Here is a 72,089-nt window from a genome sequence, read left to right as displayed (position 1 = left end):
AATAAATTTGAGTTATTAGAGACATTGTTGTTTTTAAAAAGATTTTAAGAATCATTACAAATACCTCATGCATGTATCTTCCATAGCTTTATATAAGTAATCTTGAAAATCTGTAGCTCTGAGAACTGCCATGCTGTTTCATTACTTGGTCTCCTCCAGGGTGGGTGGGAGTGAATGTTCATTGCTTCCCAAAGTTTAACACTTATGAACTTATAGAAAAGAATTTTGTTTCCTGAACTTTCATCTTAGTAGAACCACCTCTGGAGCGCATGTCACACACCATCGCCTTTGAATTTCCCAACAAACATCCTTTATGGTTTCTCTAAGTGGAGTGGTAGGATAACTCACTATTCCAACACGGATTTCTGCATTGATTACAGAGCAGCTCATTTCTTGGTTCACTCTAAGATCAAGTCCAAAAGCAAGTGCAAAAGACTATCTTTTGCAGAAAGCCATTTTAAAAAAGCATAAGAGTCCAAAAGTTTCATTAGGGTAACACTGGAGACAATCATCTGAATTATTTCACTGACAGGGATGGGCTCACTGCAGGCAATTTACTGTGAGCTCTCAGCATTTGACAATGCTGTGGATTTACATACTCCAATACACAGAAATACATAAATCAGAAATAATTAAGACATTTTCAGAGAATTCACTTGGATTAAGACCTGTGGTGCAGAATGAATTTAAAAGCTAAAAGCATTATTTTTTAATAATGCTTTTAAAAGCTTAGGACTGATTTTAACCAAACTTCACACCGAAATGCTAAGCTTTTCCAGGGAAAAAGATCCGGGAGGAGCCAAGAGAAACAAAAGTCATATGTAGTTTTACAGGTAAAATAAAACTTTGTAAAAGGAAAGTTAAATATAAGCTAAATAAGTACTAGAGAACAAGGATGATTTGACAACAAAAATCAAGACACGCTAACTGAACCAATTTTTTAAGGATATGCTTTAAAAGGATTAATGTGAAATGAGGAAAATTGAGGTAAGATACTAGTAGATTTTTTAAAATCAGGTTAAAATTTACAATAAATAAAAATTTCAGATTCTTATACAGAGATAGTTCTTGAAAATATTATATTTATTGCAAGAAAAATGATCATAAAAAGAACAAAGCCTGAGTATTACCATATCAATAAATTGTCCCATATAAATATAATGCAATGTGAAGTGGAGATCAGTGTAATTTGTGATAAACATTTGTAAGGAATAAATCCTGCACCAAACTTTAAAAAAAGCCAAACATTATCATTGAGGCAAAGAATAATGAGAATGACATTTACAGTTGAATCATATGAAAAAGTTACTTGGATTAGAGAAGAATATGATGTGAATTATTTTATTTTATAGAAACAAAGGCAAATAAAATCTGCCAGGAAGTGGAACTGATTAAACAAGTAAGTAAGTGCAATTAGAGTGAGAAGATAAGCTACAGTGGTCTTATCAAGGTCTTTATTTTTTAAAGACACAGAAAAGTGAACAGAAGCTTCAGATAAAGTAGGGAAAAAAATGCCATAATACAAACAGTTTCAGGGATCCAGTATGGCTATCCTTTCCCCATTTCAGCCCAGCAAGATTTGAAGGTCAGCCTTCAAAAGAGCACCACAGGCTTCTTGGCTTGCTCATTCTCACTTTGAATGCAAAAGCCCCATTTATCAATGACCTAGAATGAATGCAGCCACTTTTTTTTTTCCCAATTACAATCTCACCACTAGGTTGCAGTCTTAGTTCAGCTGCTTCTTTAAAGCATCTATGTGTTCACAAGCAGTTACAAGTTTAATGGTTCAACAGTTTTTAGTCCTAAGACAGAAGCTGATAAGAGCCATACCCAGTTTATCCATCTGTTCAGGGGCCTACCAAGATGCCACAGCAGACGTATTGCTTTTCAAGAGCATCAAAACTCACAAATGACCTCTCAAAGAATTTCTCACTTATCAGTAGGCAGCTCCATTGCAAAAGCACATGATCATGCAGTGAAAAGAATCCTTTCATGGGTATTTGAAGCCTCTAGTTTCAATACAGGACCAAGAATTTGGTACTAAATACACAATTACTACTCTATTTCCTTTGCTGTTCTTAGGTCCTCAGATCCCTATGTAAGAATCAGTCTTGCTGTGCTGATTCCATTAAAAAGTTGACCTCTCTGTTTATTGTAGCACTTGCACTAATAGTTCCCCTAATGATCTTTATGTGATATCCATTCTTTAATTCTTAAAGACATATTTTAAGATTACTTGACACGTTTAAACAGAAAACACAGCAATGGATAAAAAAATAAGGAAATGAAAAAATAAAGTCTTATATATAATATATTTGAATATTTATGAATATTTTTCTCATGCAAGTGTCCATAAACATTGTATTTTCCCCTCTAATACACTTGGTGTATTTTTTGCGGGGGGTGGGGTTAGTTATCAAAATGTTTTCTTTGGAAATACTTAGAATTTTAGCTTGGAATATATATTTTAAAATAATTTCCAATAATTAATAAAGTATCAGTTTACTTTTTTTTTTTGCATGACCAATTAGGTCATGCAAAATCACACCAACTCCCCCAAATTCCTAAAACATAAAGTAACTGCTAATAGTCACAAAACAGAATGTTCATTATCAGCACAATATGCCAGATCTCATAGTCAGTGTTGATGTGCATTGTTTCATTTAATCTGCCCAACGATTCTGTAAGGTATGATCTTTTGTATATCCCTGCTTTGTGTGGCATGTGGAGCTTTTAAAGGATTGTGCAAGCTGAAACTGAACAAAGGGATCCTGTAGCAGCCCTAACTCTGTATAGAAAGATTGTTAGTCCTATAAGATATAGGCTTGCTAAAACTTAATAGAATGGACACAAATACAACCTTTAAGCAACCACACCTACCAGTAAGCAACCTGCACTCTCACCCATGGGCAGCAAGAAGCACATGGTCTGTTCATATATGGCTAACCTGGCCATCTATACCAAAAAGAAGCTGTTTGAGTTACAGAAACCTCAGGAGGCGTGGCTAGCATTAACCAGAGACAGCCAACTCTCTGACCCCCATGGCCTGCAATTCAAAAACAACTTCCTGATTTTATTTCATCCTTTTGTTCCCACTCTCTCAGACCTTCCTTTTAAAAACCTCTCACTGGCCCCAGGGACAAAATGGATTTTGGATGACAGTCCTCCATCTTCTTGATCAGCCAGTTTTCGAATGAAGTCATCCTCCTTGCTTAACATCTTGTTCTTGGCTTAATTGACCTGTGGTGCTGTGAGCAGACAGACTTGCATTCTGTAGCAATCTTAATAATCAATGGGGAAATTACAATGGTTCCACGACCAAACAAAAAAATTGTCAAAACTTAAAAAAAAAAAAACTACTCTCAATTATAAATGTATAAAGAAATTAAAAAATACGTAAAATAGGTAAGTTAACAGACTGTGATTTAAAGCATCAAAGACATAGAGAATTAAATGTTTCTTTTTTTAAAGAAAATAAAAGCTAACCAAGGTTAGTTTGAATGGTTCCTTCTTCCTGCCATTTAATTTATGATAGTGAGGACATCTTTTCTGTAACAGCAAATTGTTATACTCCTAAATTTGGATTAGCTTACAAGATTTCTCCAACGTTTCCTTTCATCTGAAGTGAATTTTTTGCCAGCATCACTTCTTTTGAGACACCTTCATCTTTTTCATTGTAAATTCTTTCCTCATTTATGTTAAATCTACCTTTACTATCTGGCTACAGATCTAATCTCTCAGATGGCATTCCTATGGTCAGCTATTTCTCCTATTACTCCATTTATATTTTATTTGAGTTATTTTTCCAGCATTACCACCTCTCATTTCTTTGCTGCACTTTGTATTTTTGGCTAATTTTTTCTTTTGATTATTTTTTTAATGCCCCATGGGTTTATCACCAAGAGCCAGGAGCTAACACCAACTACAAGCTTTGCTGTGAACTGAATAACAGATGTGTGGTGACTAGTTACCAACATAGTTTTTAAAAAGTGATGGGACTTGTTACTGATCATTATGTGCATTATTATTTAAACAGTGACTTGAGGAATGAACAGCTAGCAGCTGTTTGCATTTTATACAATTATAGTTAATACAGTGTGGTAATAAAAACTTGAACTATGTTGTTGGGGTTATTTTACTGAAACCATGGTAATTGAAATGTATACATATTGAAACTGTGAAGAGTGTATACTACCTGTATTTATGTTATGTATAAGAAGGACTAGAAAGGTTAAGTAATTTCCCTGACACTAAACAGCAAGTAAGGGGCTAGGATTTGATCCTAAATCTTTATATCTGTAAAACTCAATTTTGAACTGCTTTAATGATAGTGGTCTTTTATTCTTATAAGTACTTGAGTTCTGCTTAAATATGTGCCTTTCACTTTTCAGTTAAAACAAGTGACACTATCTCATTATATTTTGAGAACTATTTAGCTATTCACTAGTCTGGGTTTACCAAACTGCATTACCAGAAGTTGTGAATAGTACGACCAAGGCCCTAGGGCAGAGTGCCTGGATGTTCAAGGGGGATGTGGCTGGAAGTGAACATGGGAAGGACTGAAGATGTAGGATCAGAGGGACCAGTCGGCTGCTCATGCAGGATCTAATAGGCTCACCTGAGGATTTTGACTTTTTTTTCTATGATGGGAAAATACTGGAAATTTTTGGTAGAAGATTATGGTGTATGAGAAATGAGAAAAAAAGTCTTTCCCCTTTCTCAGACCTGGAAGTGAATGAAAAGAAGATGCAGTGGAGAGTGACAAAAGCAGACATGTGAACCACCTTTTGCTCTCCTGGTTTTGACCCAGAGATAGGAGTGTGTTCAATAAGTGAGAGAAACTCCAAAGCCAGAGAAGCTCTTGCTCCACTCTCTGGAAGGACATTCCCCCAGGCTGCCCCCATACCACATGGAGCAGTCACATCCAGAAGGTGCGTTGATGTCACACAGGGAGGCCAAGAGGTTTAACTTTCCTGAGCTACTTTGAATCCAAGGTGGCATAAGTTGGACCCAGCAGTTACCCAGGGTCTGAGCTAAGAATCTTTTCAAATGGTAGCCATGGCAGGGAAGGTGGCAGGTTTACATATGGCAGTCACAGATGTCAAAGGGGAGCTTTACTAACTCAGAGTGGTCCACAGATGGGCAACCCCAGCATTGGTATCTCCTAAAACTGGAGCCTGGATCTAGTTGGAGTGGTGGTTAGAGAAGGTAGTGTCCAATAGACCTTGACGACTGCCCTCATCCCTTATTTCCTGACCAGGAAAGGAAATCACAAATAAAGGCATTTGCTCTGAGACTTGAATAGTGCCTCTAATGGCAGGAATTGAGAATATTCAAAGGAAGAAGTGGATCCTTTAAGGGTAAAATAGGAATAATGGAACCCAGATTAAGAAATACATTGTAGGGATGGGGATGTAGCTCAGTAGTAGAGTCCTTGTCTAGCAAGTGCAAGGTCCTAGGGTTTCAATCCCCAGCACTACAGAAAAGAAATGCATTTTCCTTTTTACTCTCCTCCTTTTCTCCCTTTTTCACACACACATTAAAAATATCCCCCTCTCTCCTCATACCCAACACATTCTCTATGAGAAACACAAGCCAAGGCTAATGCCTGTTCCAGGTAAATAAGATGCTGCTTACAACAGTAACTGCTAAGGTTTAGATATGGTTTAAGTGTGTTCCCCAAGGGTTCGTGTGTTAGAAATTTGTTTCCCAGTAGGGTGGTGTGGAAGCTCTAAAAGGTAGGGCCTAGAAGGAGGTCTTTAGGTCACTGTAAGTGCTACACTTGGAAGTAATCATTGTAGCTCTTGTGGGACCTTGTTTAGTCTCTCAAGAGAGGGTTGTTATAAAAGAGAAATGTTTGCCCCTCTGCAGTCTCTCTGGTTTTCTATCTCATTATATGATCTCTTTCTCTTGCATGTGTTTCACCATGACACCACTTGCCTTGTGAAGCAGCCAAGAGGGACCTCACCAGAGCTAAGCAGATGTTAGGCCCATGCTCTTGAACTTTTAAATTGTGAGTTAAATAAATTTCTTTGGACCTAGCCTCAGGTATGTTATAATAGCAGTGGAAAATGGACTAATACAATAACAAAAATATTAATAAGTCCCTTTACATTAGTCAACACTGAAATATATATAAAGTAAAATTCTACTAAAGTGTATGAATAAGTCCTGAATAGAGGGATATACCACATTATCTTATGCAAAAGTGAGAAGGAAACTGGGTATGATAGTGCATGCATGTAATCCCAGCTACTTAGGAGGATGAGGCAGGAGACTGACAAGTTCGAGGCCAACCTCAGCAATTTAGCAAGAGAATGTCTCAAAACAAAAAGGGCTGGAGGTGTAGTTCAGAGACAGAGAACCCCTGTGTTCAATCCCTAGTACCCCATCCCCCCAACACACAGAAATATTCTTAGTAACAAGAAGATGGTTTAAAACATAACATTGAATGAAAAAATAAATGAATTTATATAATTTGTAAAATTGACAAACAACCACAAAAATAATATTGTGTGTTTTTCAGGGTAAATTATGTGTGTGTGTGTGTGTGTGTGTGTGTATGTGTGCATGTGTACACATATGCATAAAGACATTTCTGGTATAAACTTTGCTTCTCTATTTATCTGTCTATCTATCTGTTCTGTTTTAAGGGCAAATATTAAAACCCAGGAAGGTTTATTACTCACTGCTCAAGCGCCTTAAATGGTAACATAGGCTGGTCCTGAAAGACTTAATCTCTCTAAATACCTAGCTTAGTTTACCTAAGGTTGAAAGACATGATGCTGGCACACTTACTAGGTTAGAATGATAATAAAAATCCTCTAAATGCATTTACAGTGTAATATCATACCTCTGCTTGGGTTTATTAATGCAATATCATTTGATGGTTAATGGACACTGGGCACTGCAAGGCTCAGTCTTCTATTTAAGATGATGTACTATTCAGTAATTTGATTACCAGTATTGGGACTCAGCCATGAGAAAGAATCTGATTTCATTTCTAGGGTGGAAAGAAGCTAAGCAATAGATTAATGCCAATTCAAGTTTTGCTTTGTTTTCAAAGTAGGCATTTTGATGAATATCAGGCTCTCCTGGCAGTTCTCATTCATCTCTCCGCTTATAATCTCCTTGATGTTACCAATCTCCTTCCTGTGCTCATCACAACTTTCCCTGTGCTCTGAGGGACTCTGTGTTCTACTAGAGGCCTAAGGCAATGGCCTTACACAAAACTAGATTCACTGCTCTCTAATTCTCTACCAATATCCTTCAGAAAGATTAGGAGTCCTAAAGAAATTGTTCTGATCTTGCCCCCTGTCTTTGAGCTTCTAAATGCTGTGAGAGTTAGTGCCTGGGGTCCAATGGAAGCTCCCTGCCTTGCTGGGTCTGTCCAACATGCTTTTTCTCCTCTTTGGTCTATGGACTTACAAATGTGTGTCTAAGGATGGTTCTCAGAGGTGGTAAACACAACAGCAGAAAGTGCCAGCATCCATTAACAGCTATGAGACTGGCCAGAAGCATTTCATTCCTAAACATCATCCTTCTAGGTATCCTGGATTATAACTTCTAGATCAGTTTTGAGACCAGGAAAATCTATGATGTTATTTAAATGACATAATTATCCTACATAAGAGAAGGAACTATACTGCTAATTTTTCTTACTACTCTGTTGCTATCTACTAATGTGTTAATTTGCTTATTTTATCTCATTATTATCCATTCTCTTTATTGTAACTCTGATTTCAACTTGCAACTGAGCTGCGTCTAGGCTACATCCAGGATTAGCTATTAGAAAAGGGCCTTTAAAGAAAATAAAATACTTAATCCACTCCCTGATATTCAAAGGGCATATAGTATTACATAGGATGCAAAGACTACTGTTTTAGATGGGTCTGGAAAGCAATGCTCTTTATTATCTGTGAAAATTTGAATGCAGTAGATGCCATGGGGGTGCTTGGCAGTTTTTGAGATGATCCGCCATCTTACTCTGTGATATTTTGTCTGAAAGGTTGTCAATTTTTTAAGATAAAAGTAATTTTCAACCTTCTGCAATATAGTTTTTCACTCCTTGGTCAAAAACTTTGCCCTCAGTATGTAACACCGGGGAGAACAGCATGTGTCACTTAATAACCCAGACATTTTGATGTTGGATCAATATATTTTGTTGTGATTTTCTTTACATCTCATCTAAACTATGGCCAGTGGTTTTCAAAATGTGGTTCCTGGCCCATCAACATCAGTATCACCTGGGAATTCGTTTAAAATGCAAATTCTTAGGCCTTTTGCCAAACCTACTGAATCCCAAGCTCTGCAGTTGGGGTCCAGCAATTGCTGTTTTAATAAACACTCCATTGGGTAGTGGTGCCTGCTAAAGTCTGAAAGCCTCAACATGTAGCACTTATGGTAGCACTTAGAGATGTCAAAATGAACCAGGTCTTCCAACATTGGAATTTTTCATTTTGTTATATGTGCCCCGTTTTCCTAGGGCTTATAGTGCAAGACCACATCTTGAGATTTCAGGTTCCTTCAGAAAAAAAAAAAAAAGGACAGTTCCATGGAAGAACTCTAGAAAGAGGCAGATCCTGGGATAGGCAATAGGTTCTTAAGAGGACATCTTAGCTTGCAGGTGAGTTTCCGGTATTTTCTTCTCTCTGGGCCTGTAGATTATTTGGGCTTTGGGGAATGAAAACAGAATGGTCCAAATGAAGAAGAGTGCCCTCCCCAGAGGCTGGCATGTGGTAGAGCAACATGATCAGCAAAGGATCTGCTGGAACACTGGAGTTCTTAAAAGAGGCTGAGTGCACACTGTGGGATCTCATGTGGCCTCTGTCAGAAGTGGTGGCATGGAGGTCTGATGAGGGTGGAGCCCAGGTGATACTTCTTGGTGTTACCAGCAGTCAAGTCAGGGAACCTGGCTGCTTCTCTCCAGTTTGTTCAAAAATTATCAAATTCATTTTCCTTTATACATCATTTGCTTATATCTGATGCCAGAAGGTAGTCAAGTTTGGCCAGCCAGGATCCAGGTAGTTTTCCTGGTCTGGATGCTGGTAACATTGGGATAATTTCAGGAAAATTCTGGAGAACTAGTTTAGAGGCTAAAAACAATTGTAATGTTGGCATGACAAATAAATGTTCTACTCACAGCCTTGTGGATCTACTTAGACCACTCACACCTGTTCAAGTGCCTTTGTCCTTAGTTTTCGGACCTATAATTCTAAATCTTGATTGCCCAGTTTATTATATTTCACAATACAACTTTCTTTTCCCTCAACCCTGGAATAATATATACAAAATCAATGAGATATAAAAGGTAGAGAATACAATTTTAAATTAATCCACTCCCTGATTTCCCAAGGGCATATAGTAAAGTTGGGGATATAAAAACACATTTTATCAATATAGATTCTTCATTTCTCCCATAAAATTACAAACCAGCACTGATGAAGTAATCAGAAAGTAAGCAAAATAGAAATCTCACATAAGAATTTTGAGAGGGATAACTAGGTTTTGCCCTTCTCCAGTACGAATTTGATAAAGGGAGGCAAATTTCAGTTAGAGGCCCAGTCAAAACATTAGGCTTCTGACTTTTCCTTGGAAATTAGAATTTTATGCTTAAAAATCTTTAGAAGAAAATATTTTCCTCTCCTATATCTTGAGATGATGCCTTCACAAAATTTATCGAGGCCCCTAGGGAGTTCAGAAAACAACCTACAGACAGGCCATAGGGTCTGCACTGCCAACTCCATCATCTGCTTTCCATTCTTTCTAGCTTCTCAATCTCCTGTTCTCTTTCTGACCCAAGTAGACCACTCTCACACATTTCTTATGGTTTTCATGTAAGAGCTGCCAGGATTAAACCTCCCACCTATTCACTGCCCCTGAATCCAGTCATTTCAATCACTTCAGTATTCCTCAGGGGTTACTATATTCTTCAGGGAGGGTTTGCCATTTAGGTACCAAAAATAATTCCCAGCCAATTCATCAAAAATGTACTCGAGGACTTCTCAACAGTTTTTATAAGAAAATCTTTTATAATAGATACTTTAGTATTCTTTATAAAACTGGAAGTGATCACATTGATTTATATAGCTTTTTGAGTTCTTTTTGGCAAGTTCTCCCTCAATTTCTATATGGAACATTAGAGAATTCTGTGGCAAGTGCACTATTTCTCTAGACTGCAGTTTCTTCTTCTACAATATGAAGGCATTAGCATTTGATCTTTAATAATACTTAAAAATCTTGATAGTCTAGACATACATATTTCTGATACTATAAAATTCTATTATTTTATCTGTTCTATTGCATCACCTCACATTGTCAGATGAGATTCTATGCACAGAGTAGCAATAAATGTTACTGGATGACCATGTTTCCAAAACTGTGTCCTGGCACTGGTTTCCTGAAACACCCACACCTGACTTCGTATGACTCCACTCTTTCAGCAATGCACTTCTGGAACAAGCAGTACTCAGGCTGCTGAAGGATAAGGCTGGACATCATCCTGAAATCAAATAGACTCATCTAAATAGTCTGCTCCTTTTAGCAAACTAGGCTGATTCCATGTTTTTTAAAGCAAAATAAAAATCCTCTTTACTCTCTTATCTGATTTGAAGTTCTAAGACCCAGTACAGATGTATAAATAAGAAGACAAAAACCAATAATGGAATGGCCACTTTAACAAAAATAGTTTTATCTATTATAAAAACTATTTATTTTAAATAGTTGCCTATTTTGTGCCAGATGTTCTCTCAGGTACTTTGACTAACTTTTTGTCCATTATCTTAACAACTCAATGAAGTAAGTCTTATTATTCCCATTTTACAGATGAATACCAAGTCTTGGATAAATGTGGTGATTTGCCAAAGGTCACACACCTTGGAAATATCAGAATTAATTCCAATTCCAGTAGGTCTGAAAGCTCTTCTCACTCTATCTTACATTTTAGATAAAGCAATAAACATTTACTATGAAAACATAGAAGCATAATAGCATAGACATCTGAGTAAGAAGAACAGTCTTCCATATAAATATGGCCCTTCTCTTCAGTACACCTAGACGTAGCCTGCACAGTTGCCAAAGATTACTTGGCAGTCTCTAATTTCAACTCTTCTTTCTCCAGCTTATGTTTCTTGCTTGGCAGAATAGTAGGATCTAGGAATAGAATCTCCTCAGTTGGGTGAATTTAAGCTGGTCCTCAGTGATGGTCACCTCTTAACATTACCACAATAAAAAACACACTTTTTGAGTTGTTTACCCTAAATCCTAAGGAGAAAAATGTGTCTGAGTGAACAATTCATAGTTTTTTATTTTAGATTTTTGGAGGGGGAAAAAAACCCAAGAATATAGTCACTTAAATCAATTCAGTTAAACCTATTGACGTATCTGGATATTTTGGATGATGATGGCTGTAAGAGACCTCAACTGGACTGTGACTAGGATTCACACAGACAAGAATTAATCTGGATCTAAGAAATAAAGATCTTATGGTTGCTAAATTCAGAATCATCTAGGAATCTAGCTAATAGGTGGCAAGGAGAAAGGCCAGAAAATTTTAAAACTGTCAATGGTCAAGAACTGGATAACCATTGAGAACAAAGAGGTCAGCAGTGGTAGGACAAGGTGAACAGACAGTGAACAGTAAGTATTAGGGTTAGGATGAGTACATTCATATCATGGCATAGATGGTTGGAAATGTAGAAGGAGATTTTCCTAGGGTAGAAACTACAGCAAATCAATGAAATGGAGTTTATAAGGACATATTTGGCAGTCTCCAGTGACAAAATTTTTAGATATCGTGGGGTTTCAGTGCCATTTTGACTTCTTAGAACAGACACATAAAGGCATATGAGGTCCGTTAGATATGAATATATAAATATAGTTAAGTCTTATTATGATGTATCTATAGTTTCAATTATTGTGTCTCATATACCTCATAAATAAGAAACATAAAAGAGACTGTTTTAGTCAGCTTTTTCACTGTTCTGACTAAAAGACCTGACCAGAAAAATTGTAGAGGAGGAAAAGTTTATTTTTGGGCTCATGGTTTCAGAGGTCTCAATCTATAGATAGCAGGCTCCATTCTTCAGGACTCAAGGTGGGGCAGAACATCATGGCGGAAGAGTGTGGTAGAGGGAAGCAGCTCACATGATAATCAGAAAGCAAAGAGAGACTCCACTTACCAGATTCAAAATATACACCCATAAGCATACCCCAGTGACCCACCTCCTCCAGCCACACCCTACCCACCTTCAGTTATCACTCAGTTAATCCCATTAGGGATTAAATCACTAATTGGGTTTTGGCTTTCACAACTCAATCATTTCTCCTTTAAACCTTCTCACACATGAGCATTTGGGGGACACCTCACTTCTAAACCATAACAGAGGCATTTGCTTCTTTTGCAATATTTTCAAAGGTTTATAAGTCAGGTGCTAATCTTATCACACAACATGAATATTACAATTAATTTCATTTGTTCCTATTTGTGCTTCTTGCACTAGTGTCTTGTCATTCATGCCAGTCCTCACTCATTCACTTCACAAGCATTTTTCTAGCACTTACCATGTGCTAGGAAATATGTTATATGCTAGAGAAACAGAGGTGAGTAAAAGAACAAGGCCCCAAAGGAATTCTATTTGGCAAAACAGATTTATAAGCTAATAGTGTGATCAGTGCTAGGGTGGAGCAATGTTTGAGGTTTGCCAGGATTTGAGAGATAGGAACAACATGGGAATCCCTGAAGCCCCCTAGGTTTTAAGACAATAAATTTGCAGTGGCATCAGCTCACTTTGCTACTATAAGGGGGGAAATCACAAAATATATCAACACACATAAAGAAACAAAGAAATCAAATGGATCATGTCAGACCTGGATATCTGAAAAGTTATAGGGCAGGAGAAAATGAAGATTGAAATTTTAGAGTATTTTTCAAGAAAGAGCTTAGTCTAAACTAACTAGGTAAGTAAAGTTATATGAGGTCTGGAAAGAGTTTGAAAATTAGAAGAAGAAGGATCAAAGAAACCAGGTATCTACCTTCCAATGAGCTTTTTCTTTTCTTTTTTTAAGTATGTTTAGTTGTAGATGGACACAATACCTTTATTTTGCTTATTTATTTTTTTGTGGTGCTGAGAATCAAACCCAGTGCCTCACACATGCGAAGCAATGCTCAACCACTGAGCTACAACTCAAGCCCTCCAATGAGCTTCTAAGAAGAGGAATAGAGTGAGTTAGTGAATCAGGCATTTTGGTTCAATAAATCCATCAGCCAATAAATAGGATATTCACACAAGTAATTACTCAATTTGGGTAAAGAGTGAAAGAGACTATTACTAATTAATAAAAGGCTTGGCAAGGTGTTACATTCCTGTAACCTTGTCTAATCAGGAAGCTGGGGTAGGAAGATCACAAGTTTAAGGCCAGCCTAGGCAACAAGACCCTGTCTCAAAATAAAATAAAAAGCATTGGGGATGTAGCTCGGGATAGATTTATTATCTATCATGTGTCAGACCCTGGGTTCAATCCCCAGTACTGCAAGCAAAACAAAACAAAAAAACCTCAAAGCAGTAAGGGTAAGCTGGGATGATATGAGGGTGTATGGTCGCCTTGTTAATATTCCATGTGTTGAACACTTGCATAGGCACAGGGGGATAAGACAAAAAAACAAGACAGAGATGGTACTTGCCATTACAATCATATAGCAAAGACATACATTGGACAATATTTTTTAATCTGATGAGCATTGCTAAAAACAGACATTAAGGATCCACAGAAGTTTATAATGGGGGAAACTAACATCTTCTCAGAGGTTGACAAAGTACATCATTGGAAATGACATTCAAGTTGAGCCTGTAAAGATGAGCAAGAGTTTGAAGGTATGAATGTCCAGGCAGAAGCCTTAGGATGGGGATAGATTATTGTTTGATTTCTACATTTTCTAATAATTTTTTTTCAAATCCTTATTTTCCCCCTATTCTTTTCCCTTTTTTTAGAATTCCCTCCTCCATCCCTTTTGAACATTTTAAATATATTTTGTTAAAATCTGTTTCATGTGAGTCTACTCTTTGAAGCTTTGGCTCCTATTTCTTTGATCTGCTGATTCTCACATGCGATTGTTTTATGGTTTGGTTTTTAATGTTGACTATGATCTACTCATTAGAAGAGAGTTCTCTGTGGGACAGTAGTCTACAGAGTACTTTTCTGTAGTCTCAACTTGAATTAAAGAATCGGATCCCTTTTAGGTTGATTTCCCAGCTTCAAGTCTCTTCACCCAGGCAGTGTGCTTTCAGGCTCCCCGTCTGTGCTCAGACAAGGAAAGTTATAATATTGACAAAAAGGGGGTACCACGATAGATTGTGGAATATAAACTGAATAAGGAATAAAAATAAAAACATGGTGGAGATGAGAGAAAGACATACTGGCCAATGAACAGAGAGTTGCAACTGCAGTAGTGATAGGTTCGTGTGGGCAAGCTAAAAAGGTCCATCTTTAAACTAAGAATGTGATCTGTATAGACATCCCATAATTATACAATATGCCACTTTAGCTCACAGTCCTTTGCTAGAAATAGTCATGTGGACCATCTATTTGCAGTAAGACTGGGAAATCTGAAGGACCACACGGATATTCAGTGAGCAATAAATTCTCTCCATAGTGGCTGAGAGGGGTGAAGGAGAAGGCTACTAAATATAAAGTGATTATGGAATGTTATCCCTGATGATTTCCAGAATTGTGGTAAAAGGAAAAATGAATGAAGTTCCATGGGTTTTAGTAAAGGAGGATGATTGGTCTTAAAGAGGAATTTGCCCTGGGTGGATAAGCAAGTGCCCAGGAAAATACATTTGGGAACAATAAAGAAATCTTTCACTTGGGGAAATAGGAATCCTAACTATTCACTGGAACCAGGACCATTGCCCAATAAGCTCTTGTGAGGAGATAAAAAAGACCACACAGTTGGTGTTCAAATATACTGAATGTTGTTTGGGGATAGGAAAATATTTCTCAATATTAACTGATTTTGTCCTGGGATTTCTTTCTCTTCTTTTGGCTTTGCCCCTATTCTTATAGCAATGCTGTGCTTACTGCCTGCAGGTAAGGATTGTGGCATTGTGGGAAGCAAAATGTCCCAAACATGAGTTCTAGCTTCTAGTCTACAAATAACCTAGGCTATGAAAAGAATGGGAAGAATAATGGCCTCCCAAAGAAGTCCATGTCCTAAACCCTGGCAGCCGTGAACGTGTTAGGTTACATGACAAAGGAGAAATAAGATTGCAGACAGAACTAAAGCTGTTAATCAGTTGACTTTAAAAATAAAGAGATTACCCTGGATTATCCCTGTGAGCTCAAAGTAGTTACACAGGTTCTTTGTGGAGCTGCATCATGAAAAGACTTGATTGGCTATTGCTGACATCGATGATGGAAGGGGTTCATGAGCCAAGAAATGTGGGCAACCTTTAGAAGCTGGAAAAGGCAAGAAAACACATCCTGTCCTAGAACTTCCAAAAGGAACACAGCCCTAACAACATCTTGATTTTAGCTCAGTAAGATTCATTTCAGAATTCAGAATTCCAGAACTATAAGATAAATTTGTGCTGCTTTAAGCCGCTAAGTTTGTGGTAATATAGAAGCAACAGGAAACTAATGCAAAAAGCAAACAGAAAATTTTGAGAATTGCAGATTTGAGAAAGGATTTGCTGTGGTTTGAGTGTTATGTCTCCTACAAAATACACACGGAAACAATCTCTAGTGCAACACCATTAAGAGGTAGGGCCTTCGTGAGTTGATGAGAGCTCCTCCTTCACGTGGGATTAGTGCTCTTATCAAAGACCCAAGGGAGTAAGTTGGTTGGGTTTTGCCTTGAGAGGATGCCATCAATGGGACTGGCCCTTGCCAGACACAGAACTGGCAGGCCGCTTGATCATGCTCTTCCTAATCTCCAGAACTATTAGAAAATAAATTTCCATTGTTTATAAATTATCCAATCTGTAGCATTTTGTTACGGCAGCACAAACGAACTAAGACAGGAATTATCTGAGAAGAGGAAAGGACAGACAGCATCAGAGCTAAAGCAATACAACTTGGATATTAATTAACAGCAGAGAGACAAGCCCAACATATATACAGGCAGCAAACCTCTGAGGGAGGGTTATGTGATCTGTGCTCCATACCTGGTAGAGTGCAGGAAGACACTAGGGCTCTTAAAGAGAAGGGGCTGTGTAAGTCAGGAAGCTCCTCAACTAGATTCATAAGGATTTCATTTTATTTGGGACAATAATAATTTGTTCTCTTTATTCTAGTGCCATACAACATAATATTCTTTTTGTTTAGTGTGGTAACTTTGTAATGTGCCAACCTGGCTAGCCTGAGCAAAATTTCCTGAGGTTTTTTTTTTCCCTCTGTGTTTTTTGTTGGATGGGCCAGAGATTAATTGAGGATGGGGCAGGCAAAAACCAAGAATAGCCGCTCTGCATAACCACTACCATGTTGATCACGTTGTCACTCACCTGCTGGCTCTCTCTCCCCAGTGAAGAGGCAGTGCCCACTGCTGAAACCACTTTACCTTGTGCTACGCCCTTCTTTATCTTGTTTGACTCCTGAGCTTTTAGTATGGGCTTTTAGTTTCCTGAAGAAAGGACTGGTTTCCCTGGGCCACCCGAAATACCATGGTCAGAGACCAGAACCCATACGGGTTTCAGTCTGTTCTGTGGCTTCATTTCATTCTGGGGGTTCCAGCTTGTTCTCGCTGCCCCATCCATCCCTTCACAACTGCCTGCCTTGTGGACTTCAAACTCCATGATCAGATATAGCCTTACAGTGACTGCTTAAGCTACTCCCTCTACTATGGAAGGTCTAATCCCTGTAATAAATTAATTTATATGTATATTATATATGAGATAAACAATAAGATATAATGCATATACGTATTCTGTTCTCTGAATCCTAATTGACTGGTTTTTTTAAAGACTTTATTTAGCATTTTTCTTAAGAGCTTTATAGTTATACAAAGTAGTTGGGTTCATCTTGAGAAACTCATGCATGCGTGGCTATTTGACTTTCCATCCTATTTGTAACTGTGGTCCATTTAGGCTTTTATAACAAAGCACTATAGATTGGGTAGCTTATAAACAACAGAAATTTATGCCTCACAGTTATGGAGACTGGAAGTAGAAGACAGGGTGTCAGCTTGATTAGGTTTTGGTGAGAGTCCTCTTTTGGGTTGCACTCTGCAGAAAGAGACAAGGAAGCTTTGGGGGTCTCTTTTATAGGGCATTAATCCCATTCATGAGGCCATCCTCATAGCTTAATCACCTCCCAAAGGCCCACTTCCAAATATCCTCACACTAGGGATTTAGGATTTTGCAATTTGGGTGGGGGGCATGAACATTAAGTTCACTGCACTGATATTAACAAAACATGTTTTTGACTTCTGGAATTTGTAGTAATTATAGTTAGTGTCTCTCATGAAGTCTTAGCCCAGTCATTTACTCTTTCAACTCATCTCTCACCTTCTTTGAATACTGTCTCTTGAGCCAGCAGAATCTGAATGATTCATATTCAGATAAAGTAATCATTTGCTTCCTATGTAAAGTTTTCTATAAAATGCCTTTCCTCAACTCTCCCTTAAGGTCCTTCCCAAAGCCTTGAAAGGATCATTCAAAATACATAACTTGGATATAATGCTAAAAAGGAACCAGCGATCCATGAATAAATTATGAATAGTGACAGAAGGCAAGGCGATGTCTGTGATTCAGCTCAATAGACTTTGCTGGCAGGGAAACATCCTGCAATAAATCTTTTGATTGCTGAAAAACATTGTTGGAAAAAAAAAGTGGGAGGAAACTAATACTGCATATAGAGACAGAAATAAAACAACAAACACTTGCAAACTTAGAGCTTCACTACCCTGACCCTTTTAAATAAAACTTAAGTTGTATGGAGCAGAGGAAGGGGAACAGAGGGAGGGAGGAGAGGACAGAGAGGGAAAGTTCTGGGGACTGAAGTGGAGCAAATTATATTCTATGCATGTATGATTATATCAAAATGAACCCTAATATTACATATAACTATAATGCACTAATAAAAAATATTTAATTAAACAAAACTTAAGCTGCATACAGGTCTGGGTATAATCATGGTCCTGGCAGCCTATAACCCTGTGACTTTGAGCTAATGATCTAACTTTTCTGAAGCTCAGTTTCTTATCTACAAAATGGCAGTAATAGTACCAGCCCCATAGGATTCATAGATTAGAAATAATATGTAAAACATTACAACTGAAATACAAAAAGTACCTGGGGAATGCTCAAAATAGTTCTTGGTTCCCCTTTGCTAATACATTTAAAAATACTGTCCTGTAAAATCCTGACACAACATATATAACATGTTCACTAAACTTTTTTCTAGAATCTGAGGTTAAACTAAAGCAATGTGGGAGCTCACCCTCTTCTAGGCAGGGGAATTAGGGCCTTTTAAAAATAACAAGGCCTTGGACCTTATCAGAAAGCTGTTGCTTTAGTACCTGCATTAAGTGATCACAGGACAGGGGAGGCCAAGAAGAGGGAAGGTCCCTTAGCCCAAGTGGGTAAGTAGATCTCTGATGATCTCTAGCCATTTCATGTCTGTAGGTGCCCACAATAAAACTACTAAGCCAGAAAATTCCCAGAGTGAAACTATAATGATACATAATCAAAACATTATCCTATTAAAGGCAACAGTTAAAAATGTATCAGGCAAAGTACAAATCTTTACATCACTAATATTTTTTTAAAAATACTCTATTGTCCCCATTTCTGCTATAAGGCATTCCAAGAATATTTATTTTCTGATTCTTTTCACATGCATTACTATTTTATTTTAATATTTAATGGTCTTTTTACTGTAAATGTTCATATTTTGTACTAATCCTCATATCTGTAGATGTATAGTCCATAAAAGCTTCATCTTCATGAATACTGACATTATATTCCTAAAAAAGGAAAGGTTACAACAGAGTATTTCTAGTACTTTTCTTTTCCTTTGCTTGTAGCAATAGGCCTGACATGGTAGAATTCCATCCACAGAAATTAAACAACAGAACTGTGGTTTTAACCATAAGTTTCTTCTTTGATCAGCTATAAACTATCTCTGAAAATGGAGATTTTTTTAAAAGATCAGATGGATGATTTCTTTATAGTTATTACTCTGGGTTGGCAAGGATTTGGGGGGAATAGAAAATTTGGATATTTCTGTTGGATTTATAATCAATACATCTTTCCGAAACATAGCTTGGAGAAGTTCTCATCCTTTCAAACCACACACACACACACACACACACACACTCACACACACACATTAATTCATCAAAATAGAAGAAAAATCAGTGCAGTGAAGGAAAGGGTTTAAGGGGGAAGGAGGAGGAACAGGAGAAGGGAAGAAATGTGGAATAAATATGAACTAACTTTTCTATGTACATACATGAATATACCTCAAGGCACTAATTGAAAAAAAAAAGAAAATATGTATGTATTAAAATGTGTATGTAAAAAATGTACAAGAATACATACATTTTAAAGTTAGTATAAGAAAAATTTCAAAGAACCTCAATATCCTACAATAGAATATTAATGAAATAAATTGTCAAATATTAATATGCTGTAATCATATACATTCATTAATAATGTATAAAAATATCTAATGACTGGGGAAATATTTTAGTCAGTCAATTTTGGTTTATTTACTGAGTAGCTAAGCAAAGATGTTAATAGTAGTTATTCCTGAAGGAGAGCATTAAGAGTGAGTTTTAGTTTTGTCTTTGTGTTTCCTATATTTTATAAATTTTGTGATAAATATGCATTACTCTATAATTGGAATCTTTCAAGCATTAAAAGCATTAAAAATTATTTTATATACACTTATATATTATGTGTTCATGATTAGAATCATTAAATTTTGTAGTAGAGAGAGACCACAGGGATATTCTGGTTCAAGCTCTAGATCCAAAGTTTGACCTCTAGAAATTCAAGAGACATAATTTGCACAATGAATTAGGTTTTCATAATAATTCATGTAAATTATGGCCTCTTTAGTTCTTCAAATGGCTATCTTTAGGCCACTTGTGATTTTTAAAGATAAATTCTACTGGTTTTCTAAAAGTAAATTATCTTTTACTTATTTATTTTTAGTGGGAAGGGTTGAACTAGGCACTCAACTAGATTCCCCAGTCCTCTTACTTTTTATTTTGAGACAGGGTCTCACAGAGTCAGCCCAGGCTGACCTCCAACTTTTAATCTTCCTACCTCATCTTCCTAAGTACTTGGAATTATAGTTGTATGCCATTATGCCTGGCTATGTTTTACTTTCAAGAGACAACGGAAAGTTCTTGGACCCTGCTACTATCAGAGCAAACACCAAGCACTAAGCAGCCGAATTCCGGCTCCCGGAACTGAGCCCGCGGGGGCTGCTTCTTGGAGCTTACACTTATAGGAGCTTACACCGAGCACGGAGCAGCCGAGTTCCAGCTCTCGGAACCGTCCCGGAACCGCCCTGGCTCAGGGCTGCGGAGCCTGCGGAGGCTGCTTCTTGGACCCTGCTACTATCAGAGCAAACACCAAGCACTAAGCAGCCGAATTCCGGCTCCCGGAACTGAGCCCGCGGGGACTGCTTCTTGGAGCTTACACTTATAGGAGCTTACACCGAGCACAGAGCGGCCGAGTTCCGGCTCCCGGAACTTCCCTGGACCGGGGCTAGGAGCCCGCGGAAACTGCGTCTCGGTCCGGGTCCTGCTGAGGGCTGGTCAGGACTCACCCGTTGCTTGGGTTGCCCGGCAAGGGGAACAAAATGCTGCCATTCACATAGGATACCAACATGGCAGAGATCTGATGTCAGCAGAAAGCGGTGGAGGAGAGATCTTCATCAATACCAGCGGTGACATAAGCAGTTGGTCTCCTGGTAAGGGGGGTGAGGCTCAGTCACCCGAGTCTCCTCAATTTGTCCTCGAGCCAGAGGGGAGGAGCCGGGCCGCCGCCAGCCCCCGGAGCAGGCCCAGCGGCTCGCCAGCGTGGTGACCGCGTGACCCCAATTGGAGAGGGGGCGGAGCGGAGCCGCCACCCACACCCGCCAGGTGGGCAGAAACACGACCCAGTAGTACATGGGCGTGGTAGGAGGGGCAGGGCAGAGCCGCCCTTCGCACTTGCAAGGTAAACAGACCTGTGACAGCCTGGCGGGTCAGGCCCAGTGGCCTGCCAGTGTGGTACACACGTCACCCCAACTGGAGTAGGGGCAGAGCAGATCCTTCTCCCATGCCCGGATCAGGCCCTGCCGGTGTGGTGGTCACGTGACCCCAATTGGAGTGGGGGCGGAGCGGAACTGCCACCCGTGCCGGCAGGGTGAGCAGACCAGTGAACAACCTGCAGATCAGGCCCAGGGGTCCGCAGGCGTGGTAGGAGAGGCAGGGCAGATCCGCCGCCCGCGCCTTCAAGGTAGGCAGACCTACAACAGACCGGCGGATCAGGCCCAGGAGCCTGCCGGCGTGGTACAAACACCACCCTAATTGGAGTAGTGACAGAGCAGAGTCGCCTCCCTTGCCAGGAACAGGCCCAGCGTCCTGCAGGCGGGGTAGTCACGACACCCCAATTGGAGTAGGGGCAGAGCAGAGCCTCCACCCGTGCCCGAAAGGTGGGCAGATCTGCGACCGACCAGCGGGACAGGCCCAGTGGCCTGCCGGTACGACTGACACGTCACCCCATTTGGAGTAGGGGCAGAGTAGAGCCGCCGCCCGCGCCTGCAGGGTAGGCAAACCTGCAACCAACCAGCGGATCAGGCCCGGTGGCCTGCCGGCGTGGTACACTCGTCACCCCAATTGGAGTAGGGGCAGAACAGAGCCGCCGCCAGCGCCCAGAACAGGCCCAGTGACCTGCTGGCGTGGTAGCCACGACACCCCATTTGGAATAAGGAGAGAGCAGAGCCGCCGCCCGCACCTACAGGAAAGATACGCAAGCAGTATGAAAAGACAAGGAAAGAAAGGACCACAAGCAATGCAGGTCAACGCAACTTTAGAAGAGGTAACAGCTGCAGCAGATGGAATGTCAGATAAAGAATTCAGGATATACATGCTTCAGATGATCTGGAGTATCAAGGAAGACATTAAACAGCAAAATCAGACAATGAAAGATCACTTCGACAACGAATTACGCAAACAAATCCAGGAAGCAAAGGATCAACTATACAGGGAGATAGAGGTTATAAAAAACAAACAAACAGAAATCCTAGAAATGCAGGAAGCAATAAACCAACTTAAAAACTCAATGGAGAATACTACCAGCAGAGTAGAACACTTAGAAGATAGAACATCAGACAATGAAGACAAAGTATTTCAACTGGAAAAGAACATAGACAGCTCAGCAAGACTGTTAAGAAACCATGAGCAGAACATCCAAGAAATATGGGATAACATTAAGAGACCAAACTTAAGAGTCATTGGGATACAGGAAGGTACAGAGCTCCAAACCAAAGGAATGAGCAGTCTATTCAATGAAATAATACAAGAAAACTTCCCAGACTTGAAGAATGAGACAGAATCCCAAATCCTAGAAGCCTACAGGATGCCGAATGTGCAAAATCATAAGAGATCCACACCTAGACACATTATAATGAAGATGCCCAACATACAGAATAAGGAGAGAATTTTAAAAGCTACAAGAGAAAGGAAGCAGATTACATTGAGGGGCAAGCCAATCAGGATAACAGCTGATCTTTCAACACAGACTCTGAAAGCTAGAAGATCCTGGAATAACATATTTCAAACACTGAAAGAAAATGGGTTCCAACCAAGAATTGTGTATCCAGCGAAATTAAGCTTCAGGATGGAGGATGAAATTAAAACCTTCCACAATAAACAAAAGTTTAAAGAATTCGCAGCTAGAAAACCATCTCTTCAAAACATCCTCGCCAAAGCATTACAGGAAGAGGAAATGGAAAATAACAATGAAAACCAACAGTGGGAGGTAGGACAGTAAAGGGGGGGGGGAAATAATCAAAGAGGAAAACAAACCATGTTTAGTAACAGAAATAAACAAATATGGCTGGAAGAACAACCCATATCTCAATAATAACCCTAAATGTTAATGGCTTAAACTCACCAATTAAGAGACACAGGCTAGTAGAATGGATCACAAAACAAGACCCAACAATATGCTGCCTACAGGAGACGCATTTGATAGGAAAAGACATACATAGGCTGAAGGTGAAAGGTTGGGAAAAATCATATCACTCATATGGACTTCGGAAACAAGCAAGAGTGTCCATACTCATATCAAATAAAATAGATTTCAAGCCAAAGTTAATCAAAAGAGATAAAGAGGGACACTACATACTGCTTAAGGGAACCATACACCAACAAGACATAACAATCATAAATATTTATGCCCCAAACAATGGTGCAGCTATGTTCATCAAACAAACTCTTCTCAAGTTCAAGAGTCTAATAGACCACCACACCATAATCATGGGAGACTTCAACACACCTCTCTCGCCACTGGACAGATCTTCCAAACAAAAGTTGAATAAGGAAACTATAGAACTCAATAACACTATTAATAACCTAGACCTAATTGACATATATAGAGTATACCACCCAACATCAAGCAGTTACAATTTTTCTCAGCAGCACATGGATCCTTCTCAAAAATATATCATATATTATGTCACAGGGCAACTCTTAGACAATACAAAGGAGTAGAGATAATACCATGCATCTTATCTGATCATAATGGAATGAAACTGAAAATCAACCATAAAAGAAGGAAGGAAAAAGCATACATCAATTGGAGAATGAACAATAGGTTACTGAATGATCAATGGGTTATAGAAGACATCAAGGAGGAAATTAAAAAATTCTTAGAGATAAATGAAAACACAGACACAACATATCGGAATCTATGGGACACATTGAAAGCAGTTCTAAGAGGAAAATTCATTGCTTGGAGTTCATTCCTTAAAAAAAGAAAAACAACAAATAAATGATCTCATACTTCATCTCAAAATCCTTGAAAAAGAAGAGCAAAACAACAGCAAAAGAACTAGAAGGCAAGAAATAATTAAAATCAGAGCTGAAATTAATGAAATCGAAACAAAAGAAACAATTGAAAAAATTGACAAAACTAAAAGTTGGTTCCTTGAAAAAAATAAACAAAATCGACAGACCCTTAGCGATGCTAGCGAAGAGAAGAAGAGAGAGAACTCAAATTACTAGCATACGGGATGAAAAAGGCAATATCACAACAGACACTTCAGAAATACAGAAGATAATCAAAAACTATTTTGAATCCTTATACTCCAATAAATTAGAAGATAGTGAAGGCATAGATAAATTTCTTAAGTCATATGATCTGCCCAGATTGAGTCAGGAGGATATAGAAAACCTAAACAGACCAATATCAATTGAGGAAATAGAAGAAACCATAAAAAGACTACCAACTAAGAAAAGCCCAGGTCCGGATGGGTATACAGCAGAATTTTACAAAACCTTTAAAGAAGAACTAATACCAATACTTTTCAAGCTACTTCAGGAAATAGAAAAGGAGGGAGAACTTCCAAATTCATTCTATGAGGCCAACATCACCCTGATACCTAAACCAGACAAAGACACTTCAAAGAAAGAAAACTACAGACCAATATCTCTAATGAACCTAGATGCAAAAATCCTCAACAAAATTCTGGCGAATCGGATACAAAAACATATCAAAAAAATTGTACACCATGATCAAGTAGGATTCATCCCTGGGATGCAAGGCTGGTTCAATATATGGAAATCAATAAATGTTATTCACCACATCAATAGACTTAAAAATAAGAACCATATGATCATCTCGATAGATGCGGAAAAAGCATTCGACAAAGTACAGCATCCCTTTATGTTCAAAACTCTGGGAAAACAGGAACATACCTCAATATTGTAAAAGCAATCTATGCTAAGCCTCAGGCTAGCATCATTCTGAATGGAGAAAAACTGAAGGCATTCCCTCTAAAATCTGGAACAAGACAGGGATGCCCTCTCTCTCCACTTCTCTTCAACATAGTTCTCGAAACACTGGCCAGAGCAATTAGACAGACGAAAGAAATTAAAGGCATCAAAATAGGAAAAGAAGAACTTAAATTATCACTATTTGCAGATGATATGATTCTATACCTAGCAGACCCAAAAGGCTCTACAAAGAAACTATTAGAGCTAATAAATGAATTCAGCAAAGTGGCAGGATTTAAAATCAACACGCATAAATCAAAGGCATTCCTGTATATCAGCGACAAATCCTCTGAAATGGAAATGAGGACAACCACTCCATTCAAAATATCTTCAAAAAAAATAAAATACTTGGGAATCAACCTAACAAAAGAGGTGAAAGACTTATACAATGAAAACTACAGAACCCTAAAGAGAGAAATAGAAGAAGATCTTAGAAGATGGAAAAATATACCCTGTTCATGGATAGGCAGAACTAACATCATCAAAATGGCGATATTACCAAAAGTTCTCTATAGGTTTAATGCAATGCCAATCAAAATCCCAACGGCATTTCTTGTGGAAATAGAGAAAGCAATCATGAAATTCATATGGAAAAATAAAAGACCCAGAATAGCAAAAACAATGCTAAGCAGGAAGTGTGAATCAGGCGGTATAGCAATACCAGACTTCAAACTATACTACAGAGCAATAGTAACAAAAACAGCATGGTACTGGTACCAAAACAGGCGGGTGGACCAATGGTACAGAATAGAGGACACAGAAACCAATCCACAAAATTACAACTATCTGGGGCTAAAAGCATGCAATGGAGGAAGGATAGCATCTTCAACAAATGGTGCTGGGAAAACTGGAAATCCATATGCAACAAAATGAAACTGAATCCCTTTCTCTCGCCATGCACAAAAGTGAATTCAAAATGGATCAAGGAGCTTGATATCAAATCAGAGACACGCCGTCTGATAGAAGAAAAAGTTGGCTACGATCTACATTCGGTGGGGTCGGGCTCCAAATTCCTCAATAGGACACCCATAGCACAAAAGTTAATAACTAGAATCAACAAATGGGACTTACTCAAACTAAAAAGTTTTTTCTCAGCAAAAGAAACAATAAGAGAGGTAAATAGGGAGCCTACACCCTGGGAACAAATCTTTACTCCTCACACTTCAGATAGAGCCCTAATATGCAGAGTATACAAAGAACTCAAAAAATTAGACAATAAGAGAACAAACAACCCAATCAACAAATGGGCCAAGGACCTGAACAGACACTTCTCAGAGGAGGACATACAGTCAATCAACAAGTACATGAAAAAATGCTCACCATCTCTAGCTGTCAGAGAAATGCAAATCAAAACCACCCTAAGATACCATCTCACTCCAGTAAGATTGGCAGCCATTAGGAAGTCAAACAACAACAAGTGCTGGGGAGGATGTGGGGAAAAGGGTGCACTTGTACATTGCTGGTGGGACTGCAGATTGGTGCAGCCAATTTGGAAAGCAGTATGGAGATTTCTTGGAAAGCTGGGAATGGAGCCACCATTTGACCCAGCTATTCCCCTTCTTGGTCTATTCCCTAAAGACCTAAAAAGAGCATGCTACAGGGACACTGCTACATGGATGTTCATAGCAGCACAGTTCACAATAGCAAGACTGTGGAACCAACCTAGATGCCCTTCAATAGATGAATGGATAAAAAAAATGTGGCATTTATACACAATGGAGTATTACTCTGCATTAAAAAATGACAAAATCATAGAATTTACAGGGAAATGGATGGCATTAGAGCAGATTATGCTAAGTGAAGCTAGCCAATCCCTGAAAAACAAATGCCAAATGTCTTCTTTGATATAAGGAAAGTAACTAAGAACAGAGTAGGGACGAAGAGCAGGAGAAGAAGATTAACATTTAACAGGGATGAGAGGTGGGAGGGAAAGGGAGAGAGAAGGGAAATTGCACGGTAATGGAAGGAGACCCTCAGGGTTATACAGTGGAGGGGGTAGAGAGAGAGGAGGGGAGGGGAGGGGAGAGGTGGGGAGGGGGGAGGGTGGAGGATGGGAAAGGCAGCGGAGCACAACAGACACTAGTATGGCAATTTGTAAATCAATGGATGTGTAACTGATGTGATTCTGCAATCTGTGTATGGGGTGAAGGTGGGAGTTCATAACCCACTTGAATCAAAGTGTGGAATATGATATGTCAAGAAATTTGTAATGTTTTGAACAACCCACAATAAAAAATTAAAAAAAAAAAAAAGAGACAACGGAAACTATTTCTTGCCTTGAGAAGTAATTCACTCTTTCAGTACAGATAAAATAAATTCCTTTGAGTTGTTACCAGAATATCATATTATTAAAATTCCTGTGAGGTAACAGATTTTCTAAGATAAGTTCATATATAAAAGCCAGGCTCAATGGCTCATCTTATAATCCCATCAACTCACTGAGATAGGAAGATTATAAATTCCAGGCTAGCCCAGGCAATTTAATGAGACCCTGTCTCAAAATAAAAAATAAAAAAGGATGGGATGTAGTTCAGTGGTGGAGTGAATTCCTAGTACATTAAAAAATTATATATAAGATTCAAATGGGAAATTCTGGGAATGATTTTTTTCATCTTTGAGAATTAAAGTGAGTTTCCATTTTTATTCCTGGGTGCAGACATATATCACACATAAGTGATGGATACATATGGCATTAAAATATTTCTTATTATAGGAAATATATTGTTGAACTTTCATAGATATTTCCTGTTATTAAACCAATGTTGATTGTCAATAGTGACATTCTGTGCTCTAATTGTGTGGTTCATCTATTTATGTGTTAACAACTATACAGTTAAAATATCAAAGACCCTATAAGCCTAAAATATTCAGTACAGATTATTCATTTTTTAGACTTTTTTTTTTTTACTACCCACTGTGTGCCATGTATTGTGCTAGATGTTAGGGATTCATCTGTAATAAGCCAGAGTCCTGCCCTGATAAACGAAGAAGACAATTAGATGACAGTGCACTAAGTATATAATAAGGCAAGTTCCTGTGGTAGAGGAGAAGTAGGGTGGGATACTAGTAGAATACATCTGCAGGGCTAGTTCAGCTCACACACACCTCTCCCTGGAAGCTACCTTCCATTTCTGTGCCACAGCCTTGGTGCACCTCCAACCCTGGCCACAGGTGACTGATCCCAGCCACAGAAGTTCTGACCCAGGCTAGAACTCAGAGAAGCTGGATCAGTTAGCTATGGCAGATGAGTAAGTATGGTTATGCACCTTCAGGAACTGAGGTGGTTGTTTGAGGTTCTGTTATAAGTAGAGAAAAGAAGGGTGCTCGAAGAAGTCTGGGGATGCAATACACTTGGGAGAGATCTGCTTCCAAGCTGGCCAACTAGTGTGCCTGGCAAGTTGGTGCTGGCTCTTAACAGGAAGCTTCAGATCTCTGCACCACTTCTTGAAGCATGGCAGCTGGCTTTCTTGACAACACACTATCAAGGAACTGAAGCAGAAGCTGCAATGCCTTTTATGACCTAGTCCCAGAAGTCATATATCATTGTTTTTGCTATATTTGTTGCCAGGTCATCCCTGATTCACTGTGGAAGTAGTCTGTTGAAGGCCTTCCTTGAAGGCTTTCATTATTTTTCAACAATTTGAAAGAAACCCAACTACCTTCCTAGACAAGGACCTCAACATACATAATATTGGAAATGCCAATTGGAAAGTGACAATATCAATCTGCCTCAAGGGGATAGAAAAGTGTGTGTAAGGACCAAAAAGGAAGAACAAGATTTAAATTTGCCCGCCATACATCTATTAAGCACTACTGTGGGCTGAGTAGTGTCAAGAGGGATGACATATACATACACATCAGGCCAAAGGACCAGAAATTACTTTTTATTGTATAAGAAATTAACTTTCTTTGGTTCCTGCTACAATTGAACCATTGTGAAGTTTTGCATAGCATATGGACTTTGGGGAAAGTCTTTGAGGAAGACTGAACACCTCTGGAGTAGTCTTAAATTGAAAGACAATCATTTTAGTCAGCTAGAAAGACCTAACAAGAATAATTTTTTTTGAAAGAGAGAGAGAGAGAGAGAGAGAGAGAGAGAGAGAGAGAGAGAGAGAGAGAGAGAGAGAGAGAGAAAGAGAGAGAGAATTTTTAATATTTATTTTTCAGTTTTCGGTAGACCCAACATCTTTATTTTATTTTTATGTGGTGCTGAGGATTGAACCCAGCGCCCCTTGCACGCCAAGCGAGCCCGCTACCGCTTGAGCCACATCCCAGCCCTAACAAGAAAAATTTTAAGGAGGAAAAGTTGATTTGGAAGTCATGGCTTCAAAGGTCTCAGTCCATAGATGGCCAATTCCATTCCCTGGGGCCTAGGGTGAGGCAGAACATCATGATGGAAAGGTGTGATAGAGGAAAGGAGCTGAGAACATGGCACCAGGAAGCAACAGGGAAGAGGTGGGTTGAGAGGGAAAGGTAGAGAGAATGAGCTCTGCTCAACAAGGACAAAATATATACACCAAAGGCCGGCTCCCAGGGACCCATTTCCTCTAGCCACACCTTACCTGCACATAGTTACCACCCAGTTAATCTCTATCAGGATTAACACACTGATTAGGTTCAGGCTCAATCATTGAGTTCAATCAATAATTGGATTCAATCATTTCACCTCTAAACCCTTTTGCATTGATTCAACACAAGCTTTTAGGAAACACCTTATATCTAAACCAAGATTCTAAGTCTTAGAACTTAAGATTTACTCTTAAAACTTAGAACTCTGGGGAGTCTTGTGATTTTGGGGTGATTTGTTGGATAGCCAGCTTGCAGCATCATCTGTGTTTTATACGTAGCCACTATATTTTTAAAGAAAAAATATATGATATTGAAATTAGAACTGGCACTGAAATATTTATCCTGCTCTTGAATATATGAACAATTCTATTTCTGGCTTCATATACATAGCAAATTAACTATGGGGGAGTATAAATAATTAACATAGAATTATAGAATTCTCAGGGATAGCATAGAATTCTCTGAGTTCCATAGGAGACGGATACCTTTTTTTAGTTGCTCAAAGAAAAGAAGAAGAAAACCCAGGGGAGGATTGAATTTTAAGTGCTTTCTTTTTACGGTACTCTCATATATATAAAGAAATACACTCATCATAGTTCTCAGAATTTAAAAAATTGAACATTGCTAATTCTTAAAAATAAATTCTCTTGAAGTATCCTAGAGTCAATGGAGGTAAATAATCTCCAATAGCAAGGTGAAAAATAAATAAATAAGGTAAAAGAATCAGAGAAGACAAATGGAAGCAAAAACAAAGACACTAGATGAGGTGGGTATTCCAAGTACTTTTTAAGAACAATTCAGACAAGATATGGGTATAGAGTGGAATCTATACAGTCAAAAAAAAAAAAAAAAAGGCACTGGAATGTGTAAAGTCAACTACCACATACTTAAAAGATAATCAGATTTAGGGCTCAATGTGACTCTAGTGACCCCTGCTGGAGCCTATCTTATTTTTCAACTCCACAACTTAAATAAGAGCTCTATGTAAGGATAATTCAAATTTTCATAGAATTGAGTTTGAAAATTGAGAGAAGACTCATAAGACATTTAGCATTACCTCATTATTTCAAACTTGATATGACAGGCCTTGGTCCAGATAGGTTAAATGTCTTGTTTTAGGTCACACAACTGGAATTAATAGAATAAAAGACATCTCATCAATTTATGGGCCTGTTTACAAAAGTAGTTTTCTTTTACAATGAACGTATCCAGAACACACAAAATGAGGAGGCTAAGTTAAATCTCAGGAATTTAAATGCTAATTTAAAAATATTCACTGAATTTTGTTAACTAGGAAAATTTTGCTGAAAATATAATTTCCTAATCAATATAAACATGACATTTTGAATACTAACTCGACATTTTTGAAATGTCAAGTTATTCTGTCCTTCATTAGATTACCTGTGTTCCCTATCTCTGCCATTTTAATCTTTGTGAAATATTTCTTTGGGCTTCAGTATGTTTTTATGTTTTTCTCTTTCTCTACCTCTAAAATGATTGGTAAAGTACCAAGAAAAAAGGACAAAAAGGAAACATCACAGATAGTAATGGTTCTTACAACAGGGTTTCTGGAAAGCCTGACTGTGACTCTTACCCCCTACTCAGTGCTCTGGGACCACCCATTCCTGAGGGCTCTTTGCTTCTTTATTTTCCTTCCAGCAATCAACATTTCTCTTTCATCCCTCCCAAAACCAGAGCTTCTCAGACATATCATACCTACAAACTTGGGCATTCATTCTTCTGTCAGTGTACTAGAAAGTAGATCCTTCTCCCTGCCTATATTCTTAGGAAGTTACAGAAGTTTTGACAAAACTCCCTTCTTCCACATTTCAGTTATTATCTTTAAATTAGGCATAATAATATCAGTTATGTTTACAGTGGATCTGTGAGGACCTTTGTAATTTTTTCTCCTCCAACTATTTAAGCAAGTAGTGGTTCCTTTTCTTTTTTCTTTGCTTCTAAAACTTTTTGGATGGAGAACATTTAAAACTATCTGAGGTTTAAATTTTTTCTTATATTTTATAGAAGATTATACAAGGAACCCTGGAAAAGAAAGGGAGAGGAAGTCTTTAAGAGAACAAAATAGAAGTTTGTCTTATTTAGACTAGCAAGGTTATAGAGTTTTACGATATTCATGACCAATGGAAGTACGGTTGAACCTACTCTGATGTTCTCCCCAGAGAGGGTACCAAAAATCCCAGGATAGAATTTTATGATGTATGCATCAAAATTTGATGGTCTACCCTGCCTGGCAGAGAAAGACTCAGAAGTAGGAATTTACATTGATTCATGGGTAAGTGGCTATTTGGCCACAGAGTCAGAGACTGAAAAATGGCATTGGAATATTGGTTAAAAGGAAGTCTGAGGAAGTTTTAGAATGGGCCTCTCAGAGTAGGTAGAGTGAGGATATTTGTGTCCCAAATGAATGTTACTTTACTGTAAAGAAAGTTTCAATAACCAAAAGTCATCAATATGGTCAACCCTGTGGATACCAGTTGGCTGCCTTCCTCATTTACCCTGATACTTGTACAATGGGCTCTTGAATATAGTGGCCCTGGGAATAGGAATATTGATTATGTGTGGCATCTAGAAAATGGGCTTCCCATCACCAAGACTGATCTGGTTACTACTGATGAATGCCAATCTTCACCAATGTCAGAGCTAACACTGAATTTCTAGCAGGTGCTCAGCACCTGCCAGTGACTTGATGGCAGATGGATTGCACTGGATCTCTTATCATCATGGAGGACCTCTATCCATCCTGGATACGGATCTGTCTTCTTTTTCTGTAATATTTCTTCTCACATCACTATCCATGGACTTAGGAATTGCCTTGATCGCTTTCTTAGAATCTCATAAAGTATTGCCTCTGACTAATGAACTTCAAGAACCAGAATTGAAGAAATTATTTCATGCCCACAGGAAGACACAATGATGGAATGATTTACTGACAATTTATTTATGTTGCCACCAGTGAGACTGCAGAGCTATCCCACAGTTATGGTATACTCTCTGAGCTAGCAACTAATGTATATATAATGCTATTTCTTTGATAGCTAGAATTACTTAGAATAAAGAACCACAATGTAGGAGCTGTAGTGACTTCTTCACTATTATTCCTCATGTCCTACCTTTGTTTCTAAGCCCACAATATTGTGCTCTTTGTTTCCAAGGAGGAATATTTCCTTTAGGACATACCAGAAGGATTTGTTGAATGGAAACCGAGGCTGCCCTATCACTTACCTTGGGATCTTTATGCCAGCGAATTGCCATATTGTCTAGGTAATAAATCATGATTATAAAATGGGAAAAGGGTTAGAACTACATAGTTAGGTGGGGGATTATGTCTAGAAGCTAAGGGACTCTCTTGGACAAGTTTTAGTACTCTATTGGTAAGAGTTACTGGAAAGTTAAAGTGAGATAAGTAAGAATCAATAGTGGTTAAGATATTTCAGGAGTGAAGGTTTTGGTTACCTTAGACTGATATATACTCACAACTAGCAAAAGTATTAGCTGAAGGCAAGGGGAACATGGGAAAGGGGATGGAAGAAGAATTGCTAATATATACTATCACCTCATAAATTGTGTAGAAATTAGGACTTTATCATGCATATTTTTCAGTTTTTTCTTTCTCCTTTTTTCTTTGAGGTCTTCTAGGATTTGAAGGAAGGTCTGGAAGATCTGGGTCTGGAAGAAGTGGAAGTAGTGGGGATTAACCTTGAGGAGATTCATTTTTCTTTTGAAAGTCAATAGTCACAGGTGAAATCATTATAGTTTATCAGGTAATGAAAATCTAAAACCATCAGGCAGAGGAGCAGGATTGCTCCTACTAACAACTAGGACTCAGTGGGGGTTGGTAATTCAACCTAGTTAAATTCATTAGAATCTACCCAAATATTTCCATTCTCAGGATCCCTTTTTAATCAATGCTTCGAAAGGCTGTATTGTAGTATTTCTCATAGAAGCAAGATTATAAATGGTGCTTTCACTTCCACATTAGCTCCTCAAAGCCTATTTAACCCCAAAGGATACTGAAATGCACTACTATTTGTATATAAAATATAGTAAATTTCTGACAAAATTATTTGTAGACTTTAACTGAATACCAGGAAAACGAATTACTACCAAAATGTTGTTTTTATGGTACAATATATTTCAACTCTAATGCACAATACTTTAAATGTCCTTCTTTCCCTGCCACTCAAGTATATATGTCCTACTGTGGTATCCATGGCTGAAAGGGAATAAAAGATACTTGGGATAAAAAAGAATCACTCAGTAGCTTGGAACATATTTATTTGGCAGTGGTGAGAGGCTTTACAGTCAGGCTGATCAGGAAAATTAAAAGAATTTTTTTCCTGTGGCCTTTTATTATTTGCTTACTGACCACCCCTCACCCACTGCCATGGGAGGCCACCAGAAGCAGCATTCACTCCATTTTTTTTTTTTAAAGATAGAACTCTCTTTTCTTTTTTGGTAATGGGGGTGGGGGAGTTTGAACCCACAGGGGCTTAACCACTGAGCCACATCCCCAGCCCTTTTTATTTTTTGAGATAGTGTCTTAGTAAACTGATGAGGACCTCCCTAAGTAGTTGAGGCTGGCTTTGAACTTGCAATCATTCTGCTTCAGCCTCTCAAGTCTCTGAGATCATAGGCATGTACCACTGCACCCAGCTAGAACCCTCTTTTCTTTTTTTAAAATTTTTTTATTAGTTGCTCAAAACATTCAAGGTAAGAGTTACTAGAAGGTTAAAACTGATGAGGACCTCCCTAAGTAGTTGAGGCTGGCTTTGAACTTGCAATCATTCTGCTTCAGCCTCTCAAGTCTCTGAGATCATAGGCATGTACCACTGCACCCAGCTAGAACCCTCTTTTCTTTTTTTTAAATTTTTTTGTTAGTTGCTCAAAACATTCAAGGTAAGAGTTACTAGAAGGTTAAAGTGAGCTAAGTAAGAGTTACTGGAAGGTTAAAGTGAGCTTAAGTAAGAATTACTTATTGTATACTCTTTAATTATTCTATACTCTTTTCAGGAACACCTATTCTTTCTTTCATAATCAGTATTTTACTGAATGCCAACTAAGGGCCACTCAGCAAGAAAGCATCAAAACCAAGGTTCAAAGTTAGGTTCATTTTACTCTCAGGATCCTTTCTCTATGTTCTTCAGTATTTTCTAGGAAAATACAATCACTTTAAATAGTCTACATCTGGCATTTTTCATCAATTTATCATGATAAATTGTTACTTCCTATCTTTTTTTTTTTTTTTTTTGAGAGCAGTGTTGTCAAACCAGACAGCATATTAAAATCACCTGGGCTCTCTTCCAGAGCAATTAAATTTGACTCTCTGAGGGCAGAACTTTTTGTTTTTTAAAGTTTCCCATTTTATTCTAATGTACACCCAGGGTTGAGAACCACTCATGTAGTGTAATATAAGGAAAACAGACTTTGAGTCTCAAGCCTAGGCTTGAAGTCAAAATTTATAATTTGCTGTCTGTCTGACTTTGATACAAGGTATTTACTTGCTTTAAAAGAGCAGACTGTTTTTACTACACAAAAAAGTAAGTGAGTGAGGTAATATTAAATAGCCTGATTTGGCTATTCCACAATGTGTGTGTATGTATGTGTGTGTGTGTGTGTGTGTATATATATATCAAAACATCATGTTGTACACCATAAATACACAAAATTTTTACTTGTCAATTAAAAATAATTTTAAAACATGTATACAGTAAATTCACAAGGATTAGAGCATATTTGAGCATCTTACATTATTTCTGGAATATGGTAGAAACACAGTAAATAGTAGCATTGATTCTGTGAGCGTGGTGTAGTGGAAAGAAAGTGGGTTTGGAGTGGAAGAGATCTGATTTCAAATCCTAGTCCTACTATTTCAAGTATTTGGTAAATTAAATGTTCTGTGCTTTAGTTTAGTAATTGCATAATGATTAGAATAACTCTATCTTAATAAATTGTTGTGCATATTAAATAATGTTGTAAAACACATGGCACATTTCCTCTATTGTTTTTAACCTAGTTATGCTAGTAATACAGTCACTAGAAACACTTACAGAGATTTCCTGTATTTATAAGTGTTCTGTGTTAACTGTGGAAAGGTAGGTTCTCTGTTTAGTACAATAAATTTATATAATAGTATAGAGTCTACTTATTCTATACTATTTGCTACTGTACTATATAATAAAGCATAAGATTTGGTGCCTGGGTTTGATAAGGGGCTTATGGAAATGAAGGCAAATGGAACCTCTTGGGTCTGTGAGCTAAGAGAAATGCAGGCATCTGGATTCTTCCATCCATGCAGTGAGGAGGAGTTGTTGCCTGGACCTGACCTCAAGTGCAGACCAAAGTGGCCCAGAACACAGGGTGAAGCCAGGCTGGACTGTCACCACTGGCTTCAGGCAGCAAAGTCTAGAGCAGTCATCAGCTGCTTACATCTCAGTGCCATCAATGCCGTAGTAGTAGGGGTTTGCAATCAAGATGGAATGTGTCAGCAGTGTTAAAACAAACATCCCTGCTTCATCTTCAGAACAAAATCTATAAATAGTAGATTTGGACATGGCTCATACCAGACCCTTGTATAATTATCTGTCTTCACAGGATGTGCCTGGCACATAGGGCCGAAGAACCTGGAGCAGTGCCTGACATACACAAGGTACTCAATAAGTGTTCCTTGAATTGAACTGACTGGTGTCCTCTGCTTGGAACACTTTCTTGACTGGAACTGGATGTTAACATTTATTGGGTCTTACTGAGTGCAGCCCTGTGCTAGACACCGTATATAGCGATCACCTCATCCACTTGGCTAATTCATGCTCATCCTTCAAGATCTAGCTCAAATGTCACCTATTCTGTTAAACTATCTTGATTCCCTCCAGCAGAGTCGTCTGTGTTTTTGCAGACAGCTCTTTGCTCAGTCTTCAGAAGAGTACTTACCACTTTCTACTTTAACATATCTGTTTACAAGTCTGTCTCCCCCACTGGAATGTGAGGTCATTAGGGGCATCATGTCTTTAATAATTTTGTCTTTGTCAATAGTACTTAGCATATAACATGATGAAATTAATTTTTAAACACTCTCAGTTTTGCTGACTAAATAATAAGTCACATTTATTCAAAGAACTACATCCTTTGACACAAAACCAGCTTGTATTTTTATATAACTGAGAAAGGACAATTTTTATATAATTGAAGAAGAATGAGTTCTATATATTTGCATATATCAGCTGTACAGACTAGCACCTCACAGGAAGTGCCTAACAAGAAGTTCCTAGTACTTATCCAAAGGGTACCAAAAGAGTGTTCTCTATTTTACCTGGCCATCATCTACTGGCAGGTTCAACAGGCTGCAATAAAGAGAAACATAAGAAGATTTACACACACACACACACACACACACACACACACACACACCCCGCTCATTTTTTAAATGTATTTTGTTTTCATTTTCAGGTGGACACAATATCTTTATTTTTATGTGGTGCTGAGGATCGAATCTACTGCCTCACGTGTTCCAGGCGAGCGCTCTACCACTAAGCCCCAGCCCCAGCCCCAGCCCCAGCTCCAGCTCATTTTTCACTGAAGTGTTAGTACCCAAAGTCTTAAACTCAACAAATACAAATGCTCCTCAACCTACAATGGGGCCTTGATAAATTCATCATAAATTGAAAATATCATAAGTCAAAACCTATTCAATACATGTAACCTACAAACATCATAACTTAGCAAGATAGAACATTGTTGAATGTTGGTTATTTATCTTTGCAACTGTGTGACTCAGGAATGGTGTCTTGTTGCTCTGCCCAGCATCGCAAAAGAATACCACACTACATATTGCTAGCCTGTGCTATGGTTTTGATCTTAAATGATCTCCAAAAGCTGAGTTGCTAAAGGCTTGGTTGCCAGGCTGTGGCACTATTGGGAGGTGGTAGAACCATTTGGAGGTGGGGCCTAGTGGAAATAAGAAACGGGGACATGACCTTGAAGGAGATATTGGGATGCCAGGCATGATGTGGTGAGCAGCTGGAAAACTGACTCACACAGTCTGGGAAAAGTTAAAGTTAAAAATTTGAAAAATTTGAAAATTTGTTTCTACTGAATGCCTATCACTTTGATTGTATAAGATGAAGAACCTTGTAGAGTTTTGTGAGAATAAAAGGAATCTTAGTCAGATGGACTTATTGTCCAGCTGAAATAATTTATAATATTTGCTGTATGTTCAGCAACCCATGCCAAACCACATCCTATAACCTTCCAGCTTTGTGACTCCTTTATTCTCACTGAACAGTGAGGTTCAGAGAGCTTAGTGAGAAAAATTCCTTGATTCTCTGGTGTTTGACATGAGCAACTGGCTCAATGGTGGTGCCATTTACTGATTGGATGGGGAGGAGAGACCTGGTAAATCAAAGAGTTCTGCGTTGACATGTTAAATGGGAATTCATTTTAACTATCCAAAAGGGATACTGATTGTTGAATATGAGTCTGGAGCAAAGACCAGCAAATTTTAATATTAAAGGAAGTGTATCTACAGCAAATATAACTTCTCTATTTTTGTTTTTATAAAATTGATTCTGTTCTAAAAATTACCTTCCCATTTATCATATTATATTCATCAATATATGTTAGTATATATAGATTTACCTGGAGATACTATAATTTATTTAATTAATTTCTAATTACTGGATTCATATATTTTTTTCCAACTCTCAACTTTATAAGCTCTAGAGATACCTTTGAGAGTTTGTGAAAGTTTATCAGAGAACAAAATCCTAATATATATATATATATATATATATATATATATGAAATAGAATTTCTGGGTCAAAGGACATGGCCTCTTAAAATTTGAAAGAGTGCCAAATTATCTGGCATAGTGAATAAAAAATTAAATTCACAGCCCCATTGTGTTAGAGTTTTGTCATTATAAAAAAAAAACCCAGATAATTAATTTATAAAAAGAAAAACTTTATTTATCTCAAAGTTCTGGAGGTTTCAGTCCAAGATTGGGTGGCCCATTGCTTTGGGCCTCTGACAAGGCAGCACATCACAGTAAGAGTGTCTGAAAGAGCAAAACTGTACACTTCATGAACCAGGAAACAGAAAGAGCAAAACACTAGGATCCCACAATTCCTCTTCAGGGCATGCCCCAGTGTCTTAAGAAGGTCCCAGAAAGCCCCACTGCCCAAAGATCCACAGCATTTTCCTATAGCCATTCTGCAGACCAAGCCTTCAACGTGAACCTTTAGAGGACATTCAATATCCAAACTATAGCACCCACCAAGAGAGACAAAGAAGCTATTTTACTATGCTTATCCTAACACTTAAATAATAAACTGTATTTCACTGATAATTTAATTTTGTTCTGATTTGATTTTAAGTGAGGTTGAACATTTTTTCATAGGTTGAACATTTTTTCATTGGTTTATTGAAAATATGTATTTTTTTTGGTCATTTTGCTATTGGATTGTTAATCTTATTCTTAAGGGTCTGGATTAAAGAAAAGAAGAAAGTTAGTCTTTTTTCTTGTCCTAAGTGTTTAAATTGTCCCACCCCTGCCTTGTTAATATTTGTCTTCTAAAGGGACTTCAACTTAAGGTCATGTTTGATTACCTGGCACTATACTTGCCCTCCTGCTGTAAGCAATTAGAACACAGGATAAAATATCACATACAACTGCTTTTAGAAATTGGACACTATACCACAAGACTGTGATCATTAAGTGAAGGAAAACAAATGATGAGAATTGTCTTAAAGGCATATTTTGGAATATAGTTCAGAGAGAAGAAAATTAAGCAATCTTAAGGAAACAGAGATCAATAATTGGGGAGGATGAAGATACTGGGTATTGTGGGACGGAAGGCTAGAGAGGAAGGAGCTCTGCAAAGAAAGACTATGGATACACAATGGGCTCCAAGTTCTGAGAAACAAGAATAGAAACTGTACAGCATACAAATGAAATCCCCAAATAAGCAGGGTAGCTGCTCATATTCAACAAAGCAGACTTAAAATTAATCAGAAGAGGCAAAGATGGTCACATCATACTGGTAAAGGGAAAAATAAAACAAGAAGATCTGATGATAGTAACTATTTATGCCCCAAATGTTGGTGCACCTAATTACATAAAACAGATACTATCAGACCTAAAGACTCAGATCAACCCCAGTCCAATAATACTGGATGATTTCAACACAGCTCATTCACTGATAGGTCATCCAGACATAAACTCAGTAAAGACTCTTCAGATCTAAAAAATATTTTAAGTAAATGGAAATCTATAGACTATTTCATCCCACAAAGGCCAAATGTACTTTCTTCTTAGCTGGGCATAGAACCTTCTCCAAAACAGACCTTATTTTAGGCCACAAAGCAAATCTTAGCAAATATAAAAAACCATTATAATTTCTTGTATCTTATCTGATTATAATGAAATTAAATTAGAAATCAACACTAAAAAATCCTACAGAAACTTTATAAACACATGGAAATTGAACAATACACTTTTGAATGATGAATGGTCAATAGACGAAATCAGGGGAACAATTTAACAACTCTTAGAATCAAATAGAATAATGATACAACATACCAGAACCTTTGGATAATATAAAAGGAGTTCTAAGAGGAAAATTTATGAGTGTCCACATAAGAAGTCAGAAAGATCTCAAATAAACAAGCCAAGGATGTATCCCAAGGCCCTTGAAAAACAAGAAGAAAACAATTCCACAAAGAGCAGAAAGAAGGAAATATTTAATCAGAACTGAAATGAAAGAGAATTTTAAAAATATAATCGATGAAATGAAGAGTTGGTTCTTTGAAAAGATAAACAAGATTGACAAGCTCTCATCCAAACTAATGGCGGGAGGCGGGGGAGAAAGGGAGGAGAGAACCAAATTAATCCAATTAGAGATGAAAAAGAGAAAAATCATTACATATATCACAGAAATCTTGAAAATCAGTAAGGACTATTTTGAAAAAAATTTACTCCAAGAAACTGGAAAATCTAGAATAAATAGGAATATTTCTAAACATATATGACCTACCAAAACTAAGCCAAAGGTACAGAGAAAACCTAAAGAGACCACTAACTAGAAATGAGATATAAGCAAGTAATAAAAAGCCTTCCAAAAATGAAAAACTCAGGACCATATGGATTCTCAGCTGAATTCTACCAGACCTTTAAAGAAGAACTAATTCCAATGTTCCACAAATTATTACATGAAATAAAAAGGAGTGGGACACTTTCAAATTTATTCTATCATCCTCATACCAAAACCAGAGAAAGATATACCAAAGAAAGAAAACATACCAAAAATCTTGATGAACAAAAATTCTTAATAAAATATTGACAAATCATATTCAACAACATATTAAAACTGCACATCATGACCAATTTAGTTTTATCCAGGGTTTTAAGGATGATTTTACATATATAAATCCATAAATGTAATTTGCCACTTCAACAGAATTAAGAACAAAAATCACATAGTCATCTCAATAGAGGCAGAGAAAGCCTTCAACAAAATACATTATCCATTCATGATAAAAAACACTAAAGAAACTAAGGATAGAAAAAACTTACCTCCACATCATAAATACTATATATGACAAACCCGAAGGCAACATCATAGTGAGTAGGGAAAAATTAAAAGCATTTCCTTTAAAATCTGCAAGACGAGGATGTCCACACTCACCATTCCTATTCAATATGGTACTAGAAATTCTGGCAGAGCAATTAGTTAATAGAAATCTCATGAAAAATGAGAGAGGGTCTCACTAAATTAGTTAGGACCTAAGTTGCTGAGGCTGGCTTTGAACTTCCAATCCCCCTGCCTCAGCCTCCCAAGCCTGTGGGATTACAGGTGTGTCATGGTATGATAAAATGTTAAATTTTATCATGGCAAAAAAAAAAAAAAAAAACTCAAAACAAACTAATGCACATATACAAGATTAGAATGTCTGATACTCCAAAATTTACATCATTGTATATAATCACCACTCACATATTCTCACAGAGTTTCATTTTATGGGTATTTAAATTTTTGATAAATATTTAATAGTTCCTGCCTTCATGGAGCTTACAGTCCAGTGGCTATTTACTAACTTTGGTCTTACTGACACATTTGTCATTCATATAGATTTTTTTACATGATTAGGTCTATTTTTCACTTTTTTCTTCCTTTTTATTATTCTGTCAACTCCATGCTATTTTAAATTACTACACCTTAAAATGTTTTCATATCCATTTGCACTAGTCTCCTCTCACTTGTTTTCTTTATAAAAGTTTACCTAGCAATCCTGAAGTATTTGTTACATTTAAAGATCTACAAATATTTTAGTTACAGTTTACACTGTATTTAAAGACTAAAGAGAATGGCATTTGTACAAGAGAGTCTTCTTATTCAAAAAATAATATATCTTTTCATATGTTATTTGAGTTTTAATATTTTCTTCATATGGATCAGTGGTTCTTCACTCTTGTTGTCCATTATAATCACTTGAGTGGTTTAAAAAAATACAGATGTCCAAGCCCCATTACTAAAAATTTAATTGACCTGGTGTGGAGCACAAGCATTGTATATTTATTGAGAGCTTAACCTCAGTCAGGGTTAAGAACTACTAATAGAATGCCTGCATACTTCTAGATAAGTTCTGCTTAGGTACTTTTATTTGGTTTGGTTTAGATTTGTATGATTTTGGAATGGTATCTTTTGTTCATTGTATTTCCTAATTATTTACTTTTTACATAAAGAGAATCTATAATTTCAGAGGGAATTAACTTTGTAATATGCCACCTTGCTAGATTTGTTTCATATGCTTTTTTTAGTTGCCCATGGACTTTTATTTTATTTATTATATGTGGTGTTGAGAATCAAACCCAGTGCCTCAGACATGCTAGGCAAGTGCTTTACCATTGAGCTACAATACTAGCCCTGTTTCATATATTTTTTTCCAGTTTATTCTTTATATATTTTTGCAGAGATTAAATTATACCATTGGCAAAAATTATAATTATTTTTTTCTTGTCTGTATTTATGTCTCTTTTTCCACTATTTATCTCTTAATGTGTTAGGAATACTTCCATAAAAATAAATAATAGTTTTATTAAGGTTACACATAACATTTTTATTTTAATGGGAACATCTATAATGCTCCATCAGTAAGCATAATACTGGTCTATCACTTCAAGAAAATACACATCTACTTGTATTTTACTGAAGATTTTTTCAAATAAGAAATGATACTAATTAAAGCTTCTATTTAAATTATGTCAAACGCTTTATAGGAATCTATTAAAATGATCTTCTCTTCTCCTTTTACCTATTAATATGTTGAAATATATTAAAGTCTACTAATACTATTTTGTTTCTTATAGTTTCTCCTTGTAGTTCTAGTTGTTTTAAATATTTCTTTTTACTGTGCTTTAAGATTTGTGAAAGAAATATCCTCTGTGTGAACTCTTCCCTTTATCATCACAAAAATTTCCTTCTTAGTTTTGTTTCACACTTTCTGCCTTAAATTCAATCCTGTTTCTAATAGCACGCTTCATTCTTCTTTTTGATGGCATTTGTCTGGCATATCTTTTTCCACTATTTATTTCTAGTTTTCTAGTTGTTTTGTTCATGTCTCCTTCTTTTTATATCATGTATGCCCACTCCTCACTTTATAAAATTTCAATTTATAAATTCTCAATATAATTTATAATCCAAATAATATTAATGATTCCAATCAATTGCTAGGGACTACTGTTATTGTTAGTAGATGTTGATGCTTATTTCAATATTTAATACTTAATAAAAACTTAGAACCATATATTGTTCTTGGCACTTTACATTATTATCTTACTTAGTCTTCACAATTTGACTACTATTTCCATTTTGAGGATGAGAAAATAAAGGTTAATAATTTGTTCAAAGAGAACTTGTAAGAGACTCTGTGGGAAAAAGTCAATGTATTCATGGGTTTTTGAGTGGAGTGGTTTTATAATTCTGTTTTCAGCCTCCATACATCTTCCACTCTCCACTCCTGAGTCTCCCATGTGTAGAAATCATTCCAACTACATCCATGAAACTTTTGGTTTGTCCTTCCATTCCATGATTTTGTACTTGCTGAAGTGCTACTTTATAACTGTTACCCATCCACTTTTGGGGGTAAGGTAATATTTTATGTAAATATATTCAGTACTCACCCACCATCAAATAGTGGGTATTAATAAGCATTTGATGGAGTGAAATTCTAAATAAAGGAGTCCTTACCAAACCATACTTATCAAGTATTTGAATATCACCTGTTTCTCCTATTAAATTTCTCTTCTAAGTTGGATGGAGAAAAATATATTTGAGATTCATATATATTTAAAACAAAGGTAGAAAATATTATCTTATTGTGTATTTAAATTTATTATCATGTAAATGACCAATATTTAATGCAGATTTTGAATCACAGTCACAGTACTGCCCAACTTACAGATCTTATTCAATAAAATCCATGTTACTGAAAGAAAGAGAGAAGATATATAAAACCCAATTCAAGGTTTAAATTGAAGTCCTTATGACCTTATGAAAATTGACTGCACAAGTGATGTAGTTCTTATAGTTCCCAGCAGGGGCCAGAATGTTCATGTTAAATGTAATTAAATGAAAAAAAAATTTAGAATTCAAGGTTGGGTCTATTTTAAAACCTATTAGAAAGTCAAAGGTAGAACTATTCATGGTTAAAATTACTAGAAAGTACAGACTTTTCAAGTTTAAATCTTAAGAATGTGATATATATTTTAAAATACTAAAAAATGAGTTAACAATGACATTCTATTACAAAAGGCTAACCCCCAGCATCTCAGCAAATGACATCCAAAGCACAGTCAGTAAGTCAGTAGACATTAGAACCCCTATACTCTCCAAAAGTAGGTCACTGGGTCTTTCAGTTGCCAAGTCAGAACCATGGACTGTGTCCAGCAACAAAGGGCACCACTGTGGCTTTGATCAAGATATTGAGCATTGGCCTTGTTAATGAGAATATTAAAAAAAATTCTTAATATTGAAGAGTACTGGTGCTTCAAAAATATTCCAATGCAAATTGCCTTTCTAAATGAAACAGACTGTACTTAATTCCAATTTAAGTCACATAACCTCTTTCTGGACTTAAGTCTCTTCATCTGCTTATGAGTAGATTAGATATAATTATCTTAAAACCCTTATGGCCTTAAAATTCAAAATGTTTTCCTTAGGGAAAAAAGTATCACATTTTTTTTCTGTCTCAAATACCTGGCATAGTACCTCTCAAAAGCCAGGTGCTTAATAAGTGCCTAATGAACAAATGAATGAATAAAATAAATGAGTACATTTATTTTTAAAGTGTTCTTTCTAGGAATTTGCAAAAGAATTTGGAAGTGAATGCCTTTGAAAGCCAATCCTCTGTGAATTATATAAACAATGCTCAGGTAATTCCAAGGAAATTAAAAAAAACATTTTCTGTGCCCTCCTGGGAAGAACTGAATTCTTCTAAGGCTATCACTACTTCCAAATCACTGAGAGAAGAGATCAGGAAAAAAATTTTAAATGGTTTTAAGACTTTTAAATTTAAAGATTTAAATTTAAAAATAGAAATCTAAAATAATTTAAAAATTTTAAATTTATAGAAACATTCTGTAGTAAGTCTATAGAACCCGAAGTTCCCCCCAAACAAGTGGAGCACAATGGTGGTGACACCTTTAATCCCAGCTACTCTGAAGGCTGAGGCAAGAGGATGGCAAGCTCAAGGCCAGCCTTAGCAACTTAGCAAGGCTGAGTGACTTAGCGAGACCCTATCTATAAATAAGTAAATAATGAAAACAAAGTTCCCCCCAAATAAAACCATAAACATTGCAAGCTTAAGTCTTAACAATAATAAGGGCAAAAATATTAAAATTAAAATATTAAAATTAATTAAAATTAAAAAATATTAAAATTAGCATACTGTCATATGCTCTGGAAACCATATGGTTGTTCTAAAGCAAAACAAAACATCATAAAGAATTGTTCATCAGATACAGTGAAGATAAACTTTTTATACTCAATTTCTCATTTGGAGATTTTGAAATTAAACTTCACTAAACTTGGGAAAGAAAATTGACAGCTTCAGGCAGAAGTCTGTGCTTTCTTGTTGCAGGGAGGCCAGCAACAACGTGGAAGTTCATAGACCAATAGTGATGGTGTGACTCTAATTAAAGTTTCAGAACCCAAATAAAGACTGGTATAATTTAGTATGAAACATTCCTACATGCTTTCTTACCGCAAGATCATTCAACTTAAACAGAAATTTAAAGTCCAGCAAAAAGGGATAAGTTTGTGAATCAAAATTTTTTCATGTACAAACTCTGTTCCTTAGGGCAACAGACTTCAATGGCTATACTTACTTGCTATCAATAGAATAAGAACATTATTTGAGTTGGGTGTTCAAGCCTGAATAATGCAAAGATTTTTTTTAAAGAAAAAAATTGAGAACTTCCATGAATGCTGTATAAAAGTCAACCTCTATGACTTCAGATGGCACTTGATGCCAACTTGATTATGGTCAAAAACTCAATTGTGAGCAATGAATTTGTAGACAGTGGAGAAACTGGAGACATGAAGAAATGCTTAGATGTAAGGCTGTATATAGATGACCCAGAAAATGCACAAAGATCTAAATTTTATGAAATTATTAAGGAACTCACAGGTGCCCACTGGGGTGAGTGGCTAAATAACTTATCTTGAGAGAGTATTCTGGAAAGTAGGTTGACATCTGGCCCACCTCTGCTGATTACTCAAAAATTGAGTAATCAGCCTGATTGAGTTAAATCCCAAGTTCTGGGTGAAAACTCCTTCCTGCTGAGGAGAAATCAGGGAGAGAAAGATCACTGTAAAACTTAATACTTTGCAAGAATGGAGGAATAAGTAGAGAAGACTAACACACATAATGAGTTCGCAGTTCTCCCACTGGGTCAAGGCAAAACATACTGTAATGAGCTGGTCTTATTTACACACACACACACACACACACACACACACATACCACTGTTCTTTTGAGATGTTTATTCTCCTCTGTGGTTGCCTTCCATAGTTTGACCTAAATATGAATTTGTGTTGAGTAAGGGATCTGGTCATCTTAAACAGTGGTGCCTCAGCCAGCATAGCAACTAACTAACATTTTCCTCACTTAGAGCCACATGTGTGTAGCCATGGATCTAACAGCCATAGATCATTAAATGCAAAGTCTGTACTTATCTGCTCAAAGTGCTCAGTAGAGGTGACAAGAACAACAGGACCTATAATATCAATTTTAAGGACCTATAATATCAATTTTAAGTTGAGTAAGAGGACCATAATAGAAACGTATGAACCACAGAGCAAACTAAAAACACAGCCAAAATCAACTTAGAAAGTCTGTAAGTATAGTAATTTTACCTATTGAAAAGTTAAAAAGTTGAAGTTTCTAATATTAAAGGTATAATCACTCATTAACTGGTTTAATTATTCAATAAGCACTATTTTGTTCATCTAATTATATCCCACATACCAGACCAAAAACCAACAAAATAATATCTTTCCCTCTAGGAACTCAAAGTCTATTTGGAGGACAGAGAGGTAAAGATGGGAGGACAAATAAGTGAAACAAAACACAAACATGGGGGAACTATAATAATAGAGGAGAGAGCACAATTGATAAAATTTAACACTAAGTCTTTGGGTCCAGTATAATTTTCAATGAAAAAATGAGGAAAAAAGTAAAGAAGCCAAGTTATAACTTATTTTTGTCTTCCGTATTTCAAATCTGTAATAAGTAGTCAAGAGCTCCCATTTGGGGAAGGTGGGAGGGGAAAACTGCATTTTGAATGACAATGAAATGCAACCACTTTGTTCATGGAAACATCATTAGGAGTCCTTGCCATAATATGAATATTAACACCTCAAGACTGACCTGAAGACCATCCACAGGAAATCCCTAGAGCCTACATACAGATTTCAGTCTATAACAATGTACTCTAGATTGATGACCATTTTGTACTTGGTGACTACAATACAATAATATTTCTACTCTTGGCAACAATTAAATAGTATTAAATAAATACGAAGTATTTAAAATTACTATATTTGATGTTTTATTAAAAGCAGAGCCAAAGATAATGGGAGAAGGGGATTTCAATTACAGGAGGGAAATATTCAATTGCAATAATGTAAAAATACTACTTTGGGGGGCTGGGGATGTGGCTCAAGTGTTAGGGCGCTCGCCTAGCATGCATGAGACACTGGGTTCAATTCTCAGCACCATATAAAAGATAAAATAAAGATATTGTGTCCACCAAAAAAAAAGATATTAAAAATATTATTACTTTGGGGCTATGGCTCTCAAAGCACAGTCTAGAGACCCATAGGGTGTTTTTCAAGGCTTTTCCAGAAAGTCTGTGAAGTAAAAACTATTTTCATAATAATTCTAATATTACTTTTACCTTTATTTTTCCATTCTTTCTTTTTTATTTATTTTTTAGGTGTAGACGGACACAAAACAATACCTTTATTTTTATGTGGTGCTGAGGATAGAACCCGGGTCCTGCCCATGCTAGGGGAGTGCTCTACCGCTGAGTCACAATACCAGACCGTCTTTTTTCATTCTTTCTTATGTGTAAAATGAACTTTTCCAGAGGTTTCATGATACATAAGGACAATTATCACTCTGTCATCAAAGAGTCCTTATGTTTGTATATGCCTGTAAACTAAAATTTCTTAGTTTTAATTTATTATATGTTAAATAATAATAGATATGACTCACACAGATAGAAGATTTGGGGGATCCTAAATAATTTTTAGTAGTGTAAGGCATCCTGGGATCAAAAAGTTTAAGGATTACTGCCTTAGGGGATAAACCTCAATTGAAAAGGGTATACGCCACCCTATTTCCTCATAATTTATTTGAAGATGTGATTGTGTCTAACTGGTTCATTGTTTTATCTTCAGATCTAGCACAGTGCCAGGTACATATACATAGTAGGCATTCAAAAGTTTCCTAAATAATAAATACATAAACACACACACACACACACACACACACACACACATATATATATATATATATATATATATACACACACACACACACATAAGTGAAGCCTTTGCTAAATGACTTATTCAAGGTTACATGAAACATCAAGAACAAAGCCAGAACTATATTCCAAGTCTACTGTCTTCCATTCCTACGACTGCCATGAGAAACAGCTTTTGAAGAATTCTAACCTAAGACAAAGCCAACAGGTTCACAAACCAAGTTCTTCCCATAGACTGGAAGAAATTCTTCTTTCCTCACCTGTCCTATTGTTGCCCTGTCTGGTCTCCTTTGTGACAGTAGCTCCCAGCATTCTGTGCTGGGGAGCTGCAGTTATTGCCATTGGAGAAGAAACAGTTCTTGAAATTGCTTGAGTACTTCTTAATCCATTCATACTGTCCTTCAGAGAAGCTGATTAGATGCAAACAATTCTACTATTCATGGTAGTTATATTCTGGAAATTCATCATCAATTGTGAATCAGCAAATACTCAATTCCTAGAGAAAATACAGGGTTAGGAGAGCCTCTGGTCACAATTTTTTCATCAACCAATTAATATATAGTGTTATTCATTAACATTAAACTCACAGTCAAAAGCACTACCTTCATTCCTGAACAAAGCTTTTCTAACACATATATTTTTTCATAAGGAAAAATTTTCTTATGACATATCCTGGCATTTAAAATTTTGTGGTAAAATATACATGACATAGATCTCACCATTTTAGCTATTTTTAAGTTAACAGTTCAGTAGTATTAAGTATATTCATTGCTGTGCACCCATACCACCATTCATCTACCCCCAGAACTTTTTAAAATCTTTTCAAACTGAAAGTCTCTATTAAACATTAACTGCCCCACCCAAACCCTGGCAATCACCATTCTACTTTCCACTGCAGCCTTCCTGTGCTTAAGAACACTGCACAGCACTATGTTTGAAAACAGCAGAATCAGCAACAACAGTAAAAAGCACAAAAATGGGAAAAAAATGTGGAACTAAATAGACAGGAAAATGGGTACTTGTACATAGTGTGAGGGCTGAAATAATAAGGCAGAGCACTGCCCTGTCTGGCCTCAGCTGGGAACCTGTGTGTCCGAAGCCTCCTTTATTTTGCTGCTCAATGAATGACTATAAAAGCACGAGGAGTATTGATTTTTTGAAATTTTAGCAAGTAGGCAAATTTCAAAATATGTATTTCATGAGTAATGAGAATTAACTATGTGAAAATGACAACCTTTGTTTACTTTATTCCAGGTAATAAGAATAATGAGCTAAAACATGTCTTCTACTAAATGGCTGCCTTAGAAAATTTTACTTGCTTGGGAAGTTTCACATGTAAACTGACAATTGGCAGCTATGACCTGAAGCAGTTCAGTTCATGTGGAGAGTAATTTTAAGCATATTCTCAAACCCCACAGCACCAAACAAACATTAAGCACACAAATACCCGTTATTGATTGCTTACTGTATTATAGGCGCTATATTTAGCAATTTGCATGCATTATTAAATTACTTCTCCCCAAGCCCCTTTGAGGAAAATAAAGGTAAGAGAAGTTAAGTACTATCTCAATCATTATCACATAGTTAGAAGTGGTTAAACTGAGACTTGAACTCAGGTCTGACTCTAGTGCATGAGTATCAACTGCTAGATAATTCTAAACATGTGTTTTGTTTTGTTTTTAAAGAGGTTTATTTTTCTGGAAAGTATCCAGAAGCACATGTTCATAACATTACAAAGATTTATACATTGAAAAATGAATTTTCCAAACAAAACTTAACAAGTTTCATCTAATACTGTCCCATAACAAAGAGGATCTGAAATCTTCAGGGCATCTGGTTTGTGTCTGGTTTTCCTTAATCTTTAATGATGGGCAAATCCAATGCATTATGTAAGGCCATTTTTTCTCAAGAGATGTAGATGCCTCTTAAGAATTTGATGAAAATGCATTAACTTTTCAGGCTACTGAGTTGCATTTTAGTGCACTGAGGCAGTAAATTGGTGTACAGTGTGCAAAAATGGTGATGACCTAAAAAATGAATATTTGATATGAGCCGCTGCATTCTCTTGGGGAAAAACGTAATGGATTAAATCTCTTAGGAATCCTTAGCTTCCTAAAAAAGGAGTAGGAAGAAGAAATCTCCTGTGGCCTGGAAACATCTTCTGTTCCTTGCTGGCTATGTTTATTTAGCTCTTTAATAGTTCATTTGATTAGATCTTGTGGTTCCCAAAGCAAAGGGTGAGAGTTTGATCCCTATAGAGGCCACTTAAATTTAGAGAACAAAAAGCTCTATTCTCTGCTCCCAGACCTTACCCCAAATCCCTGCCAGGTGTCTGCCCTCTGGTCAAAATGAGAAACTGGCAAAGGGGTGCAAACCTATCACAGTATTGGGAAACAACAAAAGGGCACCCCTCTATTATGGTGCTCTCTCACTTTTATGTAAAATTTATAAATTTAATATTCAGATTCAGTTTTTAAAAACTAGATATTATACTTTTTACTTTTACCACTGGAAATCTGAAATAAACTATAATAAATGCTGCAATGCCAGTTATAAAATCCATTGCCTTCTTATTCGAAATTGAGATTTTTCTATTAGTTAATATTAACCTTTTGGTAATCAACAATGAAGAAATACTTTTGAGTGATATTAATCTGCATCTTCAGAGTAGGAAACAACATAGTAATCAGTCAAAACTAATTTGTTTGGAAAATTCATTTTTCAATGTATAAAAAAAGACATTAAACTATTTAAAAGTAATTTCATGCACAATGTAATACTATTATAAGAATGATTTTCAATATGTGCTAACAATTTAGTCAGGAAAACAAGTTTTTTCAATTATAGATGAAAATCTTTAATAGTATCACAATCTTACTTTTCTTTTAATTCAGGTCTTTCTAATTTTTATTCCCTAATTAAAAAGTGCTAAAAATAATACAACAAATAAAAATAATTTTACGTTAAACACTTGCCTAAATAATATAGAATCATTTTAATTTTTGAGGAAGTAACATTTTATATTTTAATTATGAAGTATAAATTTAAATTCACTAATTTAAATTATAACTTGAGAGTTTTATAAAAATAAGATTTCAGTGTAGTTTATATTATTATTAACATGATTATTAACATGAACTTTAATTTTTCAAATGTCACATATATCTTTCATTATTTGTGGATTTATTTCTTTTATGAAGTAGTCAAATGAATCAGCTCACCCTCGACTGTAACAAAATACTGCTTGGTGACTTGTGACAGACAGGGTTTTAACCTCTGACAGCGAGATTCATTGTGGAGCAAGAGCCAATCATAGATCCTGACGACACTTGTCTCATCTAAGTTGGAATATAAAAAGCCACTTGGAATACAGTATAAAAGATTCACTGGTGTGGCAAGTTGTCTCTCAGACTGTACGTGCATTAAAAGTTTGCTTGGGATTGCTCAAAAGCAAAAGAAAAGCAAAAGGAAAAAAAGAAGAACCAGGAAAAGGATTGTATTGGTTTTAAAATCATGCGAAAGCTGCAAATCTATGTTTATATTTACCTGTTTATGCTGATTGTTGCTGGTCCAGTGGATCTAAATGAGAACAGTGAGCAAAAAGAAAATGTGGAAAAAGAGGGGCTGTGTAATGCATGTACTTGGAGACAAAACACTAAATATTCAAGAATAGAAGCCATAAAAATTCAGATTCTCAGTAAACTTCGTCTGGAAACAGCTCCTAACATCAGCAAAGATGCTATAAGACAACTTTTACCCAAAGCTCCTCCACTCCGGGAACTGATTGATCAGTACGATGTTCAGAGGGATGACAGCAGTGATGGTTCTTTGGAAGATGATGATTATCACGTTACGACGGAAACAATCATTACCATGCCTACAGAGTGTAAGTAGTTCTGTTAGTGTATATCATCAGTTCTGCTGACTGTTGTTCTAGTGTTTATGAGAAACAGATCTATTTTCAGGCTCTTTTAACAAGCTGTTGGCTTGTAAGTAGGAGAAAAAAAAGAGGTTCTTTTTTTCAAGGTTTCATGAGAAATATATTGAGACAAATATGCTGCATTATTTATTTCCTTATAGAGGTAAAAATCTAAAAAAAAATGTAGAGCATTAGTATTATTCAGTTTACTATGGAAAATACAGCATGCTTATACTTTCACTGATTAATACTACCAAGAGAAGGACTGGGAAATACCACAAGCAATGTTAAGAACTTACATAAAATTGTAAATTGCATTTATTTGTCCAAAATAAGCATTTATAATAAGTTTTTCACTAATCATAAGAAATTTGCTGGATGTTTAAGCTTATTTGAGCACTGCTGTGCACCTAGAATGATTTCTGTTATTTAAAACCATCTTTCATAATGTTTTTATGTTCTTAATAAAATAAAATACTTAATTTTGAAAGCTCTTACACCAAAGAGTAAAATAAATTTAAATATTTAATTTAGTAAGGGCATTGATAAAGTAAATATAACCTAGAGATAATTGTGAGCTAAGTATCAGAAAATGCCTAGGAAATAAATATTTTAATCGGGTAGGTTGTGACTCACGATGTCCTGTACCTTGATCATAATACTCTTATTGAGAGTACCCAGTCTGCCTATTTCTATGCAGGCATGTTGTCTAATAATGTTCTAAAATATTTTATTATTCATGAGAGGGAAGACTATTAACTGTAGTATCAACATTGTTTCTGAAAGATAATATATTTCATACAGTTTTTTTTTCAGTTAGCTCAAAAAGAATACTTTCTTCAGGAAGGGGGGATAGGCACCTTGATAGAGAAGGCATGACAAGAAAAATTTTTGTGCCATGTGTCTGTGATCTTGCCTTAATAAAGCACTTTACATACTTTAAACCAGACTGAAAGAGTTTCAAATTATTTTTTCCCTTATTAAGTACCCAAATTACAAAGCAATAAATAATTTTCATTTAAGATTCTGCTATCAAATAGTCCTGGAATAGCATTGCCTTATTTATTCACAATTTTGGAACACCAGAAGAGAAGAAATTGTCAGTGTTTGTGCCTACAGTGACAGGCTGGCCCTAAAGACAATACTTTCTAACTTGTGAGACAACTCAAATATGACATCTAAATTTTTTGTGCTAATTACCTGCTTAATTTTGTTCCTTTGAAAGGCTATTCCAAGGCCAAGTGTAACAGATGTAGTAAATTTTCTGCTCATTCCTGAGGCTCAGTAAGTTGCTCAGTGTGTCTTGTCCCCAGGTAATTCAGGCCTGGGGGAAGGGTTCCTTCATCCAGACTGATTGGTACAGCTGCTCAGTAAGTGTAACTACTCAGATTCCCAAAGAATTCTAAGTGGATGTTCCTCCACAGTGTCTCTTGTTCTCTCTAATCATCATCATTTGAAAATTTCATCCACTGCTCATTCCTTTATAAAAGTTTCCTTAGTCCTTAGTTCTCTGGAAGGGGAATAATTCCTCATAAATAGCTGAAAATACATGTATCTTAAAAACTCTGAACAGCTAGAGTAATTATTTTCTTTGATATTTTTCTGAGTTATGAATGAAGTTCTACATAGTATTTCATTTTGAAAGACTACCTATGCATACATTATCCCAATGGTGAAAAGTGATATTAATATGGAGGAATTTTATTCATTTTAAAATGGGAACTCATTTCAATAATTTTTTCTTATTCATTTTAGCTGATTTTCTAATGCAAGTTGAAGGAAAACCCAAATGTTGCTTCTTTAAGTTTAGCTCTAAAATACAGTATAATAAAGTAATAAAGGCCCAACTGTGGATTTATCTGAGACCCGTCAAGACTCCTACAACTGTGTTTGTGCAAATCCTGAGACTCATCAAACCCATGAAAGACGGTACAAGGTATACTGGAATCCGATCTCTGAAACTTGACATGAACCCAGGCACTGGTATTTGGCAAAGCATTGATGTGAAGACAGTGTTGCAAAATTGGCTCAAACAACCTGAATCCAACTTAGGCATTGAAATCAAAGCTTTAGATGAGAATGGTCATGATCTTGCTGTAACCTTCCCAGGACCAGGAGAAGATGGGCTGGTAAGAGATAACTTAAAATAACATTCTAACTACTTTGTTATGTTTTTATTCACACTGTGAACAAATAATAGTGAAAATAATTGTCAATTTCCTATGCTTACAAGCTAGACAAAAGTATCTTACCCCAACGGTAGCCCCTGTACCCAATAAATGTAGGTTTCCAATTTCATATCCTATGAAACACTCCCTTGCTACTCTTACTTTGCATGAAGATTTTAGAAAACAACCATACCATGGTTTTTAACTTCATAAGGAGTTCTTTTGAATTGGTAATGAAATATAAAGTGGATCTCATTGATATGATATATGATTATATAAATAAAAATAAGAACTCTATAGATTTTAATACATACCCAACAAATCAGAACATTTTTCTCTCATTTATTTTTCCCAAATGTGTTGAAAAATATTGTCTTTACATAAAGCAGAAAAAATGAACTTTAAAAATTTTTTTGAGTTATGATTATACTTAAATTGTTTTTATTTATATCAATTAACTAAGTATACATGTAGGATCATATTTTACAAAATATATTTAAGGGCCTTCTGACAAATATGTTCAGTACTTGCAGGATGTTAACATACTGGTGCCTGTGTATATTACTTTGTGGAATACCCCTAATAAAATTTCAATTTCCAGGCTACTTAACCTTTGATACCTAGCTTGTTTCTGATCTGCCTTAGCATTCTTGTGCAAGAGTTTACTTAGGAAATGCCAACTAATTTAACATCGGGCCAAGGGTGACAATATTTTATATATTATAAAAATTGATTCAAAAAATTTAGAAACCTAGTATAAACTTAGGGTAATTTTTCTAGCTTATGGAGTCCTGTTGCTTCTGTTTCTAAAAATGTTTTTAATGTGACCAAGTATTTTTACTTCTCTCTATTGGCATAATTTTACAACAGAAGATTATACTTGGAAACAATAAATACAAGTTATCTTTTAAATCTATAAATGGTCATGGCTGTAATTATATAATTAGTAAATCAGATCTTCTATAAGTGAAAACATATTGCTTAAAAGACTATATAATTTTCCAAATGATCTATTTTTTATATGTGCTACTTTAAATATTATTGACTTCCCAAATGATATCACTCTTTTTGACAATCTTAAGTAATAACAACTACCTGGTCCATTTTCATTTTTATACAAAATTAAAACTACCAATTATTTAGGAAAGTATTCTTTTCTATAGGTAGTATTTTAATGATCAAAATGTGATAGGTTTTAATTATAATTAAACAGGTGGTAAATATGATGTATTCCTCAGATTTTTCCACTTAAAAGTAAATGAAATCTTACATTGAAAGATTGGGGCAGTAACAGTGCTGGCAAATTTTATTATTTAAATACCTGAACAGAAGTATTTTTCAGTAAAAGACTAAAAAAAAAAAGGACATTATTATGTCTTCTTATAAATCTGTCTTTCCCTCCTTCAGGGATTCTCTTTTGAACCCAATATATGTGGAACTACCTTCAACACCCTACTTTCCTTTCCCCCATTATAATCCACACACTGCTCAGAGGTAGCTCTTTGCTCTGGCTTTGACATCCATGTTTCCCTGAGTAAAGACCTAGGGAACACTGGATGGATAAGCATACCTATCCCTCCAGGAATCATCAGACTTGTGTAGTCAACACACAATAAACAACCATGAAAAGGGGAAACTCATCTCTTTCCTCTCTTCCTCAGTCTCCTTCCCTGTCCTCCCTTTCTTCCCATAAAAATTTTCAAGGCATCTATTTTGTGCCTTGAAAATCAGGCAGTCTGATAATCAAATCAGGGAAAACAAAAATTAAAAAAACAGAATGAACTGACCGTAGAAAAATTTGTATTATTGTTCTATTCTTTGAGACATAAGAGGAAACCCAAGCTTAGTGTAAATTAAAATTCCTCAATACCATGCTTTTTTAAAAATTAAATGTGATATAAACAAATGATTAGTTTCTTCTAATAATGACTTCGGAAGTTTCATTAAGTTCTATTAATATTACTAATTATTCTTTCCTTTACACACAGAATCCCTTTTTAGAGGTCAAGGTTACAGACACACCAAAAAGATCCAGAAGAGATTTTGGGCTTGACTGTGATGAGCACTCAACAGAATCACGATGCTGTCGGTACCCACTAACAGTAGATTTTGAAGCTTTTGGATGGGACTGGATTATTGCACCCAAAAGATACAAGGCAAATTACTGCTCTGGAGAGTGTGAATTTGTATTTTTACAAAAATATCCTCATACTCATCTTGTACACCAAGCAAACCCCCGAGGTTCAGCAGGCCCTTGCTGTACTCCCACAAAGATGTCTCCAATTAATATGTTATATTTTAATGGAAAAGAGCAAATAATATATGGGAAAATTCCAGCCATGGTAGTAGACCGCTGTGGGTGCTCATGAGATTTATATTACGTTCATAACTTCCTAAAACATGGAAGGTCTTCCCCTCAACAATTTTGAAACTGTGAAATTATGTACCACAGGCTATAGGCCTAGAGTATGCTATAGTTACTTAAGCACAAGCTACAGTATATGAACTAAAAGAGAGAATATATGCAATGGTTGGCATTTAACCATCAAAATAAATCATACAATAGGAAGTTTTATGATTTCCAGGGTTGTTGAACTAGAAGGAGATCAAATTACATTCACATTCATATATATCACAACAACAACATAGGCAAGGAAATTAAAGAAATTCTCCTTGTGTTCTGGTGAGTTGAAGGAGTATGCTTTAAAGTCTATTTCTTTACAGTTTCACTTAATATTTTCAGAAAAAAATCTATATATATAGTATTGGTAAAATGCAGGATTGTCATATATCATCATTTGAAACATCCTTATTCATTTGCATTTATATTGTATGATAGCATACTTGGTAAGATAAAATTCCACAAAATAGGGATGGTATGCCACATGCAAATTTCCATTCCTATTATGATTGGAGAGTACATTAATAATCCATACCAATGGTGCTAATACAATAGGCTGAATGACTGATATTAGCAGGTTTATCAAATAAAAAACATTTGGTAAAATCATAAGTTTCTCCTTTCTTCAGGTGCATTTTCAAACACCTCCAAATGGAGAATGGATTTTCTTTAATGAAAGAAGAATCATTTTTCTAGAGGTAGGCTTTCAATTCCACAGCATACTTGGAGAAACTGCATTATTTTAAAAGGCAGTCAAATAGTATTCATTTTTATTAAAATTTCAAAATTACACTCTGCCTTTGCAACATTGTAGTTTTTATGGTAAAATTATGGAAATGACTGATTCTATCAATATTGTAAAAGACTTTGAAACAATTGCATTTATATAATGTGTATACAATATTGTTTTGTAAATAAGTGTTTCCTTTTTTATTTACTTTGGTATATTTTTACATTAAGGATATTTCAAATTAAGTATTAAGGCACAAAGACATGTCATGTATCACAGAACAGCAACTGCTTATATTTCAAAGCAAATTAGCAAATAAAATAGTGGTCTTAAAACTCCATATGTTATTGGTTAGATGGTTATATTACAATCATTTTATATTTTTTTACATTATCAACATTCACGTATGGATTCATGATGACTGTATAATGTGAATGTGAAATTCCAATGGTTTACTGTCATTGTATTCAAATCTCAACGTTCCATTACTTTAATAGTATAAATATTACTAAGCATACCAAAATGATTAAATCCATTATCTGAAAGGATAATAAAAATCATATCTCAATAAGAGCTATTGCTTTTATTTTCTGATTTGGTAATGAATATATTTCTGCATTTATTTACTTTTATTTTGTAAATTGGGATTTTGTCAACCAAATTCATTGTACTTATTACTAAGTGAAATTATTTCTTACATCAATGTGTAGAAGCAACATAAATTAAAGTGTTTTCACATCTTTGAAAGACATAACAGTTTTATGTTATAATAATTAAGTTGATTTCTGATTTTCAGTTTATTATTAAAGTCTAATGGTTTCGCACAAAAGTTTGTTCAGAAACTTTAGGTCATCTGCTCTTATTTCTTATGAGTCAAATTCCTTCTAAATTGGTCCTTATCAAGTTGTTTTACACATACAAAATCAATAATAATTATGTCTGTTTCATTTCCCTTTATCTTGACCTGAAAACTATTTATATGTTTTCATAGGTTCAATTTCCAAATGCATTGCATTTGGCAAGGGTGTATGGTCCTAGAGTTACAACAAGTTCTACTGAAGCCACAGAGAAACAGGGAAGCTATGTCTTTTTCCTAGTACTTAATGATAGTGACAAATTTATCTGAACATTTGGGTCACCAGTTTTCAAAATGAATAGCAAAACAGTTACAAAGTACCTGAAAATCCACAAGTGCAACATATACATAAAGATTTTTGAAGTTATTCTTCTCTGCCTCCATTAGTTTAGAAACAGCCATAAAGCTGTGACTAAGTTTAATGGGGTGATGACTAAAATTCTACTATGTTATGATTTTGAAACAAATCATTCATAATTAATATAAAATATAATAATTTATATTTGCATAATAACAGAAGTTTAAATTCAAATGCATTATGTACTTGCTTTATAATTCACTCTAATAGTACTTATTAAAACAGTAACATAAAAATCCATATAAACTATCAAATGATCACTTTTTAAAATTAAATACATGAATACTATCAATATTATAATAAAGAAATTAAAACACAGCAATGATATGCAAGTTATGACTTTCCTGGCATGTGACATATGGTGCTGAAATTTTATTTCCATGGTCATTCAATTCCAGCTTACATATTGCAAAACACATTAAGGTAAATTATTCTTATTTTGGTCATCCCTGAGGTAAGATGTTGAGCAATGCAAAATGGTACTAAATTTAGTTCATTCATGTCTAGATGGCTTCTTGCAAAGGAAGTCTTCAAAAACTGAGTGCATTTACTTTAGATATCATACATGGCTAAAAGAAAAATTGCTTTTGGTGCCATTTAAAACACTAGTTATAAGGAATACTTAAATATATTCCCTATATTAAAATACCTCAGTAGCATATCCAATGAAGAACATAGATGCTTTAAATGTAAGACTTTACATATGAGGCCTTGTAGTTTATCCGATGGGCATAAAATGCATGTAGAACAGTGGCAAACAACTTCCTCATTGTATAACTTATAAAGGTTTAATAGTTCACATCAGGCTTAACATTACACTAAATATTCCGGATACAGAAATATATAGCTTGGCAATGAAACAGACATATATGCTTAGTTTTCAATGAGCCCAGTTCTAGATTACTATAAGAAAGAAGGTTTCTAATATTTCAACAATGTTATTTCTGCTTCATAATAAAGATAATGTTTTAATTAAACACATGTCATATATTTACTTTCTTTAAAACTGAATTTAATAAACTTTACTTTATTAGCTCTATAAATGTACTACAGGCAAAACGCTATTCATTAGTATTCATTAGTATTAACTCATAGTATTAGTATTAACTCATTCTTAAAAATAGTCTCAAATTCTGTTCCTAAGGAGATCTGTTGGAAGTCCACCTGAACAAGACCAACAGTTATTTGATTCAATTAATCTTAAAGGTACCTTTAAACTAAATTCATAAAAAAGGCTATATACTAATTCACCCCTTTAATCGTTTTCCTAACCATTCAAAATTATTCTTTTAAAACTTTTCCTACAAGTGTTATGTCAGTTTTTTTTCCCCTAATGTCTTATAAAGGACCCTATTCAGAACAAAATTTGATTACGTAGTTTTGGCCATAAATCCTCTACAAGAGTTTCCCAGATCCGCTCCCACAGACACTAACTCTGACTAAGAAGCTAAATGTCTCTTGGCTCTATTCCCAGAGAGCTCAGAATTTTGGCATTATCTCAACCAGCCAAAAACCAAATATATCAACACAAGAAAGTGCCCACATGATGCCATCAGATCCTCATGATGCTGAGATAGAATTCTGGAAGTGGAAATTAAGCATAAACCCCCGGTTTATAGAGCACACTAAACTGACTGTGGGAGAAAATCCAAATTGTTAAATGGAAATAATCAGGAGGTCACTAGGCAACCACTTGGCTTCAAGCTCCAAGAATATCTTCCTGAAAAGCTGCATACTTCTCAGGCAACTCAAATAATGGAGTGAATTATGTAGATGCCTGCACTCTAGGTGAAGGATTCTACTGAGGAATCCCAGGTCATGTTGGGCTCTGAGTAAGGCCAGGTGCCAGAGGTAAATTATAGCAAAGAAGAATGGATGAAGGTAGTCCCCTGCTACTTGTAGACATGACCCAGCAGTCAGTAAAACTGTCGCCAAAGTTAGAACCTACCAGGACCTGTGTCTTATAGTAAATAAATTCTTTACAGCTCCAGAGACAAACAGAATTCTAAAGAAGCTGCATAGAGTTGATGAGAATCTAACTACCTTCCCAACTATGCATAAGGTAAGCTGCATTCCTATAAGTAAAACATATGGCATGAAGAGGGCCACTCATGGAAGAAATAGTTCTGCAACTGAAGGGCCAGCAAAGCTCTTTCCTTTACTGATAGAGATATACAGACAATAAATACTGAGCTCATGCAGCTCATATTAGTTGTTAAAAGAAAATAAATTTAAAATTTATTTAAAAGAAAATAATATATAAAAGAAAATAATATATTTCAAATATAGAGCAGTGGTTATAACAGATTTAGTAACAGGATACTCAAATTTAAATACACAGTATATGTGTGTAGAAATATGTATATACATTCTATACACATATTTATTTATTTAGGATACTTTTAGTTGTGAATAACAATAATCCCAATTCAAATATGGCTTAAATCATTGAGAAATGTATTGTCTCATATAGGTTCTAATGTAAGACCCCTCTAGGTATAATGTAGCCAATAGCTCCATAGTATCCATGAAGATTTTTCTCCCTCTGCCCTCTGTCATCCTCAGGGTATCTGCTTGACCCTGGAGTTGTCTCTGTGGTTAAAAGATGGCTGCTCCAGTTACATGACCATGGCCGTGTATACTGAGGAAGGGGGCCAAATTGTGCACACGCGTGCATGTGTTGGGAAAATTTTACTTTGCAGAGTCAAAGGATATGATTATCTTTAACAGATAATTCAACTTGTATTCTGTAGAGGTCTTACTAACTTATATTTCCATTAACAATATATGAAACTATTTATTTTCCCGTACTTTCATTGCTCATATTTCTGGTCTGACAGGTAAAAATGGAATACAATCATAATTTTAAAGACATTTATTTATTTTGAATGGGGTTATTAATCATTTCATGTTCATGTTCAAAAATAATCTGTATTTCCTTTCCTATTAACTTTATATTAACTTTATATTTGCATTTGTCCTATTCATTTCCATTTGTCTTTTTTCATTTTTTTTTTTTTTTTTGTAGTGCTGGACATCAAACTGAGGGTCTTATGCATGCTAGGCAAGCACTCTACCAATGAGCTACATACCTAGTCTACTTTTTTTTTTAATGAAGAATTTGAAAAAAAAATTGTATGATGTCACATATGTTAGTCTTTATTTCTGTCTTCTGTTTTTCTTTTATTTTTTTTTTTGGTCATATTTAGAAAGGCCTTTTCCAGTATGTTTATATTCTGACATAGAGCATGTTTAGCATTCTTTATTTTGTAATACTCCCATCATTTTGTTATTTGTTTTTAAAATCTTTAATCTCAACTCTATTTTGTCACAAGTATGAGGTAAGAATTCAATTTACTTTTCTTCAGGTGACCATGATAGCTGTCATCATTTATGATAATATCTTTGCTGACTTGAAATATGGAATGGTGCCCAATGGATAGTTATCCTAACAACTACGTGGATTCATATATCCAAAAGGTCATTTACATAGAATTTAGCAATAACACAGGAGACCTGGGGTAAAATTAGGAATCTTCTTGAAATCTAAATACAATTAGTGAGGACGAATGTTAAAACAGTAGGATATGATGATAACAAGATTTCCCACCAGACAGAAAATACCAGTAACATCCCTACCCATTTTCATTCATTTGTTACATCTATCATTGTATTTTAATTACCCCTTCACTGTAGGTATGGGACATATAGCTCAAAACAACAATCCTTTTAGGAGAGTGTCCTTCACTTCTACTGAAGCCTTTCTCTCATGATTTCTGAGGAAAAATATTACACATACTCTGTCCCCAAAAGTCACAAAGACTTTCCTCAGTCTCTGTTAGTTCCATGCAGTATGTCATTCAGCCTCTCAAAAGAGTAATGCTTTCCTTCAATGTTACCAGAAGTAGGAGCAAAAATAATTCAGAATGCCCCTGGTAATTTCCTTCTGAAATAAAGGATCAATTCCTATCCCTGTGCCATCATATTTTACCTTTAACTGAGTACTAGATGCAACTGTCTATGGAGGGAGGTGAGGAACAAAACATAATCTTCCCTCAAAGAACTCAGTCTAGTGACATCAGAAAGCAAACAGTAAGAGTAAACACTTAAATAAAACGGGACAAATGGTGCCCCATGGACACTTACTTTGATGACTGCATGGATGCTAAAACAGGAGAAAGAGGAAAAGTCACCTGAGCCCCACTAAGTAAGTGCTCATAAAGATTTAAAGGAGGAGGTGATAATAGCAATGTCTTTGATTATGAATAAAATTTCGATGGATGAGTAAGGAAGAAGGAAGAGGGCATTCCAAAGCAAAACATATACATACAAATGCAGACAGAAAGGAGTCAGGGTGCCTTAGAGGTCCTGCCAGTAATTCTCAATGGTTGGAGGGATAGGGCCTTGGAAGTACGTGATGAGCAGTGGGTCACAAGCTTGGAGTCACACCCAGGATAAGCCCTGCATGTTTCCCTAAAGATTTTATCCTTGATACCTCTTAGTGATGAGAGCCAGTGAGTCCTTTTAAGGAGGGGGAATATGGTTAGACGCATTTTTTTTAATCCACTTTACTTGAGGTGTTGTAACCTTTTTTTGTGTTAAACTCTGCTAAAGCCCACAAATCATTTCTCAGGATAATGGTCTAAATACATTAGTTTATAAAAGACACCAGTAATATTGAATGTAATTTGTCAAAATATTTTAAATATGGAATATGACAAAATCCAGAAAAAATATTAATAGAGTAAATTAAATTTAGCAATATTTTGAGTAATTACCATAATTTAAAAGTAGTAATTAGTTAACTGAAATAACTGAAATTTAAAAGTAGTGATGAGCATATAAATACCTGAAATAATTGAAATTTGATATTAAGTATTTTTGATTTCTGTTGGTGACATGCTCATAGATACTGTGAATACTGTGATTTCAAGCCTACATTTTCAGAATGGAAAGAGGTCGGATTTCAATTAAATATGCATTAAAATAAAGATGTAATTTTTCTCATCCAATTCTCAGCTCCTCTGAATTCCTATAATAGTATAAATAAAAGAACCTACAAAGACAATGAATTCAATTAGAAATTGCTAGTCTAGGGGAGAAGTGATAAGGAGCAAACATTAATAGTTAACATTAATTGGGCATTTACTATATTCCAGGCACTGTTCAAAGTCCTTTAGGTGATTATTTCATCTGTAGAAGTAGGGCTATCATCAGCTGAAAGAGAAATTAGGAAAACTATCCCATTCACAATAGCTTCAAAACAAAACAAAACAAAAAACCCTTGGGAATCAATCTAACAAAAGAAGTGAAAGACCTCTACAATAAAAACTACAGAACACTAAAGAAAGAAATTAAAGAAGACCTTAGAAGATAGAAAGCTCTTCCATGTTCTTGGATAAGCAGAATTAATATTGTCACAATGTCCATACTACCAAAAGTATTATACAGATTTAATGCAATTCCCATTAACATTCGAATGGTGTTCTTCATAGAAATAGAAAAAGCAGTCATGAAATTCATTTGGAAAAACAAGAGGCTCAGAATAGCCAATGCAGTCCTTATTGAGAAGAGTGAAACAGGAGGCATCACATTATCAAACCTTAAATTATACTACAGAGCCATAGTATAAAAAATGGCATGGTATTGGCTCAAAAACAGACATAAAGACCAATGTCACAGGATAGAAAACACAGAGAGAAACCCACATACATACAGTTACCTCATACTAGACAAAGGCACTATAAACATACATCGGAGAAAAAAAAATAGCCTCTTGAACAAATGGTGTTTGGAAAACTGAAAATCCATATGTAGCAGAATGAAATTTAATCCTTCACATCCTGCACAGAATTCAACTCAAAGATAACTCTAGGCATTATACCACAGACCCTGTGCCTACTAGAAGAAAATGTAGGCCCAACATCATGTTGGCTTAGGAACTGACTTCCTCAACAAGGCTCCTAAAGCACAAGAAGCAAAATCGAGAATCAATCAATGGGATGGCATCAAACAAAAAAGTGACTTTGCAGCACAGGAAACAATAACATGAAGAGAGATCCTGCAGAATGGGAGAAAATATGCCAACTGCACCTCAGATAGAATATTAATCACCAGGATATATAAATAATTCAAAAAAATTTAACACCAAAAAAAAAAAAACACCCAGATAACCAAGCAATAAATGGGCAAAGCAACTGAGCAGACATTTCACAAAAGAAGAAATATGAATGATCAACAAATATATGAAAAAAGTTCAACATCTCTAGCAATTAGAAAAATGTAAATTAAAACTACACTGATATTCCAAATCACTCCAGTCAGAATGGCAATTATCAAGAATATAAGTAACAATCAATGTTGGCAGGATGTAGAGGAAAATGTACACTCATACATTGCTGGTAGGGCTGCAAATTGGTGCAATCATTATGGAAAGCAGTTTGGAGATTCCTCAGAAAACTTTGAATGGAACCATCATTTGGCCCAGTTATCCCACTCCTTGGTATCTACCCAAAGGATTTAAAATCAGCATTATACAGTGATGTAGCCACATCAGTGTTTATAGCAGCTCAATTCACAATAGCTAAGCTATGGAACCAAACTAGAAACCCTTTAACAGATGAATGGGTAAAGATAATGTCACATACACACATAATGGAATATTAATCAGCCATAAAGAAGAATGAAATCATGGCATTTGCCAGTAAATGTATGGAACTGGAAACTATCAGGCTAAGTGAAATAAGACAACCCCCCACAAACCAAAGGCTGAATGTTCTGATATGTGGATGCTAACACACAATAAGGGTATGTGAGTGTGCTAGAGAATAGAAGTTCATTGGATTAGACAACTGTAAATGAAGAGAAGGGAGGGGGTATAGGAAAGCTAGTAAAATTAATCAGACATAACTTTCCTATATTCATATATGAACACACAACCAGTGACACTCCTCAAGAATGGGATTCTAATAAGAATAAGTTCTACTCCATGTAAGTGTAATATGTCAAAATACACTCTATTGTCATGTATTTCTATAAAGAACAAAAAAACAAGAATCTAAAAAAAGTAGGGCTGTGATTATTCATATTTTATAATTGGTACAAATTGAAGCACAGAGAGATAAGAAACTATTTCAGTTCACACAGCTAGTTGTGTGTAGGTACTTTAATTCCAGAAATTCATACCTGTCCTTTATTTGGGCAGTAGCAATAGTGGTAAAAGAATGCATGAGATGCATGAAGGAGATATAATGAACAGGCAACGGGAATCAGGAAGACAGAGGAATCTACAAAGATTTTCAGGTGAAGTGAAGGATATTTAAAAAATATCTGCACCCAATTTTTTCCTTCTTGGTAATATTTCCCTTTCTCACAATATTATATTTTGATAATTAAGAGTAAGCCACTGGACTGAGGCTTATAGTCCCTGGAAAGGGAGAGAAAACACTACCTAGGATATTGGAATGTGTTATGACTTTTTTTTTTTTATTTGAAGAGGAGAAAAAAGGGGAGTGAGAAAGTGGAAGATTGCATTCAAGCTTTCCTATTCTCTTTTTAGATCAAACTTGAATTGATGGAGGTAGGTGAAGTAGAAAATTCAAACAAATTGAGAGTATCAAAGAATACTGATCCTTATGCCCTGATTTCTATGTAGTGTGGAGAGTTAAAAAGCTCTAGGAAATTCCTCTTCATGGCACATTCCTACATTTAATATGGTGTCAAAGTAATTGAGTATCAATGAATTAATAGGTGCCTAGACCAAGGGGATCCATTCTGCATCCTGAACTTTCCGGATGGTTTCTTAGAAAGCATCTAAAAGCCACCAGGTCTCCAAGAGGGTATAGTTTATTGAACAGGCTTTTGGGTTAGCTGTTTAGATACAGATGATAGAGTACAAGGATGTCATAAATGGAGGCAAATAGTATAGTCATCAACAGTAGGAGCCATCACAATGCTTCCAAAAATCTGGTGAAACTAACAATATTTTAGTTGCTACCAGTATAGGGCACTCAATCACCATAAAACCCAGCTAAATTAAAGCAGATGCATCAAGAGGAGAGAGAGGATAATGTCTTGATTCCAAGCAAAATAAACCATATAAGAAGCCTGTGAGGACTAGTTAGCTCCTCAGCAAGGCCACATAGCTAGAAAAGCCTCTCTGCTCACAATCCAACTAGAAAACCAGTATAGAAATGGAGGAAGACCCTTTATGAAGTGAGAAATGCTGTAAGAGAGTAATAGTCAAAAAAGCTCTAAAGCTCCTAATATGTTCTTAATTGTGGTTAAAAACTAAAATTTACCATTGTAACCATTTAAAATTTACATTTCACTAGTCTTGACCATATTGACATTGTTGTAAAACAAATCTCTAGAAATTTTTCACCTTAGTTTTTGATTGTCAAAAGAGGCAATTTCGATCAGCAAATGCTTTAGAGGTAGTATAGTTTTAAAAGTAAAATTAGAGTCATTAAAGAGATAAAGCTTTATATCTTCATTTCCATTTGGGGAGTATTATAATTCACCCCCACTAGATGTGGAATCACACCTTGAATCCTAAGGAAGACAGAATCATCAGTTTCTGGAATTGACTCTGGCTCAAGAGCTACATGGATATCAACTGAGCTTTGTCTTTTGCAAAGCTAACTTTGCTATGTCTTTTTAGTCCTTTTCAACTGTTTTAACTTTCATGTTTCTAGCTACAAATACTCCTATCTTGGCTATGAAATCCAATCTCTAAATACATCCCTGTACGCTATTCAGGACGTGAGCTGTCTTTGCTTTTACCTTCTGAAAGTCTCACTACTCCACACATTCAGAGTCCAAGGAAAGGGACATTGCTTCCAAGCTCTGCATTGCACTTCTTTCACAAGCTCCTTGTTCTGGCCTCAGGTTGACTCGAGGTTATTATGAATAACAGATGAATCTTACTGTCATTAAAAATAACCCTATGATGTATTGTGTTTAAATTCTTGGGCATCCTAGACAGTTTCTGAATGGCTATGACATTTGATATAAAGGAATATAACGGTGGAACTGTGTCCATCTTCCAATCTGGGCAGCTGTGGCAAAAATTCAGATAGTTTTAGAAAGCCAAAAGAAAGCAAGTGTGATTACCCAGCAGGTAGAATCCAAGAATGTCCCCTCCTGCACGTAGAACCATTTTACTTTTTTACTGAAACTTTGCTTCAGGTCAAGGAATCATCAATATCCCCATTATCAACAGGCCATTTGGCCTTCTTGGAAAATAAAATGAGACATCAGAATTTCTTGGTTGATGTTTTATAAATTGTGTTGTGCTATGAATTCAGACAGTTATAAAATATAAATGTCTTCTTTTACAAATTACCAAAATTTTTCTTACTAGCATAGAGTAATTCAAATTAGTGCTTACAATTTGCTAAAGCAGGGTGTGCACTTGGTCTTCTAGAAAGTTGTCCCAGTAGGTTTAATTCAATAAGTTATGCTTATAGGGTATACTAGATAATAGTAAAGAGCCTTGGTGGTTAAAAATGAAATTTGATAATGATATATTAATCTATTCTCTACTATATGAAAATAAGGACTAAACAAAACATCTTATATTTTCTAGTAAAACTGAAAATACTTAATAGACTTAAGTATAGAACCTTTCAAAATTCTGATGATTAAAAAAATAGTGTTAAGAATCTGAAACTGTTGACTTAAGTTATTTCCCCAGGTTAAAGGATAATGTACTAGAATGCCACTGCTTATGCTTTCTTTCCAAATTTAGTGACAATGATTATTTCTTAAATTTAAAAAGAACATATTTGACTCTACATACAAACCTCCTGTATACAGCAGCAGCTGAATTTAACCAGAAAAATAATCTTCTGGGATCTGCAATCTTGTAAGATACAGGCTGATATAAGCCCTGACTTTCCTAAATCCAAACATGCTGCAAAGATTGAGTCAGCTGTACTGTGCCATGGCCCACAGCCACATTGTGATTTTGGGAGCACATAGCTGGCAAGATTGCACTGTGTCTGTCCAAGAGAACTCTAGCCAGGATCTTGCCAGCAGTGAGCAGCAAGATGTCTTGATAGTTGCCTCAGTGAGTCTTACTGCTTTGACTCATAAAAATAACTAACCTCTTTAGATCAAAGATTTATTAGCAACAAAAATTTTAAAAACTGGATCATTTTATTAAGATAAACATCTGCATTGAAATTCTCAATGAAATAGGATACTACTTTGGAAAATAATTTGACCATTTCTCATAAAAATAAATGTACCCATCAGATGACCTAGTAATTCCATGCCTAGGTATTTACCCAAGAGAAATACACATATCTAAAATAAAATGTTTACGAACATTCGGAATTGTCTCACTCATAATAACCCCAAACAGGAAATAATCTATTGTCTAAATGTCCAGGTCCTGTTGAATAAATAAATAAAACAGAATACAACTGAACAATATAAAGGAATCAATCATTGATACATGCAACAATATGAATGACTTTCAAAAGCTTTTTGTTAAGTGAAAGATTCCAGACACAAAAATCTACATGCTATTAGAACTTACATAAGAAAAAACTCAAAACTCCAGGAATAGAAACAAATCAGCAACTGTCAGGAAGTGGGGAAGGAAGAGATTATCAAGTGGTATGAGGAAGATGTTTGTGGTAATTTAAATATTCTATTGAGTTGATTGTCCCAACTCTTCTATCTTAACATTTAAAAAGGATACATTGTATTTTATATAAATAAGGACTCAATAGATCTGCCTTCGAGAAACAATCTGGAGCAGGGACTATGGATTAAAGAATAGATGAAGCAAGACTGGCCATGAGTTGATAATGGTTATAGTTATGTGATGGTTCAATGGGGAGTCACTAAACTACTTTCTCTGCTTTTAAATGTTTAAACTTTTCAATAATTAAGTTGAAAAATGTTTATGCTGTAGACTGCTATGCCTGAGCCATTTACAGCCCTTCATCTATTCTGCCCTGTCTCACTTTCCCCTGGATTCAAGTGAAGAACTTATAGAACTTCCACATAATTAATCAAAAAAATTTAAAGTCAATTAGCTATTTCTTTCAACATATATACGCAAATTAACAATCATCAAAACTCCCTTAAAACCTGTGGTTAATAAAATTATGGTCAGGATTTTAAAAATTAAGTTCATTAGAAACAAAAGATTTAGATGTATCTCTGTGGATATTTTCCTAGGTTTTTTAGAGCTCATTTAAATAGCATGGAGCAAAACATTGATTTAAACACACACACAAAAAAATGAAAAGAATAAAGCTTTATCTATTTATTCAATCTGCTCAATAAATATCCCTAAGTGTTTCTACATGTTAAGCAAACCATAATATCTTTTGAGTAGACCACAAATACAACTAGCCACAACACTACTGCCAAGTATATGAAAATAAAAATCAATATTCTCTGGAGTATAAAGGGATATGGGTGCGGAGAAATGGTGAGAGGACTAGAAAAGGATTTACAGATACTCTAAACTTAGAAAGATGTGTTAAAATTTACTTGGGAAGAAGAAAAAGTGTGGAGATAAGACAGCATGACAAAATATATGAAAACAGCATATAAAGTATGAGGAATGTCTAGAATAATTATATAAAAATAGCGAAGCAAAACCTAATAATTCACTTATAATCAGTCCAATCTGTTACTGTTTTCTACAAACTGTTCGGTTTAAATGCATGTAGATAATAAATTCATGAATATATCTACAAATAGATAAACTGATCTTATGCCATGATCACAAATATGTCCATAACTTTGATCAGCTATTCAGCAAAGGCATAACGTTAACCATGAGGCAGAAATGTAGACATACAATTATATTTATTGTCTTTACTGGAAAACCATTAAAATTCATGCTATCATTATTTTTGCTATAAGTAGATACAATTAAGATTATTTTCAACCCTTTCTTATCATTCTGGAATGATTTGTAGAAAGGGAGAATAAATTGCCAGTTAAAAAAAGAATACATAACCACTAACCAAGGAATAACATTAAGTCAGTTTTTAAGCAGCATACTTATGTTTTTGCTAAAGAGTAGAAAGTAGGACATATACAATTAACAAAATTATTTGATGATTATTAAAAGTCTGACTTTCTCCCCCAGTTGGCTACAATCTCATTGCTGGCATGGTTGGGGAATAAATCCATGAATACAGAGCTGTATATCATCATTATTCTTAAGTGAGAAAAATGAATTTATTTTTCTTACTGTAAAATACCAGTGAAGATCAATTATTTTCTCTTTCCTGTACTATACCTATTACCAACAAAGGAGGGTTGTTTGGAGTTCTTTCATTTCTGACTCTCTATTATATGAAAAAAGAGTTTTTGAATAACAAATATTAACTACATTGGAAAACAATTCTTTTAGCAGTATTTAATTATGAATCATGTAAATTTTTATACATTTAAAAGAAAATGTTTTAGGGGAATAGGCCTACTTATCCCTATGCTTTACATTTGGGGATGAATCAAAAGAGACAAATGTTTCACCAGGAAAAAAGCTCAGATGTTACAACAAGGGGGTCTTCTGTGAAAAATATACTAGGTCAATTTTAGGAGCAATCTAGTCAAAGAAACAGGATCAAACACACTTTTCTAGGATACAGAACACTTGAACCTATTTTAAAAGGCACATCAGTAGGGGTGAAAAGAGTTCAGGCCAGTTAGTCCTTGGCACCTCAATCAAGATTGCCAGCATAATAATCAATTAATATTGCAGTGGTTTTAATGCATACACGTGTCAAATAGGAACTATACTGAGTCCACCACTTCAGTTTACACACGATCCTGAACACCTGTCAGGTCGTGATGATTTTCAGTCACTAGTGACCCAGGATAAATTTTAACAGGTGACAGGCTTTGGATCAAATTACCAATTCCCTAAGGCATCTAGTCCTCCCGATGCTAAGTATTTTTGGCATGATTTATATGTTCTTTGGCTTCCTTTATAATATAATTTAGAATATGTCAATTCTAGTGCAATTCCTGAAATTCCTGTAAATTTGCAACTC

The 72,089-nt window shown here is 35.7% G+C and overlaps 1 protein-coding gene and 1 long non-coding RNA gene across 2 annotated transcripts; one reads left to right on the top strand and one right to left on the bottom strand.

Moving 5' to 3' along the window:
- Window positions 1-29,455: 29,455 nt before the first annotated feature.
- On the bottom strand, window positions 29,456-51,336 carry LOC131424278 (uncharacterized). The gene is made up of 3 exons (XR_009227037.1): window positions 48,887-51,336; window positions 33,138-33,250; window positions 29,456-30,691 (listed from the first exon to the last, which is right to left on the bottom strand). It is a non-coding gene; the product is annotated as an uncharacterized LOC131424278 (long non-coding RNA).
- Window positions 51,337-52,001: 665 nt separating this feature from the next.
- Window positions 52,002-60,035, top strand: Mstn (myostatin). The gene is made up of 3 exons (XM_046447424.2): window positions 52,002-52,512; window positions 54,301-54,674; window positions 56,702-60,035. The coding sequence occupies exons 1-3, from the start codon at window positions 52,140-52,142 to the stop codon at window positions 57,080-57,082; spliced, it is 1,128 nt and encodes a 375-aa protein (XP_046303380.1). The 5' UTR covers window positions 52,002-52,139; the 3' UTR covers window positions 57,083-60,035.
- The last annotated feature ends 12,054 nt before the right edge of the window (window positions 60,036-72,089 follow it).

The sequence above is a fragment of the Marmota monax genome, unplaced genomic scaffold, assembly GCF_021218885.2.
Source record: "Marmota monax isolate L192 unplaced genomic scaffold, Marmota_monax_Labrador192_F-V1.1 WCK01_AAM20220418_F8-fsc00007, whole genome shotgun sequence".
NCBI classification, from domain to species: Eukaryota; Metazoa; Chordata; class Mammalia; order Rodentia; family Sciuridae; genus Marmota; species Marmota monax.
The sequence above is the reverse complement of the archived record's forward strand: the minus strand, read 5'-3'. Positions and strand labels throughout refer to the sequence as shown.

Excerpts from the sequence above, each read along its gene's own strand:
- Mstn (XM_046447424.2), top strand. The coding sequence starts at position 52,140 with ATGCGAAAGCTGCAAATCTATGTTTATATTTACCTGTTTATGCTGATT. Across the intron at positions 52,513-54,300 it reads CATTACCATGCCTACAGAGT|CTGATTTTCTAATGCAAGTT; the intron begins GTAAGTAGTTCT and ends TATTCATTTTAG. Across the intron at positions 54,675-56,701 it reads GACCAGGAGAAGATGGGCTG|AATCCCTTTTTAGAGGTCAA; the intron begins GTAAGAGATAAC and ends CTTTACACACAG.